The following is a 70,817-nucleotide window of genomic DNA, read 5'->3' as shown; positions in this document are numbered from 1 at the left end:
ACTGAAGGGCAACTTGGACTGTGCTGAACATCGTACAACTACCATAGTAATCCTCATACAACAGGATGAAGGTAGCTTGTTACAATTGTCTCCTAGTTACAGGTGAGCACATGAGGCTCAGAGAGGCTAAGTGATTTGTCCAAGGCCACACAGCTAGTGGCAGATCCAGAATGTACATCCAAGTCTTTCTGTCCCCAAAGCCTGACTCCTTCCGCTATATCAAGGTATCTGTGAACTTCTTCATTCTTCATTGGGATTTTCCCATTCCTAGCATAAGGTGCCATGTCACAATGAAGAGGCTGCTATGTTACTGTGATCCCAGGGTTTTCTGGCTTGGAAGGGGGCAGTCAGCAGCCTCCCTCTGGGCCTGGACTATCCATTTAAAAGAGTAAAAGATTCCCCAGCAGCCACTACTACTGTTCATCCTACTGTTAGAAATAGCAGGGGGAACCGAAAGTACCTGCCCCATGGTGTTTTCGAAAGCACAGTCCCCCATGGTGGGTCTGGGTGGGATGATCCCTAGAAACCAGCCTTCTAGAGTAGGGTACGTGGTCCTTACATGGTGTGACTGATGGTGGGGCATCAGACACACTCCATGAGCAGACTCTCACAGGTCCCCTGCAAGGCCCATGGGGACCAGTCCTCCACCCATCTCTGCCTAAGGAGGGCCCCAGATCCTTAACACAGCCTCCCATGTTCTTGCTGAGCTGAATCCTGGCTCAGCCCTTCAATCCCTTCCCTGTCCCACGCCGGCCACACTTAATACCCTGTTCCTCAAAGTCATTGAGCTCTCCACTTCCTCCATTCCGTCTGCTTAGATGCTCTTCCCTGGTGAACCTCCCATCCTCCCGGTCTCATCCTAACTGCAGTGTCTCGAGGAAGGCCTCCCTGGCCCTCCAGGTCCAGCCAAGACCCCTGTGAGGTGCATTCAGATTCCCTGGACTAGGCTCAAATTGCAGGGAGTCATTTGTGATTGTTTGGCGTCCTTCTGCCCCCCGAGACCACACCATGTATGACAGCACAGACCATCTGTGTCTCATTCACCGCTGTGTCCCCAGTCCCCACTACTTGGCACATAGTAGTTGTCTAGTAAATATTTGTGAAATGAATATAGACATTCTGGGAGGAAGGCAGGAGGGGAAGAGGAAAGGAAGGGAGGGAGGGAGGAGAAAAGGATGGACAGGAAGAAGGATGGCCAGGAGGGACAGAGGGACGGAGGGAGAGAGGGAGGAGCAAGGAAGGGGACCCAGAAAGGGAAGGAGGGAAAAAGAGAAGGACTGTCAGCCTCTGAAACCACATGGTTTCCACCCTTCGGAGCTCTGAGACACACTAACTCATTTTGCCACAGAAACGTCAATTGCAAAGCTATCATTCCTTTGAGGTCGCTCGGGGGAGAAAACCTATCAGAACTAGGCAGTAAAAGGAAGCCGCCCCCGGGAATGCAGAGACCTCTATTCTGCGGCTCCCTGATTCACCTTCCAGACACGTCTGTGACGTTGTCTTTCCTCAAGGTGCTCATCACTCACAGGCGTGACTACCCGGGACTCTGCCGTGCTGAGATGACTCAGTCTACACCCCAGCCAGACTTCCCGCCGTCTCCTGCGGGCCGTGCCAGATGGGCTCCCAGGCCCCCCGACATTGCACATGCTCAGGCTGAGGTCACGGTCCCTCCCTGACTGACCTTCACCACCACTGTCTCAGTCTCAGGGAGCTTGGTGCGCTGTCCTTACTTCACCAAGGCTGGTTCATTTGTCACCTCTTTCTGGAAGGAGAAAACCGTAGATTCGAGGGGAACCAGAAGGAGAAGGAAGGGAACCAAAGATGAATTCTAACTGTTCCGACAGTCCTGCCCCTCTTCCAGTTCTGGAAGCCAGGAGATGTCCTTGCCAGTGACCCTGACAGGGGGCCCCACGGGGAGAGGCAGACCCGCCCCTCCATAGCTTCATAGTCTGAGCTTCATAGTGAGTCTCACTTACCCCCAGGGAGTTCTGGAAAAACTGGGAGAGGGTGTGAGAAAGGCCAGGATGAGGCACCCTGTGTGAGACAGCAGGCAACGGAACGCCCGCTTGCTCACGGCCGCGGCCGGACTGGCAGTGGCTCTACACCCAGACGTGTCTGCCCACTTAACCACCAGCCCACAGAGAAGTCAGCTAGAGCCTCTCAATGGGGGCAGGATGCGACCACAGGTCGTAGGTCAGAGAGGGTGCTCAGACCCTCACAGCCGTGGGATGGGGCTCACAGCCAGGCCTCTCTGATGTGACAGACCTCTAGAAGACCACAGCTGGCTCTTCCCAGAAAGCTGCCTGAGGGAACCCAGCAGTGAAGGGCCCCATGTCCCAGCCAGGGCAGGTGGCCCAGGCCAGAAGTGATGCAGCGCCGCTCACCTGCGCCCCCCCACCTGCCCCACCCCCCACAGGCCTTCCCAGATTGCTCCTAGAGGCGTCAGCAGCTGGCAAGCTTACTCTGCTTACCATTGCTCCCAGAGCATCTCATGGGACTGCTGTATGTGGATAACATTTGGGGGAAATGCTGATCTGTGCCAGCCCCCTCCATTTACAAATGCAGAAACTGAGGTCTGGGTCATAGTAGTGGGAAAAGGCTGAGCTGGACCTGACAATAGAGCTTCTGGCTGCAAGATCTCCCTGAGAACTCCCTGTCTCCCAACTCTATGTGACCTCCAGGACCAGCTCCCAGTCTGGCTCAGAGATGGATCCGAGGTGCCCTCCCCAAAGAGGGGGCTTGAGATCCGAGTTCTAGAAGGAAAAAAAAAAAGGAAACTTTGCCACAGAAGAGAGGCTGGTTTAGACTCTCCTCCTCCAGAAAAGGTAAGCTGTCTGTCCCTCTGAAACCCAAAGCAGAACTCATCAAAGACATTCCCAACCTTGAACTCTAAACAGACTAGAAAAGCAACTCACACCTGGAGCTATTCATAATTAAGTGACAGAGTACAATGAAACAGAGTACATATTTACAAATGGAGAAAAAAAAACATTATTTTCTCTCCTTGTAATTTTTTAAAATATTTTATTTATTTATTTGATAGAGAGAGAGCACAAGCATGGGGAGCGGCAGAGAGGGAGAGGGAGAAATAGCCTCCCAGAAGAGCAGGGACCCTGATGCAGGGCTCGATCCCAGGACCCTGGCCAGGATCATGACCTGAGTTGAAGGCAGACACTCAACCAACTGAGCCACCCAAGTGTCCCTCACTGTTATTTATTTTCTCATTGTTATTTTTTAATAAAATATTCTTTCCCTTGTCTTTGTTCTATGTTTTGGAACTGCTTTTTGTACTCATTGGTGGATAAGAGAAATTAAATTTGTTAAGTTTCATTATTCAAATAAATTTGGGAAAGAGACTTGATCCTTGATAATTAGTGTGATACTTTCAGAAAATCTTTTCTATTCTAAATAGAAAACTCTGTTCAGGAGGAGCTCCTCATCCAGCAAAGCCAAGGCTCCAGCAAGGAAGCAAGTGCCCCGACGCCCAGGGGAGCGCCTCATGGCTGTATCGCATGCATCTCTTTCCTTGCCTTCTCTCTGCCAGACTTATTACTGCTCTCAATCCCCTACTACTGTTGAGTGACACAGGGTCTGCAAGAGGCAAGATATGAAAATGACACAGCATGGCTGGGCAGATGGCTGAAGGACACGGCAAGGAACCCCCAAAGAGGGCTTATGGGCAACCTGAGAAGAACAGGGAGCATGGAATCGCCTGAGAAGGTGGAAGTGAGAAATGTAGACAAGAAGAGAAGGCAATCAGCATTTGATGAGCAACATCTAAGTCCCAGGCAGTTTTTTGGTGATGTGTAATTTAACAAATGCTTTCCTTCAGTCAGTCTCTCCCCAACACTTACCTTTTATTGCCCTATCCATTCTGAATATTAGTTTGTATATGTACCTACTGATTTACGTATTAACTGTCTCCCCCAGTAGAACATAAGTCCCATGACGACAGAATCTGGATTTCTTATTTATTCATTGCCTGTTTTCCTAGCATCTAGAACAGAGCTTGGCATATAGTAATTCATAACTTAATAAGTGCTTGTTCAATGAATCAATGAGTAGAATTATCAGGGTAACAACTATTTCTGACGGGGATTACGACCCCCATTTTTATGGCTCAGCATGCTGAGGTCATGGAAGCTAACAGCTTTGCCCAAGGTCAGACATCCACGGGTGCTATGAGTGCCCCAGACAGGGCCCCATGCTAGCAGCCTGAACAGCCCAGATGGGGCTGGGAGAAGTTCTGCAGTGTTGGGCAAGCACACGCTGCTGGAACGTAAAGATCTGGGGGAGGCCCGAAGCCCTGAGCCTCAACCTTCTTGTCTGTAAAATGAAGATTCCAATGGACCCCTGGGTGGCTCAGTTGGTTAAGCATCCAACTCTTGGTTTCAGCTCAGGTCATGATCTCAGGGTCATGAGATCGAGCCCCAAGTCAGGCTCTGTGCTCAGCAAGGAGTCTGTCTGAGATCCTCTCTCTCTCTCTCCCTCTGCCCCTTCCCCTACTCACGCTCTAAATAAATAAATAAATAAAATTTTTTTTTTTAAAAAGGAAGTTTTCAAGTAGATGATGACTCGAGTCTCTTCTAGTTACGTGCTAAAACAGTGTCTCCTTCACAACAGTTGGACCTTACCCAGAGGATATGGGCACCAAATTCTATCTTCCCCGATTGCCCACATGTAGTGGCAGAGATATTCTGGTCCAAGGTCCAGCTCATCAGGACCTTTGTCACATGGGGCATTGTGGGCTAAATAAGAGGTTGAGATTCATAATAGCTAAGTGATGGAAACAACCTAAGTAACACCTAACTGATGAGTGGATAAAGAAAATGTGACATATATATACAATGGAATATTACTTGGCCTTAAAAGGAAAAAAAAGGAAGGAAATCCTGCCATTTGGGACAACATGTATGGATGTGATGGTTACTTTTGTGCCCACGTGACTGGGTTAAGGGATGCCAAGATGGCTGGTAAAATATTATTTCTGGATGTGCCCGAGAGAGTCCTTCCGGAAGAGATTAGCGTTTGCTTCAGTTGGCTGGGTAAAGAGGTCAGCCCTCACCCATGCAGGCAGGCATCATTCAATCCTTCGAGCACCCAGTTGGAACAAAAAAGGTGAAAGAAGGGCCAATATGCTCTCTTCTCGAGCTGCGACATCCCCCTTCTCCTGCCCTCAGACATGGGAGCTCCTGGTTCTCCGAACTTACACCAGTGTTCCCCTGGTTCCCAGCCCTTTGGACTTGAACCGAATTATGCCACCAGCTTTCCCAGTTTCTGCCTTGCAGATGGCAGACTCTGGGACTTCTCAGCCTCCCTAACAATATAAGTCAGTTCCTATAATAAATGTCCTCTTATCTCTCATATATATATATATAAATATAAAATCTGGGGGAGGCCCGAAGCCCTGAGCTTCAACCTTCTTGTCTGTAAAATGAAGATTCCAATGGACCCCTGGGTGTATATATATATACACACACACACATATATGTATATCATGTTAGGAGATATATATATAGATATATATATGGATATAGTGGGGAGATATGTATATATATCATGTTGGTTCTGCTTCTCTGAAGAACCTTGACTAATACAATGAATTTAGAGGTTATTATAACTGAGATAAGCCAAACACAGGCGGACAAATCCTGCATGATCTCACTTCTATATAGAATCTAAAATAGTTAAACTCATGGAAGCAGAAAATAAAATGGTGGTTGCCAGGGACTGGGGGGTGGGCCAGAGGAAATGGAGAGGAGATGGTCAAAGGGTACAAAGGGTCAGGTGTGCAAGATAAGTAAGTTTTGGAGATGTACTGTACAGCAAAGTACCTATAGCTAACGATATTGTATTGCTTAAAATTTTTAAGAGACAGATCTTATTACATTAAGTGTTCTGACCACACGCATAACAACAACAGTAGTAGTAATAATAAAGGGGCAAGGGGAAACTTTAGAAGGTGATGGACACGTCTATGGTCTTGGTGGTGATGGTTTCACAGGTGTAAACTTACCCCCAGACTCACTGAGTTGTATATGTTAAATATGTCTAGTTTATATGTCAGTTACACCTCACTGAAGAGTTTCAAAGAAAACCCGGGACTGAGGGCTGGGGCCACACTGGGGGCAAGGGTGAGCGCCGAGGCAAGAGCACCTAGGGGGTATAAAGTGTGTGTGTGTTTGTGTGTATGTGTGTGTGTGCGTGTGTCTAAGTATATCTTAGACTGGGTTGCGATATAAAATGCCTTTTTTTTTAAGATTTTATTTATTTATTTGACAGAGAGATCACAAGTAGGCAAAGCAGCAGGTGGTGGGGTGGGGGGAAAGCAGGCTCCCTGCTGAGCAGAGAGCCTATTGCGGGGCTTGATCCCAGGACCCTGAGATCATGACCTGAGCTGAAGGAAGAGGCTTAATCCACTCAGCCACACACGCACCCCTAAAATGCCTTTTTTCACTATAGATTGCGGTCAACGAGTTTGAAGAAACCAAACCGCTGGTCTAGAGATCTTTTCTTTGTTCATTATCTTTGCTTTTCAGCAATGTGGGAAAGTCCCAGCTGAACGTAAGCACATTTTCTTCTATTAGTCAAGTGAGCACACACCGAGCAGCTGTTACTGTTGGAGACACAGAAGAAGGGGTGCCTGCCCCAAGGAGGTCATGCTGGGCCAAGCACCAACAGAGAAGGTAATGTGACAAGAAGGCTGCCACACTGGGGGGCAAGAGTGGGACTGGTGAGAAGCTGGCTATTTTAAGGTGGTCACTCTGACACCAAATTCTTGACACTTTATAAAATCATCAATTGGCAAAACAGAATCTTATCACGCCTACTCCATTCTCCATCCTCACCCCAGCCAAGGAGGCTCAGAAATAGGATAGGAATGTCTGGGGACTTGGCCATTTTTTTTTTTTTTTTTAAGCCTAAAGTTTAATGGCTGGGTTTTAGACTGAGTCAAAATGTCCCTTCATCAAGACAACTGTGTGCAACAGCTGCTGTTGCTGCAGTCAAGATGCTGCAGGAAAATTCCACGGACCTTCCCTGTGGGCCCCCCTCACAAAAACTCTCATTTCTTCTCTCTGCCAATTTGAGGTCAGTATGCCTTAAAAAAGGGTGGCATTTGTGTCAGCCAGTCCTGGCCTCCCAGGCGAGAGCTAAAGTAAACAGGAGTCCTGGGGAAGACCATTTCTTCACAAGGGCCCATGGTGGATTTTTCCAGGGGAATGAAAGGTTGCCTTTGTACAGAGGAGAGGGGAAACAGAATCTGCCCGTTTCACGGCTGCCCGTTCTCCATGACCTCATCCGTGTTGACTTTCTCGCCATTTCATCTCTCTTGGAGCCGCAGAGGAGGCAGGGAAGAGCCTAGCGAACAGTGCCGCCTTCACTGTAGAGAGCAGTTGAGGAGGCAGACAAGGCACTGACCACTGCCCCTCACGCCAGGTGACACGGGCCAAAGGAAGGAGGGGGCAGCCACGAGTCCCTGAAACAAAACCGCCTTGCCTTGGACAAGGTGGGTACAGTTTCCAAATGCCTACCAGCCAGACACCGATTTGGGGGCTTGCGTTACTTTTCTCAGGAGGAAGCAATAGGGAAATGACACCTGTCCTGTAATTTAGGCACTTCCTGGAAAACCATAATGACCCATCACATTATAATTACCAGCCACTGCTCTCTTCCATTTGAAAACCTTGCTTCCGTGAGTTCTATTCTTAAATACGTTCCCTGCCCTGAGAAACAAGACAAAGCATTTGAAATGGCTTCTTGGCTGAGGATTTTTCTCCTCCTAGGAACTTTATATATTCCATGCTACCCCTTGAACATCTATTTTGATTTTCATGTACATGAAATTATTTTTCTAAGTAACTGAAAGGAAAAGAGCAAGGGGTTATTTTCTACGACCAGCAAAGAATAGAACTGAAGTCATCTCCTGATTTTGTTTTTTCTTCAAGGCGTCTAGAGAGAATCCTGCTTCTTCGGGTAAAGCCAGCCCAGTATGACAGTAAAGACACACTACCGCCCGGCCGTATGACCTTGCACGAGGCACCCATTTTTCCAGGGGCTGGCTTTCCAATGGGAGAAACAAGGTTTAGATGAAATCCGCATTTCTCAAGGGCTGGAGTTCCAACGCCAGGGATTTTAGGTGACACAAGAGCAGAGCATCAAAGGAGATGAAAGCAGGCACTTCCTGAGAAGTGCTTTCCTTTGCAGTGACCTTTTGGTTCATTAATCCTGTGGAAGAGAAGGTCTCCATTTGGTGCCAGGGGGTGTTTAATGCTTCTCTAATGACTTTGATCTTCCTTTACCACAGACTGAGCGAGCAGGTCTCAGGTCCAAGCCCTCTGCTGGCGATAGAAGCTGGAATTTAAGAACTTAATTTTGATTTTATTATTATTATTATTATTGCTATCTTCTACTTATTTTAACTCTATCTATTTTTTTATTTATGGTGAATATAGCTTCCTTTTAGTTTTTATTTTCTTGTCGAAAAAGGGCTTCCCGTTTTAACATGGGTGGGGGAAGTAGGGCTTGAGGTAGGGAGGTGCTTTGAGTAAACCTGTCAGCATTAACCTCTCCAAATATTAGAAAAGACCAAGGAAAAATATTCAAAGAGGTTTTTTTGTTTTTTTTTTTAAAGATTTTCTTTACTTTAGAGAGAGAGAGACAAGAGAGCATGAGTGTGGGGAAAGGTAGAGGGAGAGAATCTCAAGCAGACTCCCCAGTGAGCACGGAGCCCACGCAGGGCTCAATCCCATGACCCATGAGATCAGAACCTGAGCTGAAACCAAGAGTCAGACACTCAACTGATTAAGCCACACAGGCACTCCAGAAAGAGTTTTTATATACCCCTTGTGTCCCTACACACACACAGCCTCCCCCATTATCAACATCCGGCATGAGGGCGCCATGTTTGCTACCAGAGATGTGTGTAAATTGACACATCATTGTCACCCAAGGTCCATAGTTCACAATGGGGTTCAGTCGTGGTGCTGTACATTCTGTGGGTTTGGACAAACACGTAATAACATGTATCCACCATTACAGCATCATGCAGCGTAGTTCCACTGCCCTGAAAATGCTCTGTGCTCCACCTATTCACCCCTCCCTCCCAACTCCCAACCCTTAGAATCTACTGATCTTTTACTATTTCCATAGTTTGCCTTTTCCAGAATGTCATATAGTTGGAATCATACAGTATGTGGCCTTTTCCCATTGACTTCTTTCACTTAATAATATACTTTAAGGTTCCTCCATATCTTCTCATGGCTTGATGATTCCTTTTAGCACGGATTAGTATTTATTGTCTTCATGTACTTCAGTTTCTTTTATCCATTCACCTACTAAGGGACATTGTGGGTGCTTCTAAGTTTTGGTAATTACAAATAAAACTACTATAAATATCCACGTGCAGCTTTTATGTAGACACAAATTTTCAGCTTGTTTGGATAAATACTGAGGAATTCAATTAAAATCATATGGTAAGAGTGTGTTTAGTTTGTAAGAAACTGCCAAACCATCTTCTAAAATGTACACCTTGTATGCCCTATATGTATGGCATTTAGCGGTATTGATTTAAGGTTACAAAAAAAACATTGAGGAAGTAGGTGCATTTACAAATATAGAGTCCTAGAATAATGAGAAAATTATTTTCTTCTCTCCTTTGTCTTTTCTTATTTTTGCTGGTTTCCATTTTTCCCTTTGTTAATTTGGAAGTTCTATCTACTTTTCCATTCCATTCTTTCCTGGGTGATTTACGTTTGGGGAACATCCTCTCTAGAATATTTTCAGCAGGTGGGGTTAGCCTTAAATATATTTCTTTGTCCTCACCAGGTGAATCACTTCAACAGGAACAGTCCTATGGAGTCTATTTCATCAGCTTGTAGCTTCTAGTACTAGATGGGAAGTGTAATGCCAACCCTGTTCTTTTTTCTTTTCAGATAAGTTGAGGTAATTGTCTGAACCTTATAACATTTTCCTCTTTTATCCTTATGGTTCAGAAAGAGGCAGGTACTTTCTTGTCTGTTCAGCCTGAAATTCAGAAAATCCTTTCAGTCTTGCAGATTCAAATCTTCCTTCTGCTCAGGGCAATCTTTTTCTATGACATTATTTCTTTCATCTATTCCTTTTTCTCCTTCTGGAAGTCCTGTTATTCATATGTTAGGTCATCAGATCTGCCCTCCTAGACCAATTTTTCCCAATTTCCATCTCTATAATTGTGCTCTGTACTTGAAGCTACTTGCTGACCTTGATTTTCCAGGCTGCTTATCTGAATCTCAGTGGTGATCATTTTCTCCTTCAACTCATCAATTGAACTATTTCGTTGGGAAATCACATTTTTAGCTCCATAGACTCTTTTTACTGTATTTAAATATCTGTAGGGCTTTTTTTTTTTTTTTTAATTCGTGTTACCATCTGTCTCTCTCAGCAGTTCTAGCTCATTGGATGTACGCTCTGTTTGTCCTTCATCTCTCTGCCAGCTCACTGAGGCTCAGGTCCAAGTGCTGGAGCAACCTAAGGGTTGGGCATTCTGCCGGTGGAAAAAGGAGGAAAGGACACTATTCTCAATGAGGCAGCTTAGATGTGGACATGCTACCCATCTCCTGCAGAAGCATCTAGAAAATCCTTCCCTGAACTGCGTTCCAAGGAGTCTCCAACCTCAGGAACAAGGGAACTTAACCCCTACTGGTTTAATAACTTCTTAGTTGCTGAGACAAGGCACAGGGGACCAGGTGTCTCTATCTGGCCCAGTGTGAACCTTTCTAAGGGGCCACGGATCAGGGGCCAAGTTCCTCAGGCTCCATTTCTTCTTGAACTGTGTTTCATGTACGAACTGATGGAGTTGAACAACTATCACTCATTCTTTCCATTGGTCCCTACAACTGTTTATTAAAGGGAAAGGGAGAGAGAGAAATTAACTATGAAGTGGATGAAAAGGAGACCACAGTCATGTCACCACGTCCTCAGAATCACCTCCAAAATATCCCTTAAAAATAAAAAGTTTTAACAGATTTATTTTAGAGGTGGAGGTTGGGGAGATGGGGACGGGGGAGAGGGAGACGGAGAGAGAGAATCCTCCAGCAGACTCCTTGCTGAGCACAGAGGCCTACACTGCTCTATGTCAAGATTCTGAAATCATGACCTGAGCTGGAACCAAGAGTCTGCAGCCCAACCCGACTGCACTACCCAGGTGCCCCTCCCTTAAAAATAAATTTAAGGTAAAAAAACAAGAGGATTTACAAAAACATATTAAGTAAATATAGGTGGTACATGATATGCCACAAAGTCACAAAGGTGGTGAGCCTGAGAAACATCGCACCAGAAAAATGTTGAATTTCCCTTCCAACTCTGGTGTGTTATTACTCTGTATAGCAGAATTATCAAGTGCTCTGCCAACAGCATTATGTACCCCTTTAAAGGAAAAGGGGGTATTTCACAATCAAGATTGACTAGTAAAATGACTTCTGCGCGGTCAGGTGGGCCATATCTACAAATACACACCACACACACACACACACACACATACATATTTTTATAAGTACAACATTAATGCATGATACATATGTATCATACATATAACATACATAGATCTCAGAATGAAGATTGATAATTAAAGAAAGCAAGCAGGCAGGAATTATAATGTTTTATATACAACCCAGTTGAGAGCAGCAAGCACGCAGAACCTGGGCCCTATTAGGGAAAGGCAGGATCAGAGTTGTGGCCATCCTAAGGGACATTCTCTCACAGGGCATCGTCTCCATTTACCGCAGGGAAGAATTTCTTTCAAACTCAGAGCCTACTGTGTTGCCTTGGTTGTACAGTGTTCACTGTTACTCCTCCAGGCAGTGTGGGGAAGTGGGGGAGGGAGGGTCACTGCAGCACCTCTTAGAACCCCTGAGGGCACACATACCCACCTCAAAGCCACACACACACACACACACATACTCACACACATGCCTTAAACATTCAGTCACAGGTTTCCCCCTCCCGCCCCGCCCCCGCCCGCTGCCTTTAGCTCCTCAACAACAAAAGGGGGCCTGCCACATGGTGTGCTGGGTCCTGCCTCCATTTGCCTTGGACTCGCCCAATTTGTTCGACTGCCCTAAGGGCTGAACACTCCCCTAAGCTCACCAGAGTGCCTCCCTGACTTCAGGAAAACTTGAGGCCGGAGGGGATGGGCAGAAAGGGCTGCGGTCCTGTCGCCTGTCTTGCCCGATTCCGGTTCGCCTTGTTTAAGGGGCACGAAGCCCAGGGAGGGGACCTGGCCTGCAATAGCGGTTGCGAAAGCCTGCGGGCTTCCGGGGCGAAATGAGCTTTCTGGAAAAGGCGCTCTGCGGCGGGCGCACCGACTTGGCCCCAGCAAGTGGCAGAGCCAGGGCCAGGCTGCAGCCCTCCCAGCTCTGACCCAGGGCTTTCTGTGTCGCTGCCCTGGCTGAGACCCCCTTAGCCCCTTGGCTTGTGATAATGGGGCCGGTCGCTCCACAGCAAACACCTCTGTGCCAGCAGAGAAAGCCCCTGCGCCTTCGGCGCGGGGCTCGCCACACCTGTGACCGTTTCAAGGCCTCCCTGGCCCCGAGCCCCGCGTGAGCGGAAGCACGTGAGTGTGCGTGCGTGTGTGCGTGCCCGAGCGCACTCGCGGCTCCGGCTGGGCACCCTGGCCCAGCCCGGAGGCTCCGGCGCACGGGCATGGGCGAGCCCCGCCCGCGCCGCACAAGGGTTCGCCCGCCCGGCTGGCGCGTGGCCCAGCCCCGCGGGGGGTGTGAGGGGTTCGGAGAATTCGGTCATTGTTCGCAGGGCCCGGCGGCCGCCACTGCAGCCGGCGGGCCGCAAGCCATTGAGCCGACAGACGGCGTCTCGCGCTGCGGCGGCGCGTCTCCCCCGCGCACCTGCCCGCGCCCCTCCCCTCCCCGCCCGCCATCTGTCGTCTGAGCGCCATTGTAAGCAGCCGTGCCGGCGTCCTGGACGACACCCAAGGGGACCCGGGGCTTAGGCCGGGCGAGAGGCAAACAAGGAGAGTTTATTCCCATTCGCGTTTGGGGGTGACTTTGAGCAAAATAACCAAGCCGGGTTGGGGATGGGGGGCGGTGGGCAACACATGACGTCCGCCCACTCTCCCACCCTCCAGCTCCAGCTTTTGGCGCAGGGTTTCTTTGGGGGCCCCTCCTGGACCCGGACACCCAGGAGCCGTGATCAGAGCGGGAGCCTCCTGCTTGAGCTTCCTGGGATGTTCTCTGGACTGGCGGAACCTGTCAGCTGGCTGATTCCGTTTCTAGCTTCCCAGAAGAGCCCCTGGGAGCCCGTTTCAAATGCAGATGCTGGTTTTGTCTGCACGTCTGATCCTCCAAGTCTACCCTGATTGTCCAGGCCTCTTGGGACGCTGGACTGAAAGCAGAGTTTCTCATTTCTGCAACTGCAAATGCAACCTTTTCAAGTCCCACCAGCCAGCCTGCTGTCCTGGCAGTCCTTTCTTCACCCACATTTGTTTAATATCTCGCCATCTATCTTCCTTTAATGTCACTGGAAGTTTCAAATGCTTTGATGTATCCCGACCAAAAAGAAAACAAACATACCAAAACAAAACAGAGCTATACTCACTGTGGTCATTGTGAGCTTCTCTTTTCAGAGTAGGACTTTTGTCCCCCAATGATTCTAATCCTCCCTCCCTCCTAGATACCTCTCCAGCCCCAGCCTGAGGAGCACACCCCAATCCCACCCCACCGTCGTTGCCACACACCCCCCATCACATCTTTTCATAGATGGGAATCCAAAGGCAGGCAGACAGAGAGGCTGTGGATTGATGTGGATTTTACCTCCCTGAATTTACAACAAAAAGCAACCATATGCAATTGGGACTACTATTTCTAGCAGGCGCTTCGTGCAAAGAGGGGTGTCAGAGCTCTAGGGTGTTAGAGGTAGGGCTTCTCCCCGCTGAAATGTAAATAGCTGTCTGTGTCTCCAGCCTGCTGCCAGGAAAAGGAAGCACTGGCACCCCAGAGGTTTCTGAACCCCAGGAAGCATGCTTACCACACAGGGCAGGGCAGGATCCCATGCAGAGGCTCTCCTCTTCTAGAAATTTCAGGGCTTCCAACTCATAATTCCCCATCCAAACGGGGGCCTGATAGGGAGAAATCAGATTTAGGCATGGAGAAGTCTTGCTTGGATAATGTACTTCAGGCCTCCTCCCTTGGACAGATCTAGAAACAGAAAAAATCTACTTCTGGGAATCCCTTTTCCAATCCCCTTCAACTCAAAGATGGGTTCTTTAAATAATATTACACATGATTCCTGGGCTCTGTGTGTGTGTGTGTGTGTGTGTGTGTGTGTGTGTGTAGGTAATAAATGCACGTGGTACAGAATTCAAAAGGAACAAATGGTTATTCTGTGAAAAACAAGTTTCCCTTCCACCCTGTACCCATAAGGCCAGTGTTTGGTTTTCTGTTTCTGCTTGTCCCCAAGAAAACTAGACTTCCCTCTGGGCCTCTGGGCTCCTGACTTTCCTCCAGCTGTGGGGTCTGGTACAAGACTCTCCTTCTCCCTGACCCTCCACTGCCTCCCCAGTACAACAAGGACCAATGAGAACATGTAAAATGTGTTCTAGGATTACTGAAGCATTGTGAGTTACCACTACTAGAAACAAAGCACTTTTCTCACACCCCTCCCCTGGTCTAGCAAGATCCAAGGAAATAGGATTTGAAAGTCTTGGATAAGAAGAGGAAAGCTTTGGGGACACCTGGGCGGTTCAGTCAGTTAAGCATCTGCCTTTGGCTCAGGTCAGGATCCCAGGGTCTTGGGATTGAGTTCCACATCAGGCTCCTTGCTCAGCGGGGAGCCTGCTTCTCCCTCTGCCTGGTGTTCCTCCTGCTTGTGCACGATCTATCTCTGTCAAATAAAAAAAAAATTTTTTTTTAAAGAAGAGGAAATCTTTGGCAACTGGGAGACTCTAAACTGTTACAATGCAGAGGACAAGTGGAGTTAAGAAAAAATGGGAACCAGAGGCTGAAGGGAGGTATGTGTGTCAGTCAGGTTATGCCACATAACAAACAACCACAAACTGTACATGATAATAAGGATTGTCTTAGTATTTGTGGGTCAGCTGCAATTCTGCTTGAGGTGGTGAATTTGTGGGGTAGTAGGAGTGGTTCCATTCCATGTGTCTTACTCAGGGGCTAGACTGAGGGGGCCCTACTCCCTAGGGGGTATTCTTCCAGCAATGACAGAAGTATGAGGCATGAAGCCAAACTCTACATGCACAATATCTACTAACATCTTATTGGGCAAACTAAGTCACATGGCTAATCCAAAGTCAAGGGAATAAGGTTCACTCTACCCAGTTTGAAACAGTGGCAAAGGTATGTATTGCCACAGAGCCAAGAATTAGGAGCAGTCTTTCAATTCCTTCTCTCTACATTCCCTGCCTAGATAATACCCATCCCTATGGCCTTAATACCATGCATTTGCTAAGGATTCTCTAACTTACATTCCAGTGCCACAGCTGTCCCCTAAGTTCCAAACAACCTTCCCACCCCCATCTCTACTTGCAGATATCATGCATTTCTCTAAGTGAAACTCCTGGCTCCCTGTCCCTACCCCAAATCTGACTCCAGCAGTGGTCCCTCCTTCTACCCTCCTGCTCAAATAAGACACAAAGGATCACCTCTCACCCATTTTCTCCCTTACCCCCAGCACCATACTTGATTCGTCAACCTGAGGCTGTCTCCACAGTGTGCCTCACCCTGGTCCAAAGCACCTGAATGACTATCGTATCTCCCTGCTCTGCCTTTGCTCCTTCAGTCTTTCCTTAACGCAGCGAACAAAGTGATACTCAGAAGCTCTAAACCTTCTGTTCCTTACCCGAATGGTTCCCATCTCAGAGAAAAGCAAAGTCCTTATAATGTTCTACAAAGCCCCATATAATCTGCCCTCTCTCCTCCACCTCTCTAGTACTCTGGTCTTCACATTGTCTTCTCCAGCCACACTGCCCTTCTTATTGCTCTGCAAACACCATTGCGCGTACACTGGCCTCAGAACCTTTGCATCTGCTGTTCACACTACCTGGAAAACTCCTCCCCCAAACTTCAACACTGTTAGTCTCCTTGATTCACCTCCCCACAAAAACTTCCACGAGCCATCTTATCCAAAACTTCACCCTTCACCCAAACTTTCAGATTCCCTTCCTTACCATTATTGAACTAATTAAACAATTTACTTGTTTGTTTTGCTTATTTTCTAACTCTAGTGGGGGCCAATGTATGCTCCATGGAAGGTGACCATCCCAGTTTGGCCAGTGTGTTCCCTATTCTAGCACTGAAATTACTGTGTCCCAGGAAATCCTTGGAAAACTGGGCTGTAGGTTACCTACAGGGCAGGATTTTTTCTCTATTTTGTTCATGACTTCTTTTTCTGGTGCCTTTCACATTGCCTGGCACTCAACAAATAGTGGTTGAATGAATGAATGAACAGCCACAGGAATCATCTGAGAACTTTGGTCAGATCACATCTCTCCCAAGCTAAAAATTTTTCAACACCTCCACGTTGCACTTAAAACAAAATCTCAACTGCTTACCATGGTTACAAAACCTGCTTATGCTGACGCTCACCCACAGCATCTCATACCTTCTCTTCCAACACTCTCCCTGAGCTCAGGATAGTCTAACCCCCTTCCTACCTCCTTAGGTACACCAGCTCTTTCACGCCTCTAGATCTTTGCTTGTTTTCTTGGCCTGGAATACTCTTCCCTTGGAGACTCCTGGTCATTCTTCAGTTCAGATGGGGTCCTCAGAGGAGCCTTCCTAGGGTGCCCTATCTAAGAGCACCCTCCCAACCCTCCAGCTCTCCACCCTGTTTATTTCCTGCACACCACTCATCACTAATTGTAATCACTCCTGTTTATTTATTTGTCTGTTTATGACCTGCTGCCCATGAGGACAGGAGCTGGGTTTGCCTCATCCTCTGCCACAACGCCACTGTCTAGAATGTACTGAATGCCCCTGAATGTTTGCTGCAGCCATGCTCTGTGGTCAGGAAAGGAATTGGCAAGACATCATGTCCAGAGAAAGGAGTAAATTTCACTGGGGACCAAATGGGCTTTTTGAGCAATGAAGGCCATCTTTGGACTCTGTCAAGGAAGATACTAACTATAATAAAAATAATATATACCATTTATTCAGCACTTAACATGGGCCAGGCACAGAGGTAAGCACCTTCTATGCACCACCTCATTTAACCCCACAATGACCTCATTATTATCTCCATTCTCAGGTAAGAGAACCAAGTGTAAAAGACACCATCCATTGCCTGCCTAATACCCATTCTCTACGTCTTCTTTGCTCCTTTGTGTGGGGTGAGAATGTGTCTAAGCCTGGGTGACAGCTCGCAGAAATTCTATTCCCAGACTCTCTTGCAGCTAGGGCTGGCCATGCAAGCCTCTTCTAGACAACGTGAAATAAGCAGAAGTCTAATGGGGAAAGAAGTATTCTGAGAAAGCTTCTATTCCACATCCTTCTTTCTGCCTTAAAGTGATATGTTGTCTGGAGCCATGGCAGCTATCTTGTGGCTATGAGAAAACGAGCCCAAGAGTGAAAGCTAATAAGGCTAAGCATGGCAGATCAGAAAAGGAAGGCCTTTGGTATTCTGGTAAATAACCTGAGCCAACACAAGCAACTGCCTACCTCCACTGCTTGTGTTATGTGAGCTAAATAAACCCCTATTTCTTCAAGGTACCATTAGCCAAATTCACTGTGACTTGCAACTGAATGCATTTTTAACCAATAAACTCGAGGTCAGACAACTTCAAAGAGAATCAAACCTAGAGAAGAAGAGTCAAGACAGTAGGATGACTGTGGAAATCCAGCAGGTAATGACTGGAACTTGAGTTGAGATTTTGTTGTGGTGATTGAGAGTAAGCAGACCTTGAAGACATTGATTTTGAGGCCACTTAAAAGACAGAAGGCCAGGACACCTGAGTGGCACAGTCAGTTGGGCATCCAACTCTTGGTTTTGGCTCAGGTTGCGATCCTAAAGTCATGAGATAGAGCCCTGTGATGGGCTTTGTGCTTAGCGCTAAGTGTGCTTAAGACTCTCCTCTCTTGGGCCCTGCTCCCCACACTCTCTGTCTCTGTAATAAATAAATAAGTTTAAAAAAAAAAAAAAAAGAAGGTCAAAAAAGGGAGGCAGGGGTATCACATATATTCCTGACCAGGATATAATGGTGAAATTTCCAAAAATAACAGAGGGAAATCTACAGGGAATGTTAGGGATAAAAGAGGCAAGGTTTTGTCATAGAACAAGGTATTAAAAAAAAAACTAATAAATTTCAATATCTATTATGCCCCAGGCACTGTCAGAAATTTTATAGTATGAGCCCATATGGACCTCCCAATTGCCTTGCAATGCAGGAATCATCTCCACATTAAAGAAGAGGAGATTGAAGCCCAGGGAAGAAGTAAAGTACAATATACAAGAGTTATAAATTCAAAGCAATCCCAATCAAAATCTTGACAAACATTTTTAAATATATAAATTGTATAAATATATAAATTATATATAAATATATAAAATATATATTTAAATATATACATTTTAAATATATAAATTATAAATTGGCAAGCTCTCCTAAAAATTCATATGGGAATACAAATGACTTAGGATACTTAAAACAACTCTGAGGAAAAAGGTAAAAGTGGAGAGCTAACATGTGATTTTAGTAGTTATTATAAAGCTATAGTAATAAAAACAACTTAGTGTTAAATAAAAAGCATCTGCACAGTTAAGGGAACAATCAACAAAACAAAATCAATGTATTGAATGGGAGAAGATATTTGCAAATGACATATCTGATAAAGGGCTAGTATCCAAAATATATAAAGAATTTATATAACTCACCACCCAAAAAACAAATAATCCAATGAAAACATGGGCAGAAGACATGAACAGACAGACATTTCTCCAGAGAAGATGCCCAGATAGCCAATAAAACATGAAAAGATGCTCAACATCACTCATCATCAGGGAAATGTAAATCAAAACGACAATGAGATATCACACCTGTCCGAATGGCTAAAACCAACAGCCCCAGAAACAAGTGTTGGCGAGGATGTGGAGAAAAAGGTACTTTGCATAAGCAAAGTGGTGCAACCACTTTGGAGAACAGTGTGGAGGTTCCTCAAAAAGTTAAAAATAGAACTAACCTATGATCCAGTTATTGTACCACTGAGTATTTACCAAAAAATACAAAAAAACACTAATTCAAAGGGATAAGTGCACATCTCTGTTTATAGGAGCATTATTTACAATAACCAAATTAGGGAAACAGGTCAAGTGTTCATTGACTAATGAATAAAGAATATCCTATATATACATATATATGATATACATGTGTATAGATATCTATATACATAGGATATATATATCCTGTGTGTGTATATATCTCACATATATATGGAATATTATTCAACCATCAAAAAGAATGTAACCTTGCCATTTGCAACAACATGGTTGGAGCTAGAAAGCATAATACAAAGTGAAATAAATCAGTCAGAGAAAGATACTATATGATTTCCCACATATGTGAAATTTGTTTTAAAGATTTCATTTATTTATTTGAGAGAAAGAAGGGTGGGAGCGGGGGGAGGGGCAGAGAAAGAAGGAGAGGGAACCTCAAACAGACTCCACGCCGAGCATGACACAGAACTTGATCCCATGATCCTGAGATAATGACCTGAGCCAAAATCAAGAGTTGGACGCTCAACTGACTGAGCTACCCAGGTCCCCCTCATGCACGGAATTTAAGAAATAAAACAAACCAGCAAAAGGAAAAAGGGAGAGAGAGACAAATGAAGACACTGACTCTTAATTATAGGGAACAAACTGATGGTTACCAGAGGAGACATGGGTAGGGAGATGGGTTAAATAGGTGATGGGGATTAAGGAGGGCACTTGTGATGAGCACAGTTTGATGTATGGAATTCTTGAATCACTATATTGTACGCCTGAAACTAAAATAACACTATATGTTAACTAACTGGAATTAAAATAAAAACTTCAAAAAAAAAGTCTATCTTGTCATAAGATAGGAAGGAAGGAAGGAGAGAAGGAAGGAAGGGGCAAAGATAAACAAAGAAATCAAAAGACTAGAATAGAGAATCCAGAAAGAAACCCACGCATATAAAAACAACTGGTCTCTGACAAAGGCACAAAAGTAATGTGTTGGAGAAAGGACAGAATTTGCAACAAATAGTGCTGGAGTAATTGGATATGTACATGCAAAATGAAGACAATGAAGAAAGAGGAGAAGAGCTGGGGAGGAAGGAACTGGGAGTCACTTCACACACCACTAATAAAAATTAACTCAAAATGGATCACAATCCTTAATATAAGAGCTGATACTATACAAGTCTTAGAAAACAAATGCGTAAATCTTCATGACATCGTGTTATTCATTATTCATAGCAGCTTTGTGTAGAATAGCCAAAAACTGGGCAGAAAAAGCAAATGTCCTTCAAAAGATGAATTGATCCACAAATTACGATACAACCATCCAGTGGAATCCTACCTGGAATCAAAGAAAGCGAAATACTGAGACGGACAACGGTATGGATGAATCCCAAGGGAACTATGCTGAGTGAGAAGAGCCAGATAACAGGAGCACCTATTGGATGATTCTATTTCTGTGGAAGTTCAGAAAAGGCAAACATATATAGGAACAGAAAGCAGATCAGTGGTTACCTGGGGAGAGGAGGGGCAACCAAGGGGCACAGGAAACTTCAGGGGTGATGGGTATCTTCATTACCTTGATTGTGGTGTCAATCTCATGGGTGTATGTATTAAGCCAACACTTGACGCATGGTTCAGTATAGTGTACTACATGCCAATGGTACCTTGATAAGACTGTTTTTTTAAAATATCCAAAAGCTTGTAAGGGGCTCAGCAGAAAAGCCCTTGCCAGATCGCTGGAGCTCAAGAGCAGAGCTCACTCCACCGCCACAGGCTGCCCCCAGATGGCCGAAGTCTGCTGGCAGGAGCTGTATGTGTGTGAAAACTACGGCTGGAATAGCTAGAATTCTTCAGATAAATTCCAGGAAATCCAGGGACTTCTGGGCACCAAATGAAAACACAAGAAGGAAAAAATGGCTCATTTTCTGAGAAAAATTGAAGCATATTTTATGGGGTCATGGAGCCTCTTGAAACACCACCAACAGCCCTTCTTACCGCTCATTGGGCTGGGAGAGGGTGAGGAGAAGGGAAGACCCAGTTCTGCCTGCCCTCTCCAGCCAGGATCTCACGCAGAGGCAGGCCAGCATGGAAGCCAGGAAGGGGGCCGAGGAGACGGAATTCCCTCAGGCATCCAGGGAGGTAGAGGCAGGCTGGTACAGGAGCCCCAAACTCAAGGGCTCTTGAGTGGCTCAGTCAGTTAAGTGTCTGCCTTTGGCTCAGGTCAAGATCCCAGGGTTCTGGCATCGACCCCCACCTCGGGCTCCCTGCTCAGAGGAGAGCCAGCTTCTCCTTCTCCCACTCCCTCTGCTTGCGTTCCCTCTTTTGCTGTCTCTCTCTGTCAAATAAATAAATAAAATCTTGAAAGAAAGAAAGAAAGAAAGAGAGAGAGAGAGAAAGAGAGAGAGAAAGAAAAGAAAAAAAGAAGCCCTGAACTCAGAGACAGGAAGTTGAGCCATTCAGGTGAGTCAAAACATTGGCGCCTGCAGGACCCCAGGGAGGCTGTGTGTGGCTTTCCCTGTTGTCCAGATGGAGGTGGAGGCTGTTCTCAGCCAGGGCCAGCTCCTCTCTGCAGGTAAAGTTGCACACACATAGACAGCTGTGGTGGCCAAGGCCGTGGCGCGGCAGCAAATTGAGGACCCCATCTTCCTAAGCAGCTCCAGCTCCTTCTTAGTACCATTAATCACCTTGTAACAAGCCCTCTTCCATTCAACCGATACTGAGTGTTTTCCTATGCTAGGAACTCGTCTGCAAGTCCCAGCCCTCACAGAGCTTATATCGCAGTAGGAAACACAGACAATATACAAGACAGACGTAAACACACAAAATGTCAGGGAGCCGCGAATTCAGTGCCACAAGATAAAGCAGAGACAGGAGGTGAGGAGCAAGGGAGGGGGTGCGGGTACAACCAGGAGAGGAAAGCGGGGCAGTCACAGGAAGCTCTAGTGGGACCCTGTCTTTTCTCTCTGTGGTGAGTTTTTCCCTCAGAGAAGACCACGAAGAGACCACGTGAATTTTCTTGTTCCCCTGGCAGCTTTTACCAAGACCCACTTGTGTTCCTCAGCAGCTTCTGACAGGAAGAAATCATGGTGCCCTCTACCCGCCCACCCACCCACTGCCCCATCGCAGGTTGTTCTTGGGGGCTATTCAGCCCTGGGCCCAGTAGCTAGGCTAGTCTTGGAAGTAGCTAGGCTGGTCTTAGAAGGGAAATGAAGAAAACACTAAATTTTGAAAGGTAGTTAGCCCTCCAAAATTCAGTATTTTCTTCATTTCCCTTCTAAGACTAGTTTCACTAATCCCACCTTCTAAACTTAGGAAGGTCCTGCCCTCAGAGTCTCATGATTTTGAGTTGCTACCACGTACATACCTTCTATTTATTCAGGCCGATTTGCCTGCCCAAGTTCATACTGCACCAACTCCCATTTCTAGGCCTTTCTCCTCTGCTGCTCCTTGCCTAGAATGCCCTCCAATTCAAACACTTTTCATACTCAAAGGAAAAACTCTAACCCACCTATTTCCAGAACCTCTCCCTGCCATGTCAGCACTATAAATCCCCTCTTCTTGATCTCCAGCAGCGCGATACATTGAGAAAGTGTTGTCCCCGTGCCTCTCTGTTGTCCCCCTAATGCTAGCCTGGTCCCTGCCGCCAACTTTGGTGTTCCTCCTGCGTCTTTATTTCTTCTGTATGCCTGAGGTACAAGTTCGTGCTTGAGCACACAGAAGGTACGCCACAGTTATAATCCATGTCTCCCTCAAAAATAAGACTTTGCTTTGTGCAGATTTCCTCCTCTCCATCTGAGAAATAGAAATGGTTTGGAAAATTCCAGAGGGGAGTGTTCAGCCTTACTTGAGTTGTGCAAGTGGGAAAAAATGTACTTTTCCCCAAATTAACAAATTCCCCAGCCTTTCCTCTGAAAGCAACTCACAAACCTCTGAGCCCAGTAGTAAGCTTGCCAGTGTCTTCGCCTCTCTGAAGAATGAACTGTCCTCCTGTCTATATGTCTTATGCGCACGTGCGTCTGTGGGTGAAGGAGGAGGACGGAATCCGAGTCAAAGTTAACCGATCTTGAAAGTGAAGCATGTGACAAGTGGGAAGAGGCAGGCCCTTGGAGGTCCATGTCTCCTGGCTTTTCCCACGTGCTAAGAAAACAATTTCTTAGCAGCAGTATGCCCCTACCTTTCTCTATTCTCCCTCCGTATGTATCCAAATTCACTCATCCATCCATTCAACAAACACTAATTGAAAGTCCAATGTGGTTGGCAGTTTCTAAAATGGCTCCCCGTGATCGCATTTCCTGGTATTTGTATTCTTGTGGAATCCCCGCCCCCCCCCAACTTGGGTGTGCCCTGGGTCTAATAACTTGCCTTTAATGACTAGGATACAAAGTGATGGGAAATCAAATTCAACATCAGTTTACCGAAGGCGCAGCTTCCATCTTGCCCACATTCTCTCCGAGGTCCTTCTTGTTTCCTTACTCGGATGACGTCAGCTGCCACATTGTGAGATGCTCTGAAGAGAAGCCCGAGTGCCGGGAAATGGAGGGTAGCTCCTGGCCAACAGCCTGGCAGGAATCCGAGGTCCTTGGTCAGCAGATTGCAAGACAGCAAATTCTGCCAACAGCCCTGGGAGCTGGAAGCCGGTCCTCTCCACTTGAGCCTTCAGAGGAGAATTCAACCACAGCAGCCCTGGCCAGAGAGGCTGAGTGGGAGACCCAGCCCCCTGCATCCATGCTCCTGACCCACAGTCGCTGTAAGATAATAAGTGTTGTTGTCTCAAGCCTCTACATTTCAGAGTGACTTGTCATGAGGCAATACAGAATTCACACACTAACAATGTGCTAAGCACTCTTGTTGGCCCCGGGGTCATAGCACAGGACAAAACTTGCCCTCGTGTAGCTGACAGTCTAGAAGGGGAGGCAGATGATAAATAAACACAGAAAAGAATCAAGCAGTGGAGGGGAATGAGAAATTGCCAGGGTTTTGGGTGGCTGGTGAGGTGGGCGGGGGGTGGGGGTCAGCAAGGACGGTGGTTGTAGTTTTTTAAATGGGACATTCGGAGAGGCCCGAGGTGCTGCCATTTGAGTAGAACTCTGCAGGGAGAGCATGACCCCTGGGCATCCGGGGGAAAAGTGTTCCAGACAGAGGAACAGTCTAGAATGAGTTTTCATTTTGCTCAGCAAAATAACCTTCGCAAAGGAAAGACTTTCAGCTTCTCTTTTTAGCCTGTAGAAAAATAACTAAACATAGGCAGACCACCAGAAATGCATTCCAGCTTTCTTCCGGCTCCAGAGAGAGCTCAGAGTCCAGACAGAGGTAACTGCGTTTCTATTTTGTTTGTTTCCTGTGTCCTTGGTAGAGACAGTTACTCAGCTCCGCAGGTGGGGCTTTGTGATTTTGAGGGGAGGAAGGAGCCCATCAGATGCCTCTCTGCCTGCTGGCTTTCCTGCCTGATATGGAGAGAGGATGTGGGGGCTGGGCTGCTGAGACCCCAGCCCAGAGGAATACCCGTCTGGAGAAGACATGAACCACCCGATTCACTCTGGGATCCTTGGGGCCTCTAGTTCGCTTTGGGCCTGACCCTTTCAGGATCTACGAATTCCAGCCAGAGCCACTCTGGCTGCCGAGCGTTGGCTGGAGCTGGGGGCGTAGAAGACCCCTCACTTGCATCTGCACAGGTCTAAGCCTGATCTGAGGAATTGATGGGGAGAACAGTTTACAAAATGTTTTTAGAGTTGCCCTATGAAGAAAGGAGGCCTGGGCCACCTGGGTGGCTCAGTTGGTTAAGCGTCTGCCCCAGCTCAGGTCATGATCCCAGGTTCCTGAGCCCCGCATCAGGCTCCCTGTTTTGCGGGAAGTTTGCTTCTCCCCCACCCTCTGCTTGCGGCTCCTCCTGCTTGGGCTCTCTCTTGCTCTCTCTGTGTCCAATAAATAAAATCTAAAAGAAGAAGAAGAAAGAGGAGGAGGAGGAGAAAGAGAAGAAGAAAGAAAGAAAGTAGGCCTGATAAAGTTCTTCTGATGTGTGGGAAAGTGAAGGTTTGGGTAGACACAGCAATTCTCCTACCCACACCACCTGCTCACAGGGAGGCTGGACACTGAGGCCCTGATGCCAGGGCTGTCCGATGGACAACGCTGATTTGTCCCAGGGACTGCCAAGAGCAGCTCTCCTTCCCAAATCTGACCAGAGCCAGATCTGATCCCCTGGCCCCAGTCCAAATTGAATGATTGCCTCTGACTTCTGTCAAACACTGGCTTTACTTGATGCCTCTCACGCCCAAGAAACAGGGTGTGAGCTTTCCACCTGGCCCATGTTATCCAGAAGGGCAGCCTGGCTCTACAGTGGCCTTCCCTTGGTGGCCTTCCAGACACAGAGGAAGGATGAAATAAAGATATTCCCAACCAATAAAAATGGGGGGCGGTGCTACCGGCAAGCCCTCTTTCAAGGAACACTTACAGAGCGAGAGGAAAATGATCCCACATGGGAGCGTGGAGATGAAGAAAGGAATGGAGAGTAATGACAAGGGTGAATACATGGGTAAAACCAAATGAATATTGACGATATATAAGAAAATCTTAATAATGTCTTGTGAGGTTTAAAATATATGGAATGATGGGGCGCCCAGGTGGCTCAGTCTCCTGACTCTGGGTTTCAGCTCAGGTCATGATCTCAGGGTTGTGAAATCGAGCCTGGGGTTGGGCTTGGTGCTCAGCGCAGAGTCTGCTTGAGATTCTGTCTGCCCCCTCTCCCTGCTTCAAATAAAAAAATAAAATCTGTAAAAAATATATACGCGGAATTAAAATTCATGACACAAGGATGTGAGGGCAGTCATGAGGTTAACATGTTCTGAAATCTTTGCATTGTCCAGAAGTGGCAAAACTAGAAACTTATATTAAACTTTAATAAGTCATAGAGTGTATTGTAATCTCTAAGGTGAGCCCTGAAAACATTAATAAAATATTACATAACTAATGAGCCAAATGGAACAGGATAATAAAAAGTACTTATAAAGCAAGAAAGGAGGATAAAGGGAACATAAAACAAGTGAAACAAATAAAAAGACAGTGACATGGCAGATATAAACCCAAATATGTTAGTAATTTCATTAAACGTAAACGGGCTAAATGCTCCAGTTAAAATCAAAAATGGTTAGCCCAGATTTTTTTTCCAAGGAAGACTGACTTGGGGGACATGTACCCTCTTTCCTGACTCCTCTTAGCCTTCACCCTCTAAATATTTGGGAGGCTAACTTGATAGCTGGAGCTGCAGTGGTCATCTTGCCACCATGCGGCTCACTCTAGAAACTGTGGGCAAAGGATGAAGGAGCAGAAGGATAAAAGGAGCCTGGGATACCAAAAATGCTGAGAGCTACTATAATAGCCATCGGAGACCTACCTCCAGAGTTCATGCTTTGTGAGAGAAAAGTAAATCCCTAACTTCTCCCACTCAGTAGGTTGGCTCTTCATTTTGTCGATGGTTTCCTTTGCTGTGCAAACCTCCTTATTTGGGTGTAGTCCCAATAGTTTATTTTTGCTCTTGTTTCCCTTGCCTAAGGAGACATACCTAGAAAAATGTTGCTAATGCCAATGTCCAAGAGATTACAACCTATGTTTTCTTCTAGGAATTTTATGGTTTCAGGTCTTGCATTTAAGGATTTAATCCATTCTGAGTTTATTTTTGTGTATGGTATAAGAAAGTGCTCCAGTTTCATTTGTTTCTATGTGGCTGTCTAGTTTTTCCAACCATTTGTTGAAGAAACGGTCTTTTCATTATTGTGTATTCTTGCCTCCTTTGTCATAGATGAATTAACCATATACACATGGGCTTATTTCTAGGGCCTCTATGTTCAATTGATCTATGTGTTTATTTTTCTGCCAGGAGAGAAGGAAACCCTCAGGCACTCTTTTTTGGTGGGAATGTAAATTGGCACAACCACTGTGGAAAACAGTATGGAGTTTCCTCAAAAATTAAAAGTACCATGTGATCCAGGAATTCCACTACTGGGTATTTACCCAAAGAAAACAGAAACACTAATTCAAAAAGCTATATGCACCCTTGTGTTTACTGAAGCATTTTTTTGAAGATTTTTGAAATTTATTTATTTGAGAGTAAAAGAGTGTGTGTGTGTCAATGCATATATGAGCAGGGGTAGGGGGCAGGGGGACAGAGGGAGAAGCTGACTCCCCACTGAGCAAGGAGCCCCATGCAGGGCTCAATCTCAGGACCCTGGGATCATGACCTGAGCTGAAGACAGATGCTTAACCAACTGAACCACCCAGGTGTCCTGTGGCATTTTCTTTTACAATAGCCAAGTTATGGGAGCAACCCAAATGTCCATCCATAGATGAATGGATAAAGAAGATGTGATACACACACATACACATATACAATGGCATATCACCCAGCAATAAAAAAGAATGAAATCTTGCCATTTGCAATGACATGGATGGAACTGGAGGGTTTTATGCTAGGTGAAATAAGTCAGATAGAGAAAGACAAATACCATATGATTTTACTTATATGTGGAATCTAAACAAACAAACAAAAAACAGAAACAGAATCATAAAACAAGATAAATTGGTCATTGCCAGAGGGGAAGGAATTAGAAGGATGGCTGAAATATATAAAAGAAATTAAGAGGTACAAACCCACAGTTATAAAATAAATAAGGCAAGAGGATGAAAAACAAGGCATAGGGAATATAACCAAATATATTATAATAATGTATGGTGACTCCACTTACCATGGTGAGCATAGGGCACTGGATAGAATTGTCAAATCACTGTGAATCTTGTACAGCTGAACCCATATAACACTGTATTTCAACTGTATGTCAATAAAAATAAAATAAATCCCTAACTTGTTCAAGCCACTCTTTGTGTGTTGGTGTCTAATACTCACACCCAAGCACAATCCCTGATACACAAGGTTTAGGACGTTACAACTGCAAAACTCACTTGACATCAAGACTGACCTTAAACCCATTAAACCCACTGGGTTGTGTACCATGTAAAGCTTCTGAGGAGCACAGTGTGACCTCACTCTAAGAGCAGAGGCCGCTTAGACCGATTAGACCTAAGGGGAGTTTAATGGATTGAGACCAGTCACACAAATTCCTCTAAGTGCCCATCTTACAGCCAAAGGGATGTTGCTATAGGGTTTCATAAGAAAATTAAATGAGTTGGGGGGGTGCTATTTCTTGTAGGCAGCCAACAGTTATAAAACAATACAGATCTTGCCATGGCAAGAAGAAACGTCCATGAGTTTATTCCATTCATTCAACAGTAGCCCCAGAGCACTTACTCTGTGCCAAGCATTGTGCTAACCATCAGGGATACAGGAATGAACAAAACACAAAGCTCCCCAGCCTTGCACAGTTCACATTCTAGTGAGGGAGACAAACAATAAGCAAATGCATACGTGAGACTAATTGCATGTAAAAAGTCAGAACGTTGATGGAGGAAAAAGTGGAAGGAAGAGAACAGGGAATGGGGTAAATTGCAATATAAATAATGATCATTCAGTATGATCAGGGAAGGTCATCCTAGAAGATGATATTTGGTAAAAAACCTGAAGTGGGTAAGGAGGGGACAAATGAAAAGGTAGTATGTTTCACTCAGCTTATGCCAAAGCAAGAGGAAAGATTTGGGAGGGATATAACTCGTGCTCATGGCTGGCTTTGGCCGAGGCTGTTGTTTGCTGCAGAGCAATCCTTGAGTCTTAGCAAGGGGGAACGTGACACATGGGAGGTCCCACTGTCAACTGCCGTGAGGTGAGAATTTAAAGAACTGCTCTGTGGAGAGGGTATTATTCTGTGCACATCTTGGATACCACTCGAAAGAATATTCCATTTCATGCTCCCAAATAATCCTACCTATCTGAGGTAGGTTCTGTTATGAGACTTGTTTTACAAAAGAAGAGAGGTAGACTTGTCTTTCTGCCCAAGGCGGCAAAGCCAATGGGCACAAAGGGAGGCTTCACCTCACAGGCCCACCCCTCCATCTCCAGCAAACGCCCACCATGGTGACAGGCAGGAAAAGCAGGGCTGAAGACATCATGGAAGGAAAGGAAAGGGAAAGGAGCTCCGGAAGACTTGCCTCTCCCTCCCACCTTGGAAGGCCTGGGCTGAGCCTGTCCCCTGTCTCCTGACTGTGGCATTGACAGGGCGTTTGAGGGTCCCTGAGGGTAGTGGCAGCAGAGATGCAAGGGACAATTGGCCAGGTCTCAGTATTAAGGGCTTCCCAGTTGCAGAGACTAGGGGCTCTGCCCTCAGCTCTGCCATATTCCACCCTTCCGTCTCACTCTGCCATCCCTACTACTACACTGGAACTTCCTCCCTTGGCCAGTTGTACCTCACTGAGAGGAGACGGCTTTCGTGGCAGCACTTTTACAGGACCCTGACCCAAAAGGAGGGGTCTGGAAGGTACAGCAGGCATTAGCTCTCCTAGGGAGAAGTTATGGGAGATCTCTGTCTCTCTATCTTCCTGCCTTCTCCTTCCTGCGGCCAATGTACCTATATTCTTTCTGACCTCAGAGGAAAGTCTCCTTGTGCCTCTCCAGGGTCACCCCTTTGTCCCAGCGCCGGTTTTCCAATCTCCTCCACCATTAGCCATTTGGGATCTGGGCTGGGGGTAGAGACTGGTTTGCTGAAAGGATATGAAGAAGCAAGCCAGGCAGCAAGACCCACTGGGCTTCCAACCGAGTTTAGGCACAGACTAACCTAAACGTGGGCTGCATTGTCCTTGTCTCCCGTCCTGGAGCTCTCTTTTTTTCCACCAGGATAGACTCTGTTCTCTGATTTGCTCAGCCTGATACCTCCTAAGTTCAGTCTGGTTTCTTTCAGCCTGTCCTTGCCTATGTGGGTGCCTTAAACAAAATATATGTTTGCTTTCCTACAGGGATTTTTAGAGTCTTTGTATAGATCGAGGCCATTCTAAATCTCTAAGAGAAGAACACTGTTTATGGAATCTCTCTAGCCCATCTGACCACAGGTTTCCGGGAGCACCTCACAGGGTCAGCACCCACATGGCACACCACAAGAGTCTCTGCACAAAGTAAGCCAGACATTAGGATGCCTTCCCAGTGACTCCAGTGCCCTGCCCAGGCAAACAACAGAACTTCTCCGTGGGGCTAAAAGGCCAGTGCCCTGCCCTTGACAGTCAGTCAAGGTGGGCCTGGGAGAGGGAGTGTTCTTCTGGCCACCCTCTCCTGTGAATGCACCAAGAAGAAAGGGGCAAGAGTGGAAGCGAGCCTTGTCCTTGCCTTGGATGCCAGGCTTGGAGAAGGTGAGGTGGCATCGAAAGGGAGTAACACAAGCCTCCTAGAAGCATGGCTCAGGCCCTGGACCTCTAAATCCCCTCCATCTGAAAAAGCCTCAAGTTTTCTTTGCAAGGTCTTGGTGGCAGCCCCGTGGTACCAGTGCAGCAGAGTACCATCCAAAAGACCACCGTCACAGAAGCACTCCGACCCCAGTCTTAGCCTTGACAACTGTTTGGGAACCCAGCTCACAGCAGGGAAAGCAAGCCCAGAAGTTAGTCGTAGAACTGGTTGAACAGTCCTGCGTTTGCCAGCTTCCTGCCCCAAGTGCCCACACCAGTCCTGACAAGGTCTGGAATGAGCCAGCTCAGTGAGAAAAATCAAGAGGAGCCTGAATCCAACCAAATGGGGAGGAGAGAGGTGCACCTCCACCTTGGCTCTGTTCCAAACCTGCCTACTGGGCAGGAAGGAGAGGAAAGGAAGAAGCCTGATCCCTTAGCAAAAGAAGTCAGGGAAGGAGAGAGCAGGAGAGGGACGTCAACGGAATTCTGGAAAATAGAATGCAGACGGATGAGGGTTTAGCTTTCTCTCCACAGCTGAGGGTTTGGGGAGAGAAAGAAGCAAGCTCCCCAGAGCCTCAGACAATCTTAGCAAATGGGGCCACCAGACACCTCCAAGACAGCGGCAAGGGTGAGGCTGAAACCAGGCGGGCTGGTTGAAAGCTTTATGAAGAGGAGGTCCCCTCTCTTGCCACATGAGAAGATCAGCACCTTGGGGCGCCTGGGTGGCTCAGTGGGTTAAAGCCTCTGCCTTCGGCTCAGGTCATGATCCCCGGGTCCTGGGATTGAGCCTCGCATTGGGCTCTCTGCTCAGCGGGGAGCCTGCTTCTACCTCTCTGTCTGCCTGCCTCTGTGCCCACTTGTGATCTTTGTCCGTCAAATAAATAAATAAAATCTTAAAAAAAAAGAGAAGATCAGCACCTTATTCTGTACACTCCCCTCCCTCCACCTCTGCTGCCAACCTGGAGAAACTGCAGGTGATATGCTGGGGAGGCGGGGAGGGGGTCTGGCATAGCTCACTCCTTCAGCCCGCTTCTACTTCCCTTCCCTGTTCTGCTCTCAAAACGCTGGCTTCCAGGCTTTCAGCTTCCAGGCAGAGATTAGGAGGGTCCATTCCTGGGAAGCTGACCAGCCCAAGAGAAATGACCTACACATTCTGCTATTTGGGCATCCCTATCATCAAAGCCAGCACCTTATCCCATCCTTTTTTTGTGAGACCCTCCAAGAAACCAGCTCTGTGTCTACACAGGGATTCCATCAGCTGTTAAACACCTCCTCCTTCTTTTTTTTTTTTTTTTTAAGATTTTATTTATTTATTTGACAGACAGAGATCACAAGTAGGTGGGGAGGCAGGCAGAGGGGGGTGGGGAAGCAGGCTCCCCGCTGAGCAGGGAGCCTGATGCGGGGCTCAATCCCAGGACCCTGAGATCATGACCTGAGCTGAAAGCAGAGACTTAACCCACTGAGCCACCCAGGCGCCCCAATGCCTCCTTCTTAAACAGGACCAGACAGCCAACTATCAAAGTCATTTGAGGGAAGCCTTAGCTACAAGACACAGAGACCAAAACAAACAAACAGAAAAAATGAACTCCAAGGAAACGGAGATAATGTGAAGATTAGAATAAGAAAACAATTTTCATTATAATTACTACTCCCGGAGAGATATGAGAAGATAATTAATTCATGAAACAAGATGATATTATAAAAGGGAACACTGGATTAAAAACAGCTCTTAAAAATTAAAAGTGATAACAAAAATATAGAATGGTTGAAATTTCCCAGAAAAATAAAAGATAACAGGGGGAAAAATTCACTTAAAATTTAGAGAATTGTTTTGGGAGTTCTAACATCCAAATAACTGGAGTTCCAAAAAAGAGAACAGTTACATTGGAGAACAGTAACAACAAAATTATGTGGGAAACTACTCAGCAAGTAGCGACACAAGGTGCCAGACTACAGGGCCCACAAAGGGCCCAGAACAAAGGGCAGAAACATATCAAGGCACAACACTGCGAAATTTCAGAACATCAGACATGCAGAGAAAATCCTGAAAGTTTCCAGAGCAAGAGAAAACAGTTTAAATCCAGGGATCAGCAATTAGAATCACATCATTACTCTCAACAGCAACAATGGAAGCAAGAAGACAATGAAGCAGTCCTTTCCAATACAGAGGGAAATGATTTCTAACCTAGAGTTTTATACCCAGCCAAGTAACAATACTGTATGAGGGTAGCATGAAAGGTTTTTGTTTTGTTTTAAGATTTTTATTTTATTTATTTGACAGAGAGAGTCAGTGAGAGAGGGAACACAAGCAGGGGGAGTGGGAGAGGGAGAAGCAGGCTCCCTGCTAAGCAGGGAGCCCGATTCGGGGCTCTATCCTGGGACTCTGGGATCATGACCTGAACTGAAGGCAGATGCTTAATGACTGAGCCACCCAGGCACCCTGAATGAGGAGGTTTTAACACACAAAAGATTTTGTGCCTCCCACAGATCTGTTCTTAGGAAGCTACCAGAAGACAAAGACAAGGAATCTGGGAAACAAGTGAACAGAGAAGTGGGAGAAGGGCCTGTGATGGAGATAAAGGAAGGTCTCAAGGTGAATGCCGTTTGGTGAGACCAGACAGCAACCCCTCCCAGCTCCCCAGAAGGGAGGCCATCAGACCAAACTGGACCGGATAGAGCACCAGTAGGCCTACCACAGGCATGGAATGGAATTTTAGGATTCTGTCCATCCATTTGGGCACAGGTTAAAGCTAAATATACAGCACACCAAGAAAATGAAGAATGAGGCAGATATTTAATGCCAATAAAAACAAAAGGTGTTTAAGAAACATGGCACAGCATGTAATTCAGCTAGCAATACTATTTAAATAGTCACAATCATATAAACACTGAATAGTAATTTACCCCCCGAAAAATGGCATGCGGCCACATCAAGAGAATGGAGGAAGAGGGACACCTGGCTGGCTCAGGGAAGTGTGAGACTCTTGGTCCTGGGGTTGTGAGTTTGAGCCCCCTGTTGGGTGTAGAGATTACTTTAAAATTAAATCTTAAAAAACAAACAAACAAACAAACAAACACCACTTTTTTTAAAAAAAAGAATAGAGGAAGAGAAGTGTGCATATGTGTAAGTGTGTGTGTGTGTGTTTAGTAGGAAATAATAGTTAATACCTATAACAGAAATACCATGAAATAAAGAAGTCTATCTCTTTAAATTTAGGTTTAAGTGACAGAACACCTAAGACTTGAAAATGGTTGTCTTGGGAATGGAACTTGATGAAGAAAGAGTGGAACAGGGCACTATTTCTTTCTTTCTTTCTTTTTTTTTTTTAAGATTTTATTTATTTGACAGAGATCACAAGTAGGCAGAGAGGCAGGCAGAGAGAGAGGAAGGGAAGCGGGCTCCCTGCTGAGCAGAGAGCCTGATGCGGGGCTCTATTCCAGGACCCTGGGATAGTGACCTGAGCTGAAGGCAGAGGCTCTACCCTACTGAGCCACCCAGGCGCCCCAGGGCACTACTTCTTATGGTATAGTGCTCTTTGACATTTAAACTTTTTTAAATTGAGGTATAATTGCAATACTAAACTACACCTATTTAAAGTACACTATTTGATGTTTTGGCATATATATAGCACAAAGTGTCCCTTTGTAATCCCTCCTTCCTGGGGATACTCCTGGAGAAGAACATATGGGTGGCTGGAGCTCAGAAGCTCAACATTTCCTGCTCCTATTTTAGTGAACCAGGGAGTCTGTGCTTCTAGTGCAAGTTGCCCATATGCCAGCCTGGGAAAGATACCTCACAGACCATCTTGGCCTTCAGCTCAAAAGCACCTCCTTCAGGAAGCTTACCATGACACCTTCCCTGTGTACCTAGTACCTTCTTTCCAGATGGAACTCTCCACTCTCTAGTGTACTACCGTCCTTCTCCCCTGTACCCTGTGACCTGTGCACCTGCAAGGAGAGAAATCTCCTTCCATTCATAAGGCCTGGTTCAGAGCAGGTGCTCCGGAAATTGTAGAACGAATACATGAGATACAAAAAAGAAATGCATGGAAAGGAGAAGAGGTGAGTAAATGCAAGATATTTTCCCATTGCCAATGATTTAAGGCTGTTTGTGTGAAAACAGATGATATCTCTCTCTTTAAGGCCCATGCAAAAGCCCAGGAGAGGCTGACATCAGAGGAAAGCTCAGAAACACAGCTGGGCTATTCGTCCATTCTTGGAGGGGCCTGGGAGACCCCTGTCCCCTGCATGAAACCCTGTTCCAAACAACACCCACTCTCGACCCTTCTTAGGTACCCAACTCACCTTGGGAACCCTTGGAGGAGCTGACTGAAGCAGCTGGAGAGGAGGTTCGCTAGGGGGCACCCTTTCATCACACTGGCCCTGCCCCAAGGGCCACAGAAACCAGCCCTGGGCTGTTTTCTACAAGGACCCTGCAAGCCAGTGGGGTGGCGGGGGAAGGTGTCGGTTACATGCCCCGCATCATGTTATTGAACAGAGAGGGTTTTTCCAACCAAACTAGTACCCACTCAGTACAAGGTAGTTTTGCAGAAAAGGCAGTTATCTGGGGTCACATCAATGTTTCAGGTATGATCTCCCCATCTTTAATGCCTTGAGTGTGTCAGTTCTTAGATCCCCAACCCCAGCGTGACTCCTGCAGTTCATCTGCTTATTCACAGGACGAAGGACTGTGGAGGTTCTGGGCTGTTATAGCCCCCAGAGCAAGGGGAGGAAATGAGAGCAGTGTTCATAGCTCCCTCCCCAGTGTGGGACCATACCTCCTTCAGGAATCCTCCCAGCCTTGGGCCTGCAGGAACATCAGAAGTCAAGGGTCACAGAGGAAGACTGGGGGCTCAAGTGACATGTGGAAAGTCAGGCCTCCTCCATTTTTTAGGACAGCACTCTCTAACCTCAACCATTGTGGGGCTTAATTTCACTGATTCTCTGAGTCTGGAGGAATTAATCACCCAAACACACAGACTCTGAGAGGCCACCCAAGCCTGATGGAAATTCTGGACCTGACTCCTGGAATGGAAGGGAAAGGAGAAGTAGGAGAGGTAGTAGATGGTAGGAGAGGATTGGGGGGAAAACCTGGATGGGGGAAGGCATAGAGAAGGGGGAATGCAGAAGAACAAAGAGAAGAAGGCTCTAGCTTGGCTCTTAGAACTGGAGCACTGGAACTCCCACCCCAATGTCTAGGTTCTTCCTGTGAATTTGCTACCTGCTCCAGATTCTGGTGGGCTTCTTGTTTATAATCTGCCAAAGGAGGTGTCTAGAGGAGGCTGAAAGGGAGAATTCACAACTACCAGAGTCTTCCTTTGATGTTGCCACCTGGGCCCTGGAGCCCCTCCTCCACCGATCAACCATTTGGGAAATAAGGGGACCATTCTCTTCCCAGCTCCATGGTCGTTAGAGCTCAGCTCAAAGCCTTACTTCCTGTTCTGTTTGATATAGCAGGATGCAATGCCAGACTGAGGCTGTATCACAGACACAGACCCAAGCCTGAGCCCAGGTCTAGGCTAAGGAGGATCCCTTGCTAAGCCCTGTACACACCTATGATGCAACCACACCCCTAGGAGCTGAACTCTCCAGAGCAAAGGCATAAAGACCGGCTTACTCTGAGAACTGGGTCACCTCTGCATCTTTCATGGGCAAGATTCCAGGCCTAGCCAGCCACACTGTCAGCTGGGAAGAATTGTTACCTGCAGAGAGAGAGGTACAAGAGAGAAGGGGACAAGACAGGTGGAGAGGGGCAAGGCCGGGAGGAAGAAAGCACCGGCTCACTAGGTGAGCCCCTCTTCCCCTCCTGTGAGTGAAGATGTACATCCTAGCCGGCTTGCTAACCCAGTGCCTAGCTACGCACACCTGCCTCTGGCACTTCCAAGCTGGGGTGACCCTTTCACCCAATCACTTGCACAGCCAGTGTGCCAACCAGCTCAGGCAGGCTTCACCAAGGCCCCTGGCTCTGCCCTGCCTGGGAGGCCCTGCCCTCCAACCTGCTCACAGAGAAGAGGAGAAAGGAAGGAGAAGAAGGAGGAGAAGGAGAGAAAGAGGAAGGCGAAGACAAGGAAGAAGAAGAGGAAACGTGTGTAAATTTCCTACCCAGGTTTTGGGACTCCTCCCTACTCCTGTTGCTCTGGGACACAGAGATGAGTACCCACGGAGGCGCGTTTAGGTCTCCAGCAGGCTTACCCTCTCCAAGATGTACTTCCTTGACCCTAACCGCCTTGAGTAGCCTCTTTCTGCAACCATCTCAAAAGTGTTTGTCAAGCGTTTTGTCAGGTGCTCCCCCAAATGTCCCTGAAAAATGGGACTTTACCTTATGACCTTTCCCCTGATTTTGCAACCCCAGAGTGCAGCATGTCTCCGCCTACTCTCATACCTCCACCAACTATCTCCAAGAAGAATGTTGTCCACAGGGTAAGGCCATCTGGCGACCTCTTCTTCTCTCTTCCTTTTCATTTCTAAAATTTCTACCAAGTGTATCCAGTTGGGACAGTGGCATTATGGCTTTAGCTTCTCTTTGTGAGGTGGTCCTTGGAAGGCCAAATATCCCTTAGCCTGGCATAAGTGACTTAGTTTCTCCTTTGTCTCGGAGCCAATCATTATTTGTAATGCAATTATTTGGCTAACAAGTAAATCACACACACATACACACATTGTCGGGGAGGGATTTATTAAAAATTAACAATGTCCCTGGCTAGTAAAGAGCTCTTTGAACTTAACAAAGTTTTCTTGTCCTGGGTCTCTCCAGCAGATCTGGGACTTGTAAACTCCATGGTGAGGGAAAGAGGACCCTACTGGGGCGAGGTGGGGGGGGGGGGGTGTAGGACTCAGCCTTTGATTCTCCCAGTGGGCAGGCCTGAGTACCCCCCCCCCATGCAGAGGGCGGGAGGCCCAGTGTGGTCAGGGCTCAGGAATGGCACCCTGAACTGTGGTCGTAGAGGAGAAAGGCAGGTGGGGACAGGGGGTGAGGGCAGGTGGGGAGAGTGCGTCTGAAAAGTTGTGTATCAACATGGATGGACCAGCTCAGGGGACTGGGGGGTAGTAAGGGTCGGAAGGGCAGAGGAAATCACTCCACCCAGATGAAGAATACCAGGAGCAACAGAGGTAGACATCAAGGAAGGCCCCTGACTGGTAGGTGTGTTGGGGGAAATGAAGAAGAGACTGGAATGGAGCCCCTTCCTCGGGCTCCCAGGGTCTGTCCTGTCCCTCTATAGGGAGCCTGGATCCTGGTGGAAACGGAAGGGTTTTGAGAATGAAAAATAGCAGCCAGTGGTTACCTGGCTTCATCGCTTCTGCTCTGTATCAAGCTAATTAACCTCCCTGAGCCTTGGCTTCCTCGTGTATAACACAGAAAGGATAACAGAATTCCCTGGGACGATGATTTAGGAGGGCTGACCCGGATGACGAGGCGAAAAGCGGGTGGTGGCACACCATGCGCCCTGCGTAAATTTCGGGGTGCCCATCAGTCCCTTTTCCGGAAGAGTTGGACAGAGCGCCTGGCGGCGGGTGATTCAGTGGGTTAGGTGGATCAAATTAACCGGAAGATTTTCAACCCAGATTCACACTTCCTGTGGAGACAGGCCCCCAAAGAGCTGGTGAAGGTGTTTGTAAACAATAACAGGGCAATTCAAAGGTTGCCGCTGGCAGTGAAAACAGTGGGGGTTAGGGAAGAGACTAGAGCTAGAAGCGGCTTCTCTTTTCACCAGGGACGGGGGCTTAGGGTCCAAGCCAGGCAGGTGTGGACATCATTGTAGTCACATTGCGCGCACGCGCGCGCGCACACACACACGCACACACACACACACACACACACACTCCCCGAACCCCTCCGCCGCAGCAAAACCCAGAACCCCTCAGGGATACGCGATTGTCCAGCTTTCGGGTGTCCCTGTCCGCGCACAGGAATGAAAGAGTGGGTGGAAGGCGGGGACGGGTTTGCGGGACGGTAATGGCCGAGGAGATGAATTCGTCCGCAGCAGCCCTAAAGGCAAAGCGTGGCGATGGGGTGTGGAGGCGGGAGAGGTGTAGGGCGTCCTAGAGGGCTCTGGGCGGCCCGGGAAGGGAGCTCCGGGCTCAGCCCGCAGCGCCGCCTCCCGAGAGGAAGGCGGGGGCCGGGAGGAGGGAGCGGGAGGAGGCGGAGGGCGGAGGAGGGCGGTGCGCTGAGAGGTTATTTGTGGTTCGCTTTGATCCCGAGGGGGAACCTGAAACTCTCACATTCCTGGCATAGCAGCCGCCTCCGGCGCGGGCCGACTCTGGGGCTGCGCGCTGGGGCCCGAGCGGCCAGAGCGTCGGCGCCACCGCCGAGTGCACACCTCCGCTGCCGAGCCGAGCCGAGCCGGGCCGGACCGGGCCGGGCCGGGCCGGGCCGGGTCGTCGGGTCTGACTACGCCGAGCACCTGCGGGCCACAGCGGTAAGGAAGGCGCCTCCGGGCTTCGGGGAACGCGCGGGCCCGGGGAGACGCGCGTCCAGCCGGAGCCAGAGACCCCGTGCAGCCCGCCCTTTTCCGGGAGCGGGAGCCGGACGCACCGAGCGTCCCCTGGGTGAAGTGCGCCCTTTCGAGGAAGCCGCGGAGGCGGCCCTGAGCCGTTCCTCTCTGCCGGCCCCTCGCAGCGTGCCTGGGTCTGGAGCTGTCGCTGGCGCGCGGGTCCCTTGGGGCGGGGGCAGAGGGGCAGCCTTTGGGGAGAGCGGAGTCCCCTGTAGTGGGTCGTGGGCCTGGGAGAGGGGCGCGGAACAGGGCAGGAGGCGCCGCTCGGAGTTCAAGTTGCAGGGCCCTGGGGTTGAACTGGTTAGGTGGGGATTACAGGTGTCTTTGCCCCCAACTAGTCCAAGAATTCCTCTTTGTCTTCCTTGGAAAATCCTCTCTGGAGCCACGGAATGGCTCTCACTTAGAAAGAATGCAGCCGGCCGTCCAGCCCGGTGACGTCAGCGTTGGAGCATTTGGAAAACAAAGAGGGCTCGGGAGGCAGGGAGGGAGGCGGACCCGCAAAGCTTAAAGAACTCAGTGGGCTACCGGCTACCCTCGCCTGCTCGCTCTAAGCGCCCTGGCAGCCTCCGGGTGTTCGTGGTCGGCTTGGAGTCCGGGTAGGGCTGGATCCTGGCTGGGCTGCAGTCCGACTTTGAGACTTTGCTTGGGTTCCTTAAGCTAGCGAGAGCCGGAGTTGTGTGCTTACTTAGGAACGGGGGTGGGGTGTTCAGGGAGTTGCGTGCGCTGGTGCACCAAAGGTGCATGGCTGGGGTCGTGGTCCCAGATTTAACAACGGCTCCGCTGAAAGAATGTGCATCCGAGGGGCCTGACAGGGACAGACTCGGCTGAGAGGTCCGGTAGGTGTTCCCCGCTCCCAGGCACATTTCTGCGGGGAGGAGACTAGGAATGTGTCCAGGAAACTCTGCATTCGGTACACCCCACCCCCCTCTTCGTTCTCAGCGGGAGTCAGCCCAAACTGATTTTTTTTTTTTTTTTTTTAAGAAAATGCCTCGTGGATGAAACTCTAGGGTGAATTGATTCTGGTTTGTTTTGCCTCTGGCAACTCTGGAGTCTTGGATCTCCACACCTACTGTGTGTAGGGAGAGGGGGGCAGCGTGATTGGGTGCCGGAAAGGATGGGGACCGAAGATGCCTTCGAGACTCCACTCCCTCTCCTCCTTTCTGGGCCGCTGGGAGGAAGGAGTGCCAGCCTCCCAAATCCAAAATGCAGTGGGGCCCTGGGGCTACTTTTGAGGCAGGGGAGGGACCATGTTTTTCCCACTCCCCTCCCCCCATAAGTAAGGACCTATGGAGATGTGGGTTTTGTTTGGTTTTCCCCAAATCTCCTTTGGAGGTTTGTGTTGGAGGAGGCTGTGGGAAGGAAGCCCAGTGAGGCGGGCAGTTTTCCAGGACCTGAGCCACTGAGAGCCCAAGCTCAGAAGAGAATCCCTTCCTCGGGACACATGCCCTGCGCTGCAGGCGCCTAGCCCCAGCAACCAGGAGCCTCTCCCTTGCTCCCTTACTCCTCCATTTGGCTCAGATGAGTGTTCGTGATGTCAAGATGCCCAGCGCCCACCCCCACAATGTGGCAGAGGACCATCCGGGTCTTTTTCTAAGTAGCAGGTGTGCCTGTGCGTGTGTGTGTGTTTTACATCGGTCGGACGGTCAAAAATCAAAGACACGGTGCCATCCTTTGTCTTTCCAGGTGCTCCCAGGAACTTGTCCGCACACAGACTGTGTGACTGGCCCATAAACCTTGATGCCTCATTTCACAAAACCATGGTCCTGTGGTAGCTAGCCTGTCTTCTCTCATCCCTTATTCACCAAACCAGATGACTTTTCTCCCTTCTTCCCATTCACCTTGCAGAGTGACTGCCAAGGTCATGCCATGATAGGGAGGGCACAGTGTGGGAAAGGGGGTAAAGGGTGATGAGTTAACTGTGCCAAGGCTAGGGCTCAGGAGTGCTACATTCTAGAGGGACGTAGGGGCTGTTTGCCCAGGGCTTCTGCTAGGCTGGACTGATTGTTCACCATGTGCCAAGAAGCTGGGACCCTGTCTAACCCTGAATGTGCTTAGTGGTTATAGCTGAGCTACCCCTACGCTGAGGTCTCTCATCAGCCTTTTCATTGGGAAGCTGACTGCAGGAGGCTGTGGTTCCTGGGTGATTGATTACCTTCAAAGTTACTGGGGTCTTTCTTTGGGCCAGTAAGTCTCTGCGAATAGGACTGTAATGGCAGTCCTCTGCCAAGGATTTACAGTGCACCAGGAGCTTGGCAGCCCTTGGCTTATTTAATTTTCAACTCCATGAGGCAAGCATTACACTTTCATTTTTCCAGTGGAGAAACTGAGTCTCACAGGTTAGGTCACTTGCCTTCATCAGTAGGTGGCAGCATTGGCAGCTGAGCCCAGGCTTGGGTGACCCTCCACAGCCTTGCTCTTTCCTGCGTGCTGCCCCTCATTGCTCTTCTTTCTCTCCTCCCAGGTGCCCTGGGGCGAGGTGCCACGAGCCGCCAGTGGGTGTGTGGCAGCCGAGGAAGCATGAGGACGCTGGAAGACTCCTCCGGGACAGTACTGCACCGTCTCATCCAGGAGCAGCTGCGCTATGGCAACCTGACAGAGACACGCACGCTGCTGGCCATCCAACAGCAGGCCCTGCGGGGTGGGGCCGGAGCCGGGGGCACAGGTAGCCCCCAAGCCTCTGCCGAGGTCTTGGCACCTGAGGACGCTCAGGTGCTGCAGCAAGCCACCAGGCAGGAGCCCCAGGGCCAGGAGCACCAGGGCGGTGAGACCCACCTGGCAGAGAACACCCTCTACCGGCTGTGCCCGCAGCCCAGCAAGGGTGAGGAGCTGCCCACCTATGAAGAGGCCAAAGCCCACTCCCAGTACTATGCGGCCCAACAGGCGGGTCCCCGGCCGCATGTGGGGGACCGGGATCCCCGAGGGGCCTCAGGAGCCCATCGGAGTCAGGACGAGGCCCTGCGGGAGCTGCGCCACGGGCATGTGCGCTCCCTGAGTGAGCGGCTCCTTCAGCTGTCCCTGGAGAGGAACGGTGCCCGGGCCCCCAGCCACATGAGCTCCTCCCACAGCTTCCCGCAGCTGGCCCGCAGTCAGCAGGGCCCTGCATCCAGGCCCCTCCCAGCCGAGGGCCCAGAGCCCCGTGGACCTCCACCTCAGTACCCCCACGTTATGCTAGCTCATGAGACTGCCAGTGCTGTCACCGACCCACGGTACCGCACCCGTGGAAGCCCACACTTCCAGCATGCTGAAGTCAGGTAACTGCTCATCCTGATCTTTCAAGCTCTTGACTTTCTTCCAGATGATACCTGTGCCAGGGCTGGCAAGCCCCAGAGGAAGGCCACCAGTACACCCCTCTCCTTCCCAAGGAGGGGCCGATTCCTGGAAGAGAGAGTAGGATGTAGCCCAGATCACAGGAGAACTTAGTGGTGTCTTTTGCTTTAATTTGGAGATGGATACCGTTGTGTGATTAGCTATCAAGTAACTAGGGTTTCCAGGGGGTACCAGTTACAGCAGCAGGGTAAAGGTTAGGTTTTTGAAAGAACTTGCTCAAGACAAGGGCTGGGAATCATTGCCAAACTGTTTCCAAGCTAAGTGGGAAAAAGGTGAGACCTCCTTCCCCGCAGATGTTTAAGACCAAGTGGACAGTCTGCTTTCTGTGATTAGTGGGAGGCACTCCTTACTGGAGGCAGGAAGGGCCAGAGGGCCTCCTTAGAGACCTCCCCCTATCCCCTATCCTACACCCAGGGAGGAGCTGACCGCTTGCTACTCTGCATTTCCTTTCCTGTTTCCCTATGTGCCCCAGGTGGCTGGAGCCCCTTGGGGCAGAGGACTTGAGGTCCAGACGAGCCCCTTTCTGGGGCACTGGGAAAAGGCTGCTGGGGAATGCAGTTTGATTCTGAGTGTGAAGGGAAGCCGTTAGAGGATGCAATTTGGCTTCCTTCTTTCAAAAGTTCCCTGGGGCTGCAGGTAGAGAGAATGGATTTGGAGGGGCAAGAATGGAAGCAAGAGACCAGGAGGAGGCAGAAAGCCCAGACAGTTTGCAGAAATAATGGTTCCTAGGAATGCGGCTCTGCCCCAGGCTTCTCCGTTGGCCCAGCACCTTCTGAGAAGCGGACACACACTTCTCCATTCACACACTGCATCTCCCCGCGTGCTGGTCTAGGAAACCCCACCAGAGGGGCCAGAGCATTCGCAGCCTCCTTTCTTCTGGAAGGCTCAAGGATGAATTCTGGTTCTCATCATGCTTGCTGAGTCTTCATTTAGTCACCCACTTTCCCACCATTTGGCCTTTTCCTGGGATAGATGCCTTTCCTTGCTCTCGAGAAACGAGTGACGCCATGGTGTTGGTATGGAGGAGCAGAGGATGGAGCCTTGTGGGTTTTCTCCAACCTCCACCTCTCGTGCCCAGCCCCCTCCACCAACCTCCTGCCGCCTTAGCTCCTTTCTCAGAGCTTGGTCAGGGAGAGTGTCGGAAGCTGAGTCGTGGGTTTCTTCTTCTGGAGCAGCCTTACTGAATCCTGTCAGGAAAAGATAATATCGTGGAAAGGAAGTAGACCACAGGAGAACAAAAAAGGGAGGGGGGAGCAGAATAGGGGAAGGGAGAGCAAGTGTGAAGGGAAAGGAGACTCTATTCTTTCTCAGAGCTAAGTCATCCACAAAGAATGCCAGTTGTGTCTGCCTGGCCCAGTGCAGGGGGGAGAAAGTTCGTGAAGCAACCCCAAGAACGCCACATTTAGCAGAGCAAGGAGAGTTTGCACATTCCTGTGGGGACCCTCTGTTCAGCTCTTGCTGGAAGCTCTACCTTAGGCAGGGAGAGAAGTAGATCTGTCCAGCCTCTCCTTTCAGCTGATCACATAAGGACTGTTCATTGGGAACTTGGGGCAGGGACTTTTCTTCTAGCCTAGGATCCTCAGGGGAGCAGGGGAGGGGAGGTAATGGCGGGGGAGGGCATGAGCACCGAGGTGTGATGGATCCACGAGTGGCATCCAACTCTCATGGAGCGTCTGGGACTTGGAAAATTCCTGGTGTGATGGAGGCAGCCTGTTCTTTTACACTTGGAGTCCCAAGGCCCCAGAAAGGCCCTGTGACCAGGCTTCACCCCATGCCTCTTGCTCTTTGCTCCTTCCCTTAATGGGGCTCTGAGAGAGACATTACAGCATTGTTAGAGGCCAGTGGAACATCGTCTTTAAACTTGGGCTATCACGGTGGTAGCCCCTATGCCTTAGAAAAACCAGGGTGTGGGTCACATTTACTCTTTTTAAACAGACAAGACACTGCAGTTACCTCTGGGAGAGATAGAGGCTAGGCCGCCATGGTGGGAGCACGTGCTGTAGGCCCAGGATCCTGCCAGGCTTTGTGTAGGCCTGGCCAGCCCCTTGAGGCTGGGAATGCTAACCCTTGTGAGGAGCAGAGGCAAGCCAGCACCCCAGAGACTTGAATGCCGATTTTGTAGACTACTTCCCCAGACATCCATCTTACCACTCTGCCCTTAGCCACAGTATTCAAAAAAATGTTTCTGCGATGGGTGACGGGACCCGAAATAGGAGGGAGAAAAACGTGGTGTGCAGGTGCTGGTGCTGGTGTGAGAGGCTTAGAACAGACAGACATAGGGGTAGCTGCTGGGGTCCAGCCATCAAGCAGCCCAGGGGCCTGGGAGGCTGTGTGCTCAATCACCATCAGTGTGGCCTCCAGACCCAAAAGAACCTTCTGTGAATTAGAAAGGTCAAGTGCTCAGTGCTTAAGATGCCTTATTTATCTGCTGGTGGCTCATAAGGTCCTAGCCAACTGTGATGCTGGGTGTGACACAAGCATCCTGATGTTAAAACCCCTGCTAGACTCCCTTGAGGGTCTAGGGTAGATACCGTGGGGAAAAGGCCTTCCCCGCTGGTCACTGCCTGATGTCGTAGGGAGCCTCTCCCGTATGCCAGGAGGGCTGGGCCTACTCAGGGCCACTCAGGTGGGAGCCACAGGGGTCTGTGCCGTCTCTGAACACCGTCTTTTCTGCTCCCCAGGATCCTGCAGGCCCAGGTGCCCCCCGTGTTCCTCCAGCAGCAACAACAGTACCAGTACTTACAGCAGCCCCAGGAGCCCCCCCTGCCCCCACACCCAGCTGCTCTCAGCCATGGCCCCCTAGGCTCCCTAGGTCCACCCGAGATGGAGGGGCCAGCAAGCACCCAGGCCCCCTCTGCCACCTCGGGCAGCGCCCACCTGGCCCAGCTGGAGACCTTGCTGAGGGACAATGCCAGGCTGCAGAGGGACAATGAGAGGCTGCAGAGGGAGCTGGAGAGCTCAGCAGAGAAGGCTGGCCGCATTGAGAAGGTAGGCCCCGCTGGGACCTCAGAAGAGAGGGACATGGTCAGGGGTGGGGGAGCTGCTGCCCACCCCTTCGTCCTTCCCATGCCCTCCCTCGCTGACTCTAGACAGCTGGGGAGCAACCTCAAGGCCAGCAGAGCAGCCCTGGAGTGTGAGCAGTTGCTGCCCAGCAGTGATAAAAAGAGCCCATTCACCAGCTCCCTGCACGCCCTTCCCCTGCACACACCCCCTCCTGCGGACACCTCCCACAGAGAGCCCTTTGTGTCCCCCACACAACAGCAAGTCTGTTCTAGGCCAGCCCTGGCCCCAGAGAAAGCCCCTCCTCTTGGAAAAAACGAGCTACTTATTGGAATCCCAGCCGAGCTTGGAGCAGAGCTTGGAGCACGTGCGGAACCTGCCAGCAGCCAAGTGGGAGGGGCCGCTGGAGCCAGGCTGGCCCTCTGTAGCAGAGGGTGATGGCCACAGGAAGAAATACTCCGGCCACAGGCAACTGAGGCTGGGGGCTCGCGCCCCCTTCCTTCGTGAAGGTTTACTTGCTGTGCATTCAGCTTTGACAGGTGGCCTCTGGCCTCCTATGGTGTCCCAGCTTGCTCAAAACACCCAGAACACGGCTGGAGTCTTTTTTCTGTGCCCAGTCCTATCCCACGGGGCTCAGACTCTCAGTAGAAACTAACCAAAAGTAAAATACTTCCTTCTGGACCATTGGGCGCAAGGAAGCTATGTTGGGTCAATCCAGGGCAGCCACTTCCAGAGAACCTGGCCCTGGGTTCACTCAGCATTGGCACAATTGCGGGGACCCTTGCATGCTTGTTCTAGTATCTGATTTGGGCTTCTGAACATCCCACTATAGCCCCCTGGATTTTTTTTTTTTTTTTTTTTTTTGCCGTCACCTTATACCTTCTTCTCACTCACCTTTATGATGGCGTAGCAGAGCAGCCTGGGCCTGTGGAGGGGACCCTGAGGGCACACATTGTCTGGGATCTGTCCCCTTCCTTCAGCTCTCCTTTCTGCCTCTTGCAGCTGGAAGGTGAAATCCAGCGGCTCTCCGAGGCCCACGAGAGCCTGACGAGAGCCTCTTCCAAGCGGGAGGCCCTGGAGAAGACCATGCGGAACAAAATGGACAGTGAAATGAGGAGGCTGCAGGACTTCAACAGGGATCTTAGAGGTGAGAGAGAGCACCCAGGGTGAGGGGCTGGCGAGCATCTGTGGAGGCCCTGATTGCTCTGGTCTAGGGAGGAATGGAGAATCTCTGCATTCTGCAAAAATAAGTGTAAACTGGCTCACAGGGGGCCAGCTTGGAACTCCTGGAAGCCACCTTGACAGGGGGATGCTTGTGTCTGTTCTGCACCTTGGAACCTCTCGCGGAACCCTCACTGATGTGCCCAGTGTCTCCCTCCTCACTTGGCTCGGAGCACACCCAGTGGTTCCCTATCAGTCTGTCCCTGGTTTGGAGGGTGCAGCCCCACACCCAGGACCCCAGGGGACACCCGGGCAGGCAGCTTCACCTGATACTCCCAGCATCTTTCCTCAAAACATTTTTTCCTTCATTTGAAACAGAGAGATTGGAATCTGCAAATCGCCGTCTAGCAACCAAGACCCAGGAGGCCCAGGCAGGAAGTCAGGACATGGTGGCCAAGCTACTTGCTCAGAGTGAGTGGGGTTCCCCCTTAGAGGCCCGCACAGATAAGTGGGTGGGGAGACTGTGGACACAAAGGATTGGCCCTCCCGCCTGGCAAAGCAGTGCTTCGAACACAGGATTCCAGAATGCCTACTATGTACCCGGCACTGCGGTGTCTCAGCTGGGAGTGGTGGCTTCCAAAGATAAGATGATGTTCTGTATTTATTGGAGAGATGAGTGGTTAGCAGAGGGACACTGGGGCGCAGTGATTTGCTGAACTGTGCTGCTGTGTCGGTACAGTATCCTTCAGAACTAGAGATGCAGTGGGCATTGGGGGAGGCCAGATAACCCTGGAGGCAAGTGGGAACAGAGAGAAGGAATGTTGAGTTCCCCAGGGAGTTCCAGGCGCGGGCAGGTTAGCTGGAATGTGAGAAGCTGGGGAGGATGGTGCAGCTGGGCCATAACAAGGTGGGCGGGTGAGGGTCCCTGCAGACAACCCACAGTGTGTTCCTGGAGCTTAACCAGGCTGAGGAAAGGGTTTAGGAAGCTCCTCTAATAGGGGTGGTGGAAGGCTTCTGGAAGAGAGTGGATGAATTCAGTATTGACTGGTCTGTTCAGTCAGTCACTTGTTCATTAGCTGAACCATGCTAAGCCCCTCTCAGGAACTGGGCAACGGTGGGAGCAGGTACTGGAAGGCACGGGGGCGGGAGGCAGTCAATCGGGAGGGGCTGAGCTTGAGAAGGAAGCAGGGTCTTCTAACCACAGATGTAACAAAGGTGCCCCTGGCCTTGGAGACTAGTGAGTGGGAAGTCCCCACTGGCCTGAGAGAGGCTTTGTGGGGATGGCAGGGGCAGAGACCTGCCCAAAGGAGAAGAGGCAGTGGGATGGCTCGGGGAGGTACGTGGAGTGGGACTAAAGGAAGCTTGGCAGCAGGAAGAAGCACTACCAGTCAGAAGAGACAGAGGCAGTAAGTTCCTACTGTGCTGTAATGGTGTTCAGGCTTTTGCAGAGAAATGGAATGGGGGTGGCTGGTGTCCTGGTGAGAGTGGCTTTGAGAAAGCCTACTATATGTGAGGGGTCTGGACAGAATGGGGCATCCAGAAGTAGGGAGCAGCTTGAGGACTGAGCTCTGACTGGCAGCACCTCCTTCTGCTGCACGGAGGGCTCAGAGCCCCAGACAGGGCTGCTCAGGACAGCAAGTGAGGGGACACGATCCTGAAGGGATTAGGGGTTGGGGTGGAGCAGGAGGTAGGCTAGGCCATACGGAACAGAGCAAGGTGGCAATGACTTTGGGTGCCTGGGAGGGAGGTGATGGTGGGGAAGGACAGAAAGGGGGCAGCCCTTGGTGTAGTCCTTGGGAGTTGGGGAGGGATGGGTTACTAGCAGGAGGCGGAATGGGGGCCTCCTAGAGGAAGAGGGTAGGCTTTGGGGTCTCACACTGCCGCAGAAAGGAAGTCGGTAGACAGATTGCTGGGAGCCAGCAGAGGAGAGGCAAAGTGGGGGAGGCTGGCCTGGAGACGTTTCCGCTCCCTGGGGAGCAAGCCCAGGGAGCAAGCGCCAGGCTGTTCTTGGCTCCTCGCTGGAGCCATTAATCTCGCAGCCGCGGGTGACCTGGATGCCTGGCATTCCTGAGCCTCTGGGCTGTTCCGCTCTGGGCCTGCCCCCCGCCGCTCCCTCCCCTGCCTAGAGCCACTGAAACAAAGGGACAAGGCCAGAGCTGGTGGGCCCCAGCCAGTGGCTTTCTCCAGGGCAGAAGGTGAATCCCCCTTCTGCCTGCCCTTGGCCCCCTCCGATCTCCCAACTTGTCTGCCTCACCCCAGCTAGGAGCTCTCCTCCCCGACAGCCTATGGTTCCATTCTGGTGGCTGGGGATGGCCCTTACCAGGGCCTTAGAGGTTGTGCAAGGCAGCAGGAAGCTGTGGGGAAACAGAGACTGGGTCCCCCCATCCCTCCCCAAGGACTAAGGAAAGTGAAGCAGCTCTTCCTTGTTCCTTAATACGCATGGAGAAAACATAAAACTCCCAGGGAAAATGTCTCTGGTTGACCTCACCTTTTTTCTGGGGTCAGTCAGCAGTAGTAGGAAAGGGTGATGACTGTCACCAATGTCACCTACTTTTGGTACAGACCCCCACGCCCACCCCACCCTCCCTACCCTACCCCTGCTTTGACTGCTCTGGTCTGGCCCTGCCCTCTCTGGGGATCTGGCCTTGAGTTCTGAGACCAAGCTCTCTTATCTCTGTCCACCTTCAGCATTTTCTTCTCACCTGAGCCTCAGGTTCTGGGGCTGGAATATGGGGCAGTCATGGTAAAGACGGGGAGGAGAGGCTGCTTCCTGTAAGCCCTGTGGGCTGTGGGCCCTTGGAGCACATACAGGAAGGGATCATCGCTTCTAGGCCCAAATCCGCAATGTACTCTATCTGCCGGCCTCTTCACCATGTTCCTTAGATGCTAAGTCAGCCCACTGCAGATGCCTCAGTTTCAGTATTACTGAGCTTCCTCATCTTCCTCCACACCAAGAAGTAAGGCCAGCCTGGACCCACCAGCCTTGAAAAATTCCACAATGAGCCAGAGCTGGCCTAGGTTGCCTGTGTCCTCCTCCTCCAGTCCTAGGGCCCTAAGTAAGTGAATCTGCCCTTGGCCTGCCCAGGTCCCAAGCCTTCACTCTTCTATTCCAGAACCTGTCTCCTGTGCTACGTACTTTGCTACATGTGGCCCAAAGACTAAAATTAAATAAAATGGGATAAAATTAAAAATTCAGTTCCTTTCTCCCACTAGCCATATTGTAAGTGCTCGCTCAGTAGCCACGAGAGCCTAGTGGCTACAGCACTGTTGGCACAGGGTGGAACAATTTGATTACAGCAGAAAATGCCACGGTACTGTGATAGAGCACACTCGGTGTTCATCAGGCAGGCCCTACAGCCGACCCCCTTCTACCCTCCAGCAAGACAAGCAGCTGACACCCTCTTTGGGAGCAGGGGGAGCGGGCTGGACTGTCAGAGGGCAGGCTGGTGGGAGGTGAATTTAGACCTAGAGCATCAGCTGGAGGACTTCATGGTCTGGCTTGGGCGTTAGTTGGCCCCACAGTGTGAAGTGGGTCCCTGAGCAGAGTTCTCCCAGCAAGCAAAAAAAAAAAAAAATCCCTATTTAAAAGTTGGGCTAGCTAGTAGCTTAGACACAAATCTTTGGACCGTAGTCATTTTGATTGTGCCACAAAGTTTGCATTCATTATGTGCCCATCCGCCAACATCTCAGTGGTCCCCCAAACCAAGGAGGGAAATGTAGCCTTATTCTGGGGGTCTCTGGGTCCACGGAATGAGTCCTGGAGCCCGCTTTGAGAGGCCTCTGGGCGTGGGGGCCTCCTGCCACAGCCAGAAGCAGCCTGGTCCTTGGGAGGCCAAGCCTACTTGGGTCCCCACTTTAGCAGCACCAGTCCTGTGTTTTTTCCCCCATATGTTGCGGGTCACGTATCCTACTTTGAAGGCTTCAGGAGAATGAGATATGTAAGCGCCTGGCCCATGGTGCGGCTGGCCGTTCCTCTCTTCCCTGTTCCTTCTCTCATGTTAACGATGGTTCTGTCATAGTCCACCTGCATCTTCTCTCATCTGTGGGTTCCTATCACAGTTCCTATCTGGCCAGTCTGTAGTGTCTTCCTGAGGCCCAAGGAACAGGGTGAATGTGTTTTGGAAATGGTGACACGAAGTGCAGGTGGAAGGTGTTTGGGGCTGTGTACGTCCCAGCAGAGGCAGCGTAGACCAGTTATTACCGCAAACGCCCGTACCTGTCCTCCGCCATAAAATGGCAATGGTAACAATAGCGCCTAACTCCCAGGGTTGAGGAGAGGCCAGGACGCAGACGCATCCACGGAGCCATCCGTGCAGAGCCTGGCATATGGTGGGCGCCCCGTGGGACCAGGTGGGATGGTTGCCATCCCTGACCCAGCACCCCTGCCTCCCCGCTGCAGGCTACGAGCAGCAGCAGGAGCAGGAGAAGCTGGAGCGGGAGACGGCCCTGCTGCGCGGTGCTATCGAGGACCAGCGGAGGCGCGCAGAGCTGCTGGAGCAGGCTCTGAGCAACGCGCAGGGCCGGGCGGCGCGCGCGGAGGAGGAGCTGCGCAAGAAGCAGGCCTACGTGGAGAAGGTGGAGCGGCTGCAGCAGGCCCTGGGGCAGCTGCAGGCGGCCTGTGAGAAGCGTGAGCTGCTGGAGCTGCGTCTGCGGACGCGCCTGGAGCAGGAGCTCAAGGCCCTACGTGCCCAGCAGGTGAGCTCCGAGACCCAAGGCAGCGAGACCCGAGGAGGTGGCGTAGGGAGGGCGGGGTCTGGGAAGCTGCTGCTGAGATCCGGGTGGAGGTGCCCCTGGAGAGCAGGGGTCATCTGTGCACCAGCCTCGCCCCAGCTCCTCCCAGCCACCAGCCTTAGAAGAGGCTTTGCCTCTTGGCCGGGTGCTAGCCGTGGGCACTTAGAACGTGGGCCTTGGTCCTTGGCAGCAGCAGGGGTTGGCATCCTTGATCTCTGGAGAGATAGCCCAGCAGCCTCAGCGCGGAAGACTAGCCAGCTCTCACGCATCTCCCCAACTGGAGAGGGCAGGTGGTAACCCAGATCCTGAGTCTTCATCCTCGTTCTCGGCTGTGTTAATAATGCTAGTGTTTACAAGCCAGATGGAGTTCTGTCTCCACTCCCCCACTTGACCCTTCCCACGGGGCTAGAGTGACCACAGGCCCTGGACTGCCCAGGTGGGCCCTGGTCTGCACCAGTTGTCACGGCGTGATTATTGAGAGCTCCCCTTTCCTCATTTGGAGGATACTTTCTCGGGTCCCCTGTGCAGAGGCAGGTCTGATCTTTCCTATCCCCTCAGCCACGCGGGTGTGGGGAGGCAGAGCACCTGCTTCCTCTTTGGTAGCAGCAGGGCAGGGAGTGGGGGGGGGAGCAGGCTAAGGGAGGGTGCAGGGGTGAGGACCTGGGGCTGCCGTATGCCAGCCTCCGCGCTTGAACACAGTACTCCCTTCTCCACAGAGACAGGCAGGCCCCCCCACTGGTGCCAGTGGCAGCGGTGGGTCCCCAGAGCTCAGTGCCCTGCGGCTGTCAGAACAACTGCGAGAGAAGGAGGAGCAAGTCCTGGCGCTGGAGGCGGATATGACCAAGTGGGAGCAGAAGTATCTGGAGGAGCGAGCCATGAGGCAGTTTGCCATGGATGCAGCCGCCACGGCTGCCGCACAGCGCGACACCACTCTCATCCGACACTCCCCCCAGCCTTCGCCCAGCAGCAGCTTCAACGAGGGCCTGCTCACCGGTGGCCACAGGCATCAGGAGATGGAAAGCAGGTTGGGCCAGGCCCCCTGAAGGGTCCGGGTGGCACTGTCCGGTCCCTGCCGTGCCCCTAGCCCCCGATAAACACCCCTCTCCCCACGAGGCTCAGCAGGCCCTCCTCCCTCTGGGCCGGTTCCCATGGGTCTGGCACACCAGGCATCTCGCACGTGTTCTTTCCCAGAGATACCAGCCGACTCCTTGGTCTGCCCAGGGGACCGTGGCTGTGCAGGTGTTGGATGCTTATCCAACGCTCTGGCCTCTGTCTGCTTTTCCCACCCCCAGTCAGTCGGGAGAACAAGACTTTCCAGTGGAGTCCACCCCATGAGCCACCCCAGAAGGAAGGTGGGCTAGGGCCCTGGCTTCGGATAGCTAGTATTTTCTCTTCAGAAACAACGTCAGAGGCCCCACAGGATTTCTGTTTGACATATGTCCGACTCATAAGGCCAAGCAGGACAGCTAAGCTCATTAGATGGTCAGCAGCTCCGGGGCATTGCCCCACAGGGCAAGGGTCGTGCCCTTGCTGTCATCTGAAGAATCTAACCCACCCTTTGACCTGCCTTTGCTGGTATAAGAAAGGCCCAGTGCCGTGTGCCCTGGTAGTTTTCAGGGCTTCGGATTCCAGAACTGTGATGACCTTTCTGAAGTCTCCCTCCGGCTTTCATGAGGTGGGGAGGGTGGAGGCCGTTGGATCGGCAGGTCTGACCATGTGAGCGTGGTCTCTCTCCCCTTAGGTTGAAGGTGCTCCATGCCCAGATCCTGGAGAAGGATGCAGTGATCAAGGTCCTTCAGCAGCGCTCCAGGAAAGACCCAGGCAAGACCGTGCAGGGCTCCCTGAGGCCCGCCAAATCTGTGCCATCTGTCTTCGTGGCTGCCACAGCAGGGACCCAGAGCTGGCAAGGTCTGTCCTCTAGTGAGCGGCAAGTGGATGCCCCTGCCCGGCTCGCTACAGGTGAGAGGAGGCTGGTGGAAGGCATAGGTAGAGGGCTAGGTTGCTGTCAGGCCTTTGCTCTCAGAACCGAGGCTCAGACAGGGCTTCCCGATCCTTGAACCCAAGGGAGCCAGCTTCCATACTGGCTCCGGTGACCTGGCAGTCCACAGCTGTCCTGCTGGTGTGAGGGGGCATGCGCTAGCCTCCACCCCTGTAAATTCCAGCACGTTGGACCCCAGCCACCCGCCATCTAAGCAGAAATAGAGTTTCCTGTGCAGAGGGACCTTGCAGGCAAGGTCCTCCGCTCCTCTCCCAGCGGATGCCACAGAAATTCAAGAGTCCCCACTGGTTCTCAGATTTAACCCGCTAAGAACGCTTCTGCCACTGAAGAGCTTTGGAAACCAATCCAGCCTGATAGTTACTCCTATTGGGAAACAGGAGTACTGACCGAATCTTAACGAAATTCTTGAAAATCAAGAGCAACCCGTACCACCACAGGCCCCCAGTGGGTACAGTTAACTTGAGGTGTCTGTCCTTCATGGGGCTACCACTAGTTCCATGAGGCAATAACTGTCAGCCTCCTGCCTTTCCAGCGGACCGGGCCCCCGAGGAGGAGCCGGTGGCCACGGCTCCCCTCCCTGCTCACGCCAAACACGGGAGCAGAGACGGGAGCACCCAGACCGACGGTCCCCCAGACAGTGCCGCCGCTTGCCTGGGACTGGATCCCGACAGCCTCCTGGGGTACAGCGGGGGCCAGAGGACAGCCTCACTGGGTAAGTCCCCCTTCCCGGGACCTCTGTGCCACACAGGGCTGTGGACGCGCTGGGGCGTGAGCTGGAGCATGGGGCCCTTCATTCCCAGACCCCTTGGCTCCCTGCATGCCACGGGGAGCTGCACACGGTGCTGGACGGGCTGGCTGTGTGGGCCCCTCCATGTGGACGTGAGGGCTGGTCGGATGCACGGGTGGAAGGAACTGAAAAGCCCGAGCACAGACAGATCCCGAGTTCAGAAAGAAAGCGGCTGTGCGGGAGGCCCTCTGCCTGCTCGCGCGTAGCCTTCCTTACATATTTCGTTGCCAATCTAAGCATCTAAGATCATGCAGCTTGGCAAGTGACCCGATGGCAATCTCAGGTTAGAAGAGTTAGTTTAAAAAGAGTCCAAGACTGAGATATCTGAGAAGATGCCTTTTAAATGTTTTCTTCCCTTTCACATTAGCCCTCGGGTGTGGGCCTGCGCCTCACAGTCCCAGAAAACCACAGGCGCGGAAAGAATGCTGCAGCCTCCCTCCTTCCCTCAGGGCTCCCCCTCCCTCCGAGCCTCCAACCAATTTAAAGTTATAAATAAATGTGTCCTCCACGTCGGACGCTGACGGTCTGGGTGGAGAGCTGGGGGGCGCAAATCCTTGTGCTCGGTTGGTCAAGTGGGGTGGGGTGGGGGTACCCGGGTACCTGGGCAGCTGAGGAAGGCAACGTTGGTGAAGGGAGATCCTATCTTGAAAAAGTGCCAGGATTTAAAAGGGCCATCTTGTGATGCTCACTGACGTTTGCCTGTGCTCTTGTCTCTCTCCAGACTCTGTTGCTATATCCAGAGTCCAGGACTTGTCAGACATGGTGGAGATACTGATCTGAAGGAGGTAGTACTTGGGGATTCCGAACCATTCCCCGTTTCGTCTGCCCTCTGCCGCTCTCAGCCATTCCAGCAGCCCCTCCCAACTGCTGCTGCCCGGCTTTCCCCAAACCAGGCACTCGTTCCCATTGACTGGCTGGTGCCCTGGGGCTTAAGAAGGATGCTACAGGGGTGAGGGGAGCCGTGAGAACACCTGTGTGCAGAAGACCCTGCTTCTCAGCTCCACATCCCTCCTCCTGAGCCCATGCAGAATGAGGATTCCCAGGCTGACTGTTGGGGTAGAAACTGGAAACCCAGAAGGGAGCTGAGCCCTCTCTGGACCCCCAGTTGGCACTCAGGCAGGAAGGGTGGGGATATATTGGTTTGGGAGACTGATTTCCCAAGATGGCTGCCCATGGACCCCAGATGGGCTGGTTCAGTGCAGAGTCTGCCGGGCTGTTCCCCTGTGGCTAACTGTGGCCCCGCCCACCTCATCTGTTCTCAGCTCCTCACTGCCTCCCTGAGATCACTGAGACTTGCATGTTCGGGGCACTGTGGAGAGTGTTAGTCCGAAGAATCCGCAGCCTTGTCCCCTCAGCTGGAGTGGGCAGGGGCCATCTGAGTGGACTGGGATAAGCTGTGCAGTTTGTACATACTCCCCTTTCCTGTGAAACAGAAGATTGAAGCGTGCCGCTTCGGATCTGTGTCCTCTCTGTTCGCCTGTCCCTACCGCCACGGTTCCTGTAACTGCTGACTAGCCTCTCAGCTCTCTCCCTTTCTCAAGTTCTTGGCCTGTGGATTTTGATACTGTTTGATCCACGTGACATTGGCTGTCTTCCTCCACCTTGAGCCTTGTTTAAATGCCCACGGGACCCCCATTACCAGCCTCTTGACATGGCTCCACAGCTCCTGTCCCTGGGACATTCTGTCGGTTTGGTTATGAACCCTGAGCCAGATGAAATGAGCCGCCAAACACAGACATCTGGGGGGCATCCCAGCACCAATTCTCTTGAAGGAAACTGGAGAAGTTGCTTTGTTCTCATCAGAGTCTTTGTTCCCACCTGGAGGGATTGGGAGAGGGAGCTATGCTGGTGAAAAACTGGTCATTGAGCTACAAGATGTGACTCAGCTCGTCCTCTGAATGGAGCCCCCAGCACAAAATGGCGCCCGTGAGGCTGGTTCCTCAAGCTACCGGTGAGCAGCGTCCTGAAGCAGGGCCAGTGCTTCGGAATCAGAGCAAAGCATCCACGTGACAGCCTGCCAGCTGCAGTGACTTTGACTTCAGGTCGTAGAGTCCCCCAGCTCAGCCCGAGGACCGATTGGTGGGTTTTAGTAGTTTGTCTTGACTGTTTTTAGTTCTCCTTGAATCTTTGTTTTTTCCTTTACTGTTTTTAGGTTCGGTATGTGTTTTTATTCCCATAATTTCTCAAGTTTCCTTTTTAAACATTTGCATTTGCTGGACAATTGCATATTTTTTTTAAACCCTCTACCCTTTAAAGCTGAAAAATACATTTGGTTCATGTGCATTGTTTACAAAGCAACAAGAAAAAGAAGAGGAAAAAAATGGCAAAAAAATATTGTGAAAGAAAAAAAACAACTTAATATATTTTGGATTAATATTTGGTATTTCTTTTAAAGTATTTTTTGTGCTGTGAACGTTTTCTGCCAAAGACCATGACGTGTGTCTGTATGTTTAAGTTATCGTAAATATTTAAAATGTAAACATGGCTGTTTTGTTATGCCACCCTGTACCAGGACTGCTGCTGCATTCCACTGGGTATAACAGTATTTTAATAAAAAAAAAAAAAAAATTAAAAGTGGTGTCTTTGCCCAAGTGAGAGACTACGTGGGGACAGAAGGAGGGAAAGGAAAGGGTTGGGGAGTTGGTGAGTCACCCGTGTCACAGTCCCTAAGCACTCTTGGCTCTGAACCGTACCCTCCCTCCCTCACCCCGTGCTCCTTACACACTGGCCAGACCATACCCATGAGTGGCAGCTCAGGGTCACTGCTGTTTCTTGAACATAATGTTTTTCTCAGTCTGGGAGGGGCTGGCAAGTGGGCAGCCTCCCCATGGGTAGCTCTGTCCCCAGCCGGTTTTGTTTGGCCACATGGTGTGGTGACTCCATGGTAGGACTGGGAGTCCCAAAGCGGCTTTATCCTTCCCCCAGTTCCACCCAGCACAGGGAGTCCCAGAGCCGCCCAAGAGTCCAGGCGCCATGCTTGCCCTCTGCCTGGACACAAGCAGAGGGTGTCCATGTGTGTAGCACATTCTGGGACTCTGCCTCTGTCTTGCTGTGGTGTCATCATTGCCCTGTGCCCAAGAAAGCATGTCACTCCAGGATGCCTGGGTGGCTCAGTGGGTTAAGCATCTGCCTTCGGCTGAGGTCATGATCCCAGGGTCCTGGGATCAGGCTCCCTGTTCGGCAGCAAGGCTGCTTCTCCCTCTGTCTGCTGTTCCCCTCTGCTTGTGCGCTCTCTCTCTCTCTCTCTGAAAATAAATGGAAGTCTTTTAAAAAAAAAAAAAAAAAACGTGTCATTCCTATCCATAAAAGAGAAAACCATTCTCAGTCTCAGATGTTAGAGTAGAAAGAAAGTATCTGTCTCCAGGGGCCAGGCAGCACAATCAGGTTCCCAGTCAGGATGTGGGCCAGCCGTCAGGCTGACAACGAGGCAGCAGGCAGCCCCACAGGCTGTGGGTACTTGAGGGGAACATTCAGCCCCCACGACTGTGGGGGAATTATTCTCAGGGCAAGTGTAGGGACTCAGCAGCAGTGTTGATGAGAAACCCAGTAGGATCCTAGAGAACATGTCTTCTTGAGCCAGCCTACCTGCCCACAAGAAAGGAAATCAAACAAGTAAAAGAATTGGAAATAGCCAAGGACTTTTTTCAGCAACTTTGCATCCCCAACTTTGTTGGGCCCCAGCAGATGGGGAGCTGTCCATGCAGGATCCTCACCCAACACAATGCCAATGCAGCAGTTCCCTACCCTGTGGCCACACCAACACTCCACCTTTCCCCAGGCTGCCTTCCTCTGCCTGGGCAGGATCAATGCCTGTCTTCCTGTTATCAGGCCCCGGCTTAGGGTTTGCCGTGTGGACAGTTTGCTCTCTGAGGATGCATGCCACAGAGCTCCCATTCCCACACCTCTTCCCTCAACCACATCAGCCCACAGCTGCACCTGCTAAGATGTGGTGTCCCAACAAAATGGCGGAGCCCATGGCAGGGCATTCCAAAGAATGCCCTCGGCAAGGATGTTCCTGTTCACCTCCATCTGCCCCCAAAAGATCTCTGGGAGGAGAGTCCACACCTGGGTGCAATAAGCCTTGACAAGACTGCCATCCCATTCCCAGAACCTTTGTCTGGGAACTCAAAGCACCTGTGCCTTTGTAGGAGCTAATCTGGTAAGAGTCATTTTAGTATTTCCTTGGCATGGACCAGGAGGAACAAAGAAACCTCTATCCTCTGTACCCAGCACATGGGCATGCATGCGTATATATTTATGTATCTGTGTACGTGTGTGCCTGAGCATGTGTTGCAGAAAAAAATGTGAAGGGCGCCAGTACCTTCTGGCTGGTACTGCCCCTTGTAGGGCAGTGGGGCCCTCTAGCCACAGTGTTACCAGTGCATCTGAGGAGCCATTTCTTCTCAGAAAAGGTGTTGAAGAGGCTGCTCAGTCAGCCTAACAAAGTTTTGGAACTGGTAGAACGGCAGGCTGCTGGGGACAGGAGTGCTTGCCCATGTGCCCAGGCATCCATGATGAGGGAGCCTAGGTCCTACAGGTAGCTCTGCTGGGCCCTTTGGAGGCCAAGTTTCTCTGCCAGGGACAGCCCTGTCCTTCCTGTCCAATCCTCACCCAGCGTCTCCACTAACAGGGCTATCAGGGTGTGGTTCAGAGGGGCACCACACCACCTGCCTTAGAGGGCTGGAAGACCACTTGTTCCAGCCATCTCTCTCTCTCTCTCTCTCTCACACCTCCCAGTTAATGGTTAACTCTTACCCTGGCCAGGGCATGTGTCAGACTCAGAGGGCTTGGCAAACGTGTCAAACTAGCAGCAGTAAATTGGGGCCCAGCCACCCAGAAATGGCAGATGCCACTTCACTGCTCCCAGGGACCCCAGCGGAACAGGAACCTTGTCTGCAGTATGGCCATCTTGTTTCCTACCACTGAGGACGCAGCTGGGAACCAGTGGTCCCTGAACAGTGCTGTGTGGCTGACACCACAAGAGGCAGCCCAGAAGCCCTGGCACCAAAGCAGTGCTTTCCCTCACCCAGTCTGCCTAGAGCCAATGGAAGAAAAAAGCACCACAGTAACCAGACTCTGCACATCCCTATGGTGTGTTTTGGGTTTTTTGTTGGGTTTGTTTTTGTTTTTTCTTTTTTTGAGGTATAAATCACATATCCTAAAACCACCCTTTTAAAGTCTACAATTCAGTGATATTTTATAGCAGAGCATTTGTTTTCAACCAGCGGCCAAACACGGGTCGTCAGCGAATGTCCCACCAGGGGGCCCAATGGACAGAATTAGAAGTGCTATTCGATCTGGTACACTCGCACTTGTCGGCCATTTCTCAGGATGACACTTGGGCCTTCCTATAGCCGACAGTCCCCTTCCATCCAGCCCAGCTCAGCAGCTCCAGGTCACCCCCTCTGTGCCGCAGAGAGGACGCTACCTACGCTGCACCTGAGCCCTCCACCCTCAAACCCCTGCGGCTGCCAGGGTGGAGGTCCCAGCCAGAGATCTGGGCAGGAGACCTGTGAGTCCTGGAGCCTGGACCCTCAGCCACTCACCGTCTCCTCAACATTTTCCAGGGTCAAGGAGTTTTAACAGGGAGGGATGGGTTCAGTTTTGCGAAGCCTTAAGCTTATATAATTTGGGGACCCTTTTTTAAGAAAAAGAAGCCAAAATGGACAAATGCAAAATTAGGTCTAGGGTCTTGGAAGGGGCTTTTTCAAGCAAGCACCTGGAGGCATAAGCCCCGTTAAGTTCCAGGATGTCTGCATCCAGGCATGGGCATCGTGTCTCCACAAAGAAGAGATCTTCTGGCAGACACCCATGTCTCCAGCTTGACCTTGTCTGTCCCTGAGGAGGCGCAGGGCTGGGGATCAATGAAGCTCCAGCTTTTTCCCATCCAGGACAGATGGAGTGGTGCTTCCAGGTACCCACCTTAACCAAACCCTCTCCCCAAGGGGCAGCGGTGCCCACACATGGGGAGTCCAGCAGAGATCCCACCACGGAACCTGGTTAATAGGGCCGACTAGCTTGCCAAGGACCAGCGCCGTGGCCGGCCCACGTCCGTGCCCTGCTCTCACCTGCCAAGCAGTCTCCAGCCCCTAGCCAGAGTTTGGCAGAGGGGGAGACCCCTGCCAGTAAGCTCTGCAGGGCCCTGGGGACCCAGGCCCCTCCGTGGTGCCCCCAATATTCTCTACACATTCTTTCCTCTGAGGGCCTATCAGCTTTCGATTCTGACCTGCCCATGTCACAGACTGTCCTCAGATAAATGCCTCTTGTAAATCCAAAGGCTCCTTCCTGGGGCCACATTCCAGATGGTTGGGCAACCTCGGAGCCACCTCCCCGCACAGGTTTGCCTGTTCTTGCATTAATGCGGCTGCTTCTCCAGCTCCGGGAGGCCCCGCCCAGTCTCCGTGGCCTTCACTTGCTCAACACAGTGTGCTGGGGAAATCACCACGGCACATTGCATCAGTGGCAAAAATGCCAAAATCTCAACCGGAGAGTGACTAACAGCACAGGCCACAGCTACAGTTCGCCCTGAAAACGACAGCAACCTTCTTTAATGACAAAGAAGAAACCGCCCTCCTTCCCAAAGGCTTTCCTCTAAGGTCTGGGTTCTTGGCCTCAGCAAGACTGACTTCTCTTTACCCCATCCTGTTTCTATGGAAGTAGGTGCCATCGTTTCATTCGTTCCCTCACCCACTCACTCGCTCACTCATTCATTCGTGGCCGTCGCAGATGTCTGCTGAGCACCCACCGTGTTCCTGGCACCGTGGCAGGCCCTCAGGGCGCAGTGAGAAAGAAAGCAGCTCCTCTGTCCAGCCATCTTCAGGCTCCTACCATCTGTTTTATCTTTATACCCCGTGCTGGGGCCAGCACAGGGGTGCTCCGGAGTGTTGGTTAGAAGAGTAGTCTTGGCAAGAACCGGCCCCCATGTCAACTTCTCTGGCACTGGCTGCCATTGCCTTCCTGTGCACACCCGGACACGTGGACGCCGGGGAAATGGCCAAGAGTACCCTGCCTGTCGTCTCTCGGACCGCCAGGCCTTTGCACATGACGTCCCTTTTCTCTGGAAAACCTTCTTCATCTCTCGACTCCCATCTTTTGGCGCGTTTAATTTTAAACTCATCCTGGGGCACCTGGGTGGCTCAGTGGTTTAAAGCCTCTGCCTTCGGCTCAGGTCGTCCGGGGATCGAGTCCCGCATCGGGCTCTCTGCTCAGCAGGGAGCCTGCTTCCTCCTCTCTCTCTGCCTGCCTTTCTGCCTACTTGTGATCTCAGTCAAATAAATAAATAAATCTTTTTAAAAATGTTTAATTTTAAACTCATCCATCAAAATGCAGTTCGAGCTTCACCTCCTCGTGGCAGCTTCCCCTCTCAAATTCCCTGAACTTCCCCAGGACCGTGAGAGGGAGTGATGCGAGGGGAGATGTGCAGACTGAGCAGACATCAGTCTGTGCCTGTGCCAGTTCAACAGGGAGCAGGGGAGAAGGTACAACTGGCCTTTTTGGTGACTCCTTGTCCCCAGGTTGGGGTCACAAGTGGCCCTGAACATTGTCCAGACAGTAGCCCCTTAGGGCCCACTCCCCTCCTTCTCTGCCAACCCCCCACCGTTTATTGGAGGTAGGGAAGGATGAAAGGGACTCTGTGGGTGGAGTCCTGGGGTCAGAGAAGGAGAAGCGGAGCCCCAGGGCTTGGGGCAAGGTGGAAAGGAGAGGCTGGGCAGGCAGCTGTGGGTGTGTGAGCCCAGAACCGGCCCTGCAGGATGGCTGGTGCATGAACAGGCCCCAGCACTGCCAACCACGTGGGGCCCGGGCAGCCCCAGCCGTGGGAACAGCTGGTGGAACCAAACTCTCTCCACCTCTGAGACAGCCGCCCTGGCCTGGCTCTGCCAGCCCTGGGCTCCCTCCAGGAACAGGCAAGGGGCAGAGGTAGAGACAGAGTGGACCACTTTTTATCAGGACGATGATGTCCCTGTGGTACTGGAGTTCCAAGAACAAGTCACAGGGTTCAGACCCAGAGCACCGTGCTCACAGCCCAATAAGGGTGGGGGACAAGGAGCATGGCTGCCATCCCACCCCGTGTCCAGCTAATGATGCTCTCATCACCTTCTCAGACCACCTCTTCCACATTCGCTCATTCAGCGAATATCCATTAAGCACCCACTGTGTGCCAGACACTGTTCTAGGTGCTGAGGAGATCATAGGGCAGACAAAACCCCTGCCCTTTGGAACTTGCATTCACGCAGTGATGGGGTAGAGAAAGACAAGCAGGAAACCCGACACCTTTTGCAGATTGTGTTAGATATGGTTTTTTGTTTTTTGGTTTTTGTTTTCTTCAGCCTATCAGTATTCATTGTTTTTGCATCACACCCAGTGCTCCATGCAATACATGCCCTCCCCAATACCCACCACCAGGTTCCCCCAACCTCCCACCCCCCCACCACCCCTTCAAAACCCTCAGGTTGTTTTTCAGAGTCCATAGTCTCTCATGGTTCACCTCCCCTTCCAATTTCCCTCAACTCCCTTCTCCTTTCCATCTCCCCTTGTCCTCCATGTTATTTGTTATGCTCCACAAATAAGTGAAACCATATGATAATTGACTCTCTCTGTTTGACTTATTTCACTCAGCATAATCTCTTCCGGTCCCGTCCATGTTGCTACAAAAGTTGGGTATTCATCCTTTCTGATGGAGGCATAATACTCCATAGTGTATATGGACCACATCTTCCTTATCCAGTCATCCGTTGAAAGGCATCTTGGTTCTTTCCACAGTTTGGCGACCGTGGCCATTGCTGCCATGAACATTGGGGTACAGATGGCCCTTCTTTTCACTACATCTGTATCTTTGGGGTAAATATCCAGTAGTGCAATTGCAGGGTCATAGGGAAGCTCTATTTTTAATTTCTTGAGGAATCTCCACACTGTTCTCCAAAGTGGCTGCACCAACTTGCATTTCCACCAACAGTGTAAGAGGGTTCCCCTTTCTCCACATCCTCTCCAACACACGTTGTTTCCTGTCTGCTAATTTTGGCCATTCTAACTGGTGTAAGGTGGCATCTCAATGTGGTTTTAATTTGAATCTCCCTGATGGCTAGTGATGATGAACATTTTTTCATGTGTCTGTTAGACATGGTTCTTAAACCCAGTATGGCAAGAAGACAGTTTATTGTTTGTTTTCCTAATCTACATTTGGATTTCTGGGCAACGCAAATTGCTATAAATTCTGTAGTATCTACAGATGCCACAGTGCAGAAGTTCTTAAATGCTTGCTCCCCATTTCTGCACTCACGTCCTCATGCGGCGCTGGCTCTCACTGTGCAGGAGGGTGGTGAGAGCTTTGCAGGAAAGCAGAGGAGGGCAAGAGAGAGAAGGTGGCAGGCCTCGGGGGAGAGTTGCATTTTTAAGGGGTGGTTATTGAGAAGGTGATGTTTGAGCAAAGATCTGAAGGAGAGGAGGGAGAAGGCCACACATGAGTCTGAAGAAGCTGCATTCAAGGTTTAATAAAAAGTAGAGTTTTAACAATGTGGATTTTGACTGGCTGAGGTCTTATTGCTAGGAGAGGGGTGGGGGTAGGAAATGAGGGAGCACGGTAAGAGGGGATGAAATGGGGATCCCTGGGCAGGGACGGCCCCAAGAACAATGCCCCTGAATCCTGCAGGGGCCGAAGCTCCCTGAGGTGGTTCCTGTACCTGGGGTGGGCCTGGAGGGTCCCATAAACCGGATGAGCTCCCCATGCCTCTCAAGCCAGACAGGTCCTCCCCGGAGCCACTGTGATCCTGAACAGGAACACAATTTCCCTGATGCTGGTTTCCTCCCTCCTTTCTGAACCTTCTTACTTCATGAGCCAGCTCTCAGTACCTGATAATAGGGTCACCCAGAACACCAAAGACAGGCCATTCTCTTGGTAAAAGGACATTTTTTTCCATGATCAATGCATCTGACTCCAGCTTTGAACAGAAGAGCCACTTTTAGCACAGGAGGTGGTTTGAGCCCTGGTAGGAACAGGGCCTGGACCATAGTGAAAGTTCATTCTATCTGATTCATTTCCACATCTCATCCCAGCAAATGTGGCACCCTGGATGTGTGGAGGTTCCTTTCTCTTGTTGAACACACTTTCATACCTGCAAATGCGTATGTAGTCATATACACACATTTCCACCCCAAACGCATGCCCAGACTCGAAATATACTCACTCCCACGACATCTCCCCACAAACATGCATCAGGAACTTTCGGGTACACTAATGTGGCTGTGCACACATCCACACACCCATGTACATGCTCTTGTGGACCCGTACCCATACCGACGTCCACCAAACACATACTGTCCAGAAACACGCCCATACTCCCTACACGTGGAGACTCCCCACCCAAGAGAGTTTCTATTTGGAGTAAACACAGGCATCCGTGGGGAGCGGCAGAGGGAGGGACCAAAGTTCGCCTAATGTGTCCAGGTGTCTCCACCAACACGGCCACAGAGAAGCAATCAGCAGGCTCAGCCCCTTCCCACTAGGCCTTCAGGAGGGCAAGTCTTGGGCGGGGTCAGATTCGGGCAGGAGTATGGCAGAGCTCCTGGCTGCTGACTCAAGGCCCAGAGCAGACAGGCTTGTGCTTTCCCGACAAGTAGGTCACCGTGACGGGAAGGGCTGGCCTACATGTCCGACCTAAGGTCAGTTGGAAAAAACTTGGGGAAAACCCAACCCTCATGGGGCAGCAGGTGTCCAATAGGGGCTGCCTTTCCTTCCAGCCCTTTGGTTAGGTCTACACAGCCCTGGGAAGCAGGTGTCGGGGGCATGCACTCTTGCTGGGTGTGCAAGAGCGCAAGAGGTTCCCCTCTATTGAGAGGAAGAGGACAACGGCTTCAGAGGGGCTGCAATGTGGGATGGATGGGGGAGGCAGGTGGACATATCCCTGATATTGTCTGTATTGACTGCCCTCTCGTAGTAAGCACTGTGTGGGTGTCCCTGTGTACACCCTTGCAGGACACAGTTCTACACATTAGAGATTATTGCCTCCCTTTCGCAGATGAGGAAGCTAAGTCTCAGAGGGCTTACCTAAATGACTCCAGATTCCCAGCTAATAAAGGCAGAAGGAGGGTGGGAGTCCAGGTCTGCCTGACTCCAGAGCTCAGACTCTTTCTACATCCCCATGTGGAAGCTAAGACTTCCATTTTAAACTGTCACAAACAAGAAGAGCCTAAGGAGATAAGACAACCAAATGTACTATGGTATGTTATATGGGATTCTGCAACAGTAAAAGGACATCAGGGGAAAACTGAGGCTATCTGAATAAAGTATGGACATCACTTAACGGTAATGTAAGAATATTGGTTCATTCGTTGTAACAAATGTACCCTACTGATGAAGATGTTAAAAATAGAGAAAACTGGGTGCAAGTGTACAGGAATTCTCCGTATTAGCTTCATAATAACTCTGCACATCTAAAACTGTCCTAAAATTAAAAGCTGATTAAAAAAGAAAAAAAAAATTTCTTTACCAGAAGCAGGAGACCACAGAGAATTTACATTCCAAGGTGCAGCCTGTGCCCAAGGCCTAAAGAGGCAGGGCCTCTGCAAAGTGTCTTGCCACCCTCTCTCAAAAGAAAAGGCCATTTTGGATTTTGTAGCACTGAGTTCCCATCGCTTGCACCACCTGAAACATGGACACTCATCACAGAGCTGTTATATCCAAGGCTACCTGAATCCCCTTCCTCAATGGGACAAAAGGGCACCGAAGGCAGACAGAGCCAGGCAGTAGGGCACAGAGCTCTGGAGCTCTGCAAACTGGCACGAATTGCTAGGACTCAGCAGGGAGGTCGTGCTGGGTCTGCCTGCTCCCCGCTACCTTGCGGTATGGCCCAGCCCATCTGATGTTCCCATTGTCTTAACCGTTCCAAGTGGAATGTAGCTTTTGAGGTATAAGTCTTGCGCTTCTTCTGTTAAATGTATTTCTAGGCATTTTATCCTTTTTGATACTATTATAAGTGTAATCATTTTCTTGATTTCATTTGAGGGCTGTTTACTGTTAGTGTACAGAAGTAAAACTGATTTTTATATATTGGTTTTGTGTTTTCCCACCTTGCTGATCTTGTTTATTAGTTCTAATCATTTTTTAGTGCATTCCTTAGGATTTTTTAAAAGATTTTTTAAATGTATTTGAGAGAGAGAGGAAGAGAGAGCACGTGCAGAGTAGAAGGGGGTGAAGAGGGGCAGAGAGGACTGAACAAGGAGCCCAATGTGGGGCTCGAGCTGGATCCCAGGACCCTGAGATCATGACCTGAGCCAAAGGCAGATGCCTAACTGACTGAGCTACCCAGGTGCCCTCTTAGGATTTTCTATATATGAGATTTTACCATCTACAAAAATAGTTTTGCTTCTTCCTTTCCATTCTGGATGCCTTATATTTAATTTTCTTGCCTAATTGCTCTGACTACAACTCAAGTACATATGTTGAGTAGAAGTGGTAAGAGCAGATATCCCCATCTTGTTCCAGATCTTAGGGGAAAGCATCCTGTTTTCCACCACTAAGTATGATACTAGCTCTGGGGTTTTTGTAGGTGCCCTTTATCAAGTTGAGGACATTCCTTTCCATTCTTGGTTTGTTGGTTCTTTTCATCATGAAAAGTGTTGGATTTTATCAAATGCTTTTCCTGTGACTATCAAAATGATCATGCATTCTGTCATTAGATTTATTTAAATGGAAGATTACATTGATTTTGAGGTTCTAAACCAACTTTGCATTCCTAGGATAGATCCCATTTGGTCATGGGATATAATTTTTTTTACATGGATTCATTCTGCTAGTATTTCACTGCAGGTTTTCCTGCAGGAATATAAGCCCAAGAAGGCTGGGGTCACAGCTGCCCTGCTCACTACGGGATTCTTAGTCCCTATAGCAGCACCAAGAACAGTGAGTACTCAGTGAGCCTTAACAAACGGAAAAACAAATCTGCAAAACATAGACTCTCAACAGCCTCCAATGGAGCTCACATTAAAAATAGTGACCATTACGTTATCACAAATATCTGAGCGTGCTGATCCTTGCAAACCATGGAGGCAGGGGAGATTATGAAAAATCCAGGCTTAGAATGAAGCCCTTTCCCAGATAAGGGGAATGGTGCAGCTTGGTCCCCCAGTCCAGGGTATCCCCCCTGGGGCCCAGATTCTAGAGGGAGAAGCTTATGGGGACTCAGAGCCTTCCCTCTGTATGCAGTTCCCCTTAGGCTGGGGGAACATGGTGAGGTCTCAGGGTGATGACATGCGCTCTAGGGACCCTGAGAGCAAACAAAAGATAGGTAAGTGTAGGTGTTAGGGACAGCAGGGTCTTCACTGCTGTGGTCCAGGGCAGGTGTTTGTGAAGGCAGCAGCCAAGCCCGTCCCCACTGACAGGTCTGGCCTTAATACAACTTCTAAGCAGGTTTGTAAGCTCATCCTGAAACCAGGACTATTAATATGAACCCTGGGAGTGGGCATGAGGGTTAAATGAGATAATGTATGAAGAGCCTTTAGTATGATGCCTGAATAGAGTAATGTGCAGTAAATCAATTTTTATCATCATTATTTTAGGCTTATCATTTTTTATGTTTATTTTTATTTATCTTTATTTTTATTATTTTAAAAATTGTTCTAGAACTGGCTCAGTCAGTAGAGCATGTGAATCCTGAACCCTGGGGGGATGAGCTAGAGCCTTACATTTGGTGTAGGGATTACTTAAATAAAATAGTATGTAAAATTATTCTAGGCGAGGGGTGCCTGGGTGGCTCAGTTGTTAAGCATCTGCCTTTGGCTCAGGTCATTATCCCAGGGTCCTGGGATCAAACCCCACATCAGGCTTCCTGCTTAGCAGGGAGTCTGCTTCTCCCTCTCCCACTCCCACTGCTTGTGTTCCCTCTCTCACTATCTCTCTCTGTGTCAAATAAATAAATAAAATCTTTAATAAAATATTTTAAAAAATAAAATTATTCTAGGAGGAAGTCCACTGACAGCCAGATTCTCTTGTAGCTTCATTTTATTCATAACTTTAGAAATCCCCCATAGGTGCCACTAGGACCAATCCAAGACCCAGAGAACATCCCAGGAGCAACCACTAAGTTGCACCCTCACCTCCTACGTGGGCACAGGTGAAGCCTTCTTCAGGATAAGCAGAAACATCTCCCCCTGCCTCCCTCAGTAGGAGCTTCAGGGGCAAGGAAAGCTGCCCTTCCTCTTGCCCCCTCTATCCTCCCCTCCCCCCACACCATGTGTCAGGCTGGCCTTCAGCTCCCATGGTAAGAACCATCCAGTCACAACACAAAGGGAATGGTACGAGAGGGCACCACTGGAAGAAAGCTGGGCCTGGCCAGAGAGCTGGGCAATGCCTCTGCCCGCCTGCTCTAAGAGTCGATCCCAGCTTCTTCCATCCCCACGTGGTGGGAATTCCTTCCTGGATTCTGGCATCAGGCGGGAGCTCCTTATCTCCTCCACACTAACCTTATCTGAGCAATCCAGTGACTCCACCAAGAATGCCTGTGCCGCCCTTCCAGCAAGCAGAGTGTTTGCAGAGCTGGCCTTGGGCCCTTCTTTTCCAGGAAGCAGATCCCACCGAGTGAGCTGGGCTGGAGCTCTGGCTGAAATAGGCCCCAAGACCAGGACCAGCTGTGCCCCCTCACCCCAGCTGAGAGCAGCTGAGCACCTTCTGTGGAACCACACTGTAGGCCACCTCATAGACTCTACCAGTGGTGTGGACTGCAGTATGGTTTTGGCCAAGTTCACTGAGACCTTGAAGGGAATGGGAAAATAAACAAACGAACAAAACAAAAACCCCAGGAACAAAAGAGGGAGAACAGAGGCATCACGGGACATGAGGCATGGAGGATGCTGGAGAGTGGGGCCTGCCAGTGAGGAGGCCATGAAGGACTATTTGCAAATTTTCATGGCTAGGGGAGGTGTCAGAGTTGTCTATACACGGATGTTCTTTCCAGCATTGTTAATAACAGCGAACACTTGAAAATAAGTTCAAGGTCCAGCCACCGGAGAGAGATAACTGAATTAAGATTCAGCCATGCACAGGTGAAATCTGACGGTCGGGGTGAGAGGGGAGGGGGCAGAGGAGGAATGTGCTGGCAGAATACATAGGATGTTTAGGGCAGGGAAACCACTCTGTACGGTACGATAGTGGTAGATATGTGTTATTACATGTTTATCAAAACCCATAGAATATACACCACTAAGACTGAACCCTGATGTAAACTATGAACTTAGTGTGTTTATGATGTGTTTGTAGACGTTTATCAATTACAACATATGTACCCCTAGTGGGGGGGATGTTGATAGGCAGGAGGTTACTCATGAGGTGGGACCAGGAGGCATCTGGGAAATCTCCACACTTTCTTCTCAATTTTGCTGTGAACAGAAAACTGCTCTAAAATAATTAAGTCTTAAAAAACAAAAATTTAAAAAAAAAAAAAACCCTGAAAGCTCACAGGTTTTGTTTGGCTTTAAAGGAGAATGGGATTATTTGCCAACATTAAAAAGACTGAGAGAATTTTCTGGAAAAAAAAAAATATCCAGATCTCCTGCCTCTCTTGAACACTAGAAACCCTGGCAATTCTGGGCCCCCACGGCCACTCAGTAAAACTCTGGCCAGAGTCAGAAGCAGCTGCCTGCTCCCTTTAAATGAGGAAGACTTGCAGGTGGCTAAGGTTTCCACATGGCCAAAGCTAAGCATGCAGTCTCACATTGTGTCTCTCAGATTTTGGTGTACAGCTCATGGTCACGCTGTTCTCTTACCTGAAATATTCTCCCCTTTACCCCCAACCCTCTGCCAGGCTAATTCGTTTTGATCCTACAGAAGTTATGGTAAACGTCACTTCTTCAGGGAAAACTTCCCTGACTACCGCAGACTAGGTCAGGGCATTCTTATTTTATGTTCTCATTGTATCCTTGGAAAACTCTTCACTGCTGTCACGGAAATATTTGTGACAGCTCTCCCTTACAGAAGAATTTCCCTTCATAAATTTAGAAGAAATGAGGAAATACAAAATGACCATTAGAATACCAGATCTCTGCAGACAAGCCACCTATGGATATTAAATTTAGTGGGCAGAGTAGCTAAAATTAACAACTCAGGAAACAACAGATGTTGGTGAGGATTCGGAGAAAGGGGAACCTTCTTACTCTGTTGGTGGGAATGCACGCCAGTGCAGTCACTCTGAAAAACAGAATGGAGGTTCTTCAAAAGTTAAAAATAGAAACAACCCTATGACCCAGCAATTGCATTACTAAGTATTTGTCTGAAGAACACAAATGTTGTGTCTGAAGGGGTACCTGCACCCCAATATTTATAGCAGCAATGTCCACAATAGCCAAACTATGGAAAAAGCCCAGATCTCCATCAACAGATGAATGGATAAAGAAGGTATGATATATATAGATATAGATATAGATAGATAGATAGATAGATAGATAACTCAGCCATCAATTAAAATCTTGCCGTTTGTAACACGGTGAATGGAACTAGAGGGTATTACGATAAGCAAAGTCAGTCAGTCAGAGAAAGACAAATGCCATATGATTTCACTCATATGTGGAGTTTAAGAAACAGAACAGTTGAACATAGGGGAAGGGAAGGAAAAATAAAGTAAGAGAAAAGGGGGCAAACCATAAGAGAATTTTTAAAAAATATTTTTATTTATTTATTTGAGAAAGAGAGAGAGCACGAGTGGGTTGAGGAGCAGAAGGAGAAGCAGACTCCCTGCTGAGCAGGGAGCCCAATGTGGGGCTCCATCCTGGAACTCTGGGATCATGACCTGAGCTGAAGGTAGACACTTAACTGACTGAGCCA

The 70,817-nt window shown here is 50.0% G+C and overlaps 1 protein-coding gene across 2 annotated transcripts; it reads left to right on the top strand.

Moving 5' to 3' along the window:
• Positions 1–38,770: 38,770 nt before the first annotated feature.
• On the top strand, positions 38,771–56,577 carry AMOTL2 (angiomotin like 2). Of its 2 annotated transcripts, none has more exons than XM_032333551.1 (10): positions 38,771–38,930; positions 41,467–42,256; positions 45,014–45,320; positions 46,335–46,479; positions 46,872–46,964; positions 50,893–51,188; positions 51,941–52,248; positions 52,966–53,183; positions 53,756–53,935; positions 54,732–56,577. In XM_032333551.1, the coding sequence occupies exons 2-10, from the start codon at positions 41,523–41,525 to the stop codon at positions 54,788–54,790; spliced, it is 2,340 nt and encodes a 779-aa protein (XP_032189442.1). In that variant the 5' UTR covers positions 38,771–38,930; positions 41,467–41,522; the 3' UTR covers positions 54,791–56,577. The 2 variants fall into 2 exon arrangements, with proteins under 2 accessions (XP_032189442.1, XP_032189451.1); XM_032333560.1 differs by lacking the exon at positions 38,771–38,930 and adding an exon at positions 38,942–39,601.
• Positions 56,578–70,817: the final 14,240 nt, after the last annotated feature.

This window comes from Mustela erminea, chromosome 1, assembly GCF_009829155.1.
Source record: "Mustela erminea isolate mMusErm1 chromosome 1, mMusErm1.Pri, whole genome shotgun sequence".
NCBI lineage: Eukaryota > Metazoa > Chordata > Mammalia > Carnivora > Mustelidae > Mustela > Mustela erminea.
The sequence above is the reverse complement of the archived record's forward strand: the minus strand, read 5'-3'. Positions and strand labels throughout refer to the sequence as shown.

Coding starts and splice junctions, on each gene's coding strand:
- AMOTL2 (XM_032333551.1), top strand. CDS start 41,523: ATGAGGACGCTGGAAGACTCCTCCGGGACAGTACTGCACCGTCTCATC. Junction 46,965..50,892: donor GGCCAAGCTACTTGCTCAGA/GTGAGTGGGGTT, acceptor TCCCCGCTGCAG/GCTACGAGCAGCAGCAGGAG. Junction 51,189..51,940: donor AGGCCCTACGTGCCCAGCAG/GTGAGCTCCGAG, acceptor CCTTCTCCACAG/AGACAGGCAGGCCCCCCCAC.